This window comes from Meriones unguiculatus, chromosome 19 (assembly GCF_030254825.1).
Source record: "Meriones unguiculatus strain TT.TT164.6M chromosome 19, Bangor_MerUng_6.1, whole genome shotgun sequence".
Taxonomy (NCBI): domain Eukaryota; kingdom Metazoa; phylum Chordata; class Mammalia; order Rodentia; family Muridae; genus Meriones; species Meriones unguiculatus.
Window position 1 is genome coordinate 59,653,754 of NC_083366.1, and position 72,089 is coordinate 59,725,842.

The 72,089-nt window shown below is 45.6% G+C and overlaps 1 long non-coding RNA gene across 2 annotated transcripts; it reads right to left on the reverse strand.

Moving 5' to 3' along the window:
- Nucleotides 1–37,055: 37,055 nt before the first annotated feature.
- LOC132649194 (uncharacterized) lies at nucleotides 37,056–49,755 on the reverse strand. 2 transcript variants are annotated; one of them, XR_009587639.1, is made up of 3 exons: nucleotides 49,639–49,755; nucleotides 43,118–43,230; nucleotides 37,056–37,214 (listed from the first exon to the last, which is right to left on the reverse strand). It is a non-coding gene; the product is annotated as an uncharacterized LOC132649194 (long non-coding RNA). The 2 variants fall into 2 exon arrangements; XR_009587640.1 differs by lacking the exon at nucleotides 37,056–37,214 and adding an exon at nucleotides 43,474–43,583 and having other exon boundaries at nucleotides 43,195–43,230; nucleotides 49,639–49,689.
- Between the last annotated feature and the right edge of the window lie 22,334 nt (nucleotides 49,756–72,089).

Genomic DNA, 72,089 nt, shown 5'->3' on the forward strand with positions numbered 1-72,089 from the left:
TAACCCTTCTGCTTGTAGGTCAAAGGGCCAGGACTCACACCAAAATGCAGGTTTCAAATGCAGCCAACCTTTATCAAGGCAACATTTCATATTCAGAACTCTTAATGGGAAGCCCCTGTTTAGAGACGCTTTTCACTTTTCTGCCTAGGCATCCCTGTAATCTCTATTTTCTCTTTATTTTCTTTATTATTTGTGTGAGAGAGAAAGAGAGAGACACAGAGAAAGACAGACAGACAGACAGAGGGAGCATACTCACAGGTGCAGAGGACAGGTTGTAGGAGTTGGATCTTTCCTTCTATCTTGTGTTCTGGGGATGAACTTGGGTTTCAGGCTTTGTGCAAGTGCCTGTATCTAAAATCTCCCTTTGACAGCCTCTACTCCTCTACAGGTTCTCAAAGAAAATATTAGAACCAAGCTGGGGAGATGGCTTGCTCCCCATGCTTGAGGACCTGAGTGTGTGATCCAGAATTCACATCAAATAACCAAGAATGATGGCAGGCATTCATACTAGGGAGGTAGAGATGATCTGGAGGGCTTCCTGGCTAGCCGATCTAGCTAAGTCAGCAAGTACCAAGCCAGTGAGAGATCCTGTCTCAAGAAACAAGTCCAAAGGCATCCCTGAGGAACAACCACACACAGATACAATGAGCATGGGTGAACACCTGTGACAATGGTGCTCACCTAGAACTGGCAGATGGAAGGGAGGGGCGAAGGAGAATGATGTCATTAGCCTGGGATGATTTCCCGTAACACCTCAATCAGACCAGCACAAGCTTCTTTGTGCCTGACAGCAAGAGAGTCAGACCTGACCAGGTCCCTTCCACAGAGCGCTTCGGGGATCCCCAAGGGAATGCCCACGTGCTGGGCCAATCTGTCCTGCTGATCACTTGCCACCACAACTGCCACCTGGCCCTGCGCCACGGCCCTGCCCTGCTTGCGCTCTGAAACCCGACTCTGCAGGCAGCTGCTGTCCCCTGCCTTTCACCCCACACTGGGCACAGACCGGTCCCTCTGTTGCCCTCAGCGGCGGTTAATAGTAGGGTGTCACATCTGAGATGTCACGAAAAGCCAGGGCATGACTAGAGATCGCTGCAACCCCGAGAACCCGAGCCGGGCATGGGGACGACCGACCTTCAAGGCCGTGGGCCGTGGACTAGAGGTGTTACACAGGAGACGCCAGTTTTTCTGTTGGAAGTCCAAACCCCAAACTCCCCGAGACTAAGGAGAGAAAAGCTTCCCCAACACTGGGGGAGGGCATGGAAATCGTTAGACTTCTAGAGCCCCTGGTCTTAAATTTTCTGTTTCCTTTTTAAAGGATTAAACTTTACCATGGTTTAGCCAAAAGCCTTTAAATTTTTTGTCTAGACTAAATAAACAAGATGAAATATGGCCCCACACCAGAGAAACAGTAAGAAAATAAGATAACATTAAAACACTGTTTAAGCTGTTTTTTTCTTTAACGTTTTGTTGTTGTGGGTTGGGTTGGGTTGGGTTGGTTTGGTTTGGTTTGGTTTGGTTTGGTTTGGTTTGGTTTGGTTTGGTTTGGTTTTGGTGTTTTGAGAGAGGGCTTTTCTGTGTAGCCCTGGCCGCCCTGGACTCACTTTGTACACCAGCTTGGCCTCAAACTCACAGAGATCCGCCTGCCTCCACCTCTCAGAGCGCTGGGCTCACAGGCGTGCGCCACTGGGCCCAGCTATCTTAAACTTTTTACAGGGTGATTTTCTATCCCATGAAAGTCCTCTGGCTAATAACACAGGGAAAAAGACAGTTACCATCACCAACGGTTAATGGAAGACAAACTGATACTACAATGAGATATTTCCTCACACGCATCAGAAAATCTCCTGTGAACACACACACATATGCACACACATAGAAAATAAGTGTTGGTGAGGCTATAAAGAAAACGGAGCCCTTAGGTATTGCTGCTAAGAAATGCTAAAGGTGCAATCGCTATGGAAAGCCATGCCATGGCTGCCTAAACTATCAGACATACACTTAACCATATGCTGTAGCCATGCTGCTACTAGAATCCAGCAGATCTACTCAAAGGAACTGAAAGCAGAGTTGCAAAGAGATACCTGTACACCGACGTCCGTGGCAGGCCTGTGCACAAAGCCTGTGAGGCAGAAACAACATAGCTGTCCACTGACAAATGAGAGGGATCAACAAAATTCAGTAGGCACATAAAGTACAGCTCCTTTTTTTTTTTTTAAGGATGAAGTTGGGGTGCTGGGGATGAAGTTAGCTGGTAAAGTGTTTGTCTAGCATGCATGGCGCCCTGGGTTCAATCCCCAGCACTGCCTAAAATCAGGTGGAGTGGCACATGCTAGGAAGCCCCGTACTTGAAAGGTAGAGGTAACAGGATCAGTGGTTCAAGGTCATTCCTGGCTACACAGCAAGTCTGAGGCCAGCCTGGGCACGTGAGGCTATGTTTCAAAAAGAAACTAAGCTAGGGGTGGTAGTGCACACCTTTAGTTCCAGCAGCTCAGGAGACAGAGGCAGGTGGATCTTCGTGAGTTCAAGGCCAGCCTGGTCTACAAAGAGAGTTCCAGCACAGACAGGGTTGCTACACAGAGAAGCCCCGTCTCCAAAAAGACAACATTAATTAGTGACTATGTGGTGACTGTGACAACATAGCAATGTAAATTTGATTTTAGTCATTTTTGCATGCAAAATGAGTCAGCACAGTAGCGTGGAGCGTGTCACTGGACCACACAGGTCTCAGCAGTCACAGGCCCTGTGTACACCCTACAGAACTGATGGCTCAGGACAATTAAGCTGGCTGCTTCTCTGGGAGCAAGCACTTGCTTACATAAGCCTCCGCTGTCACCAGGCTTATAAACAAAGCACTGTCACCTGCCCTGTCCCTTCTCTCCTACACTCAGGGTCACCCTTGGGGAAGCCCCTTCATTGTATAGATGTCGCATGTCCAGCCTGGGCCCCACCACCCACCCCAGCAACTGTTCGAATATGCCCAAGTACTTAGCATCTAAGGACGAAACTGCAGCCATGTAGTTCAAAGACTTTCATTGGCTTTGTGTGGGTAGGACTCTAAACTCCAGCAGCATCTCATTCCATAAAATAGAATGTGTTCTGACCAATGTGTTTGTCTAGAGGTTTCTAGACAAAGAAAGTCAAAGAAGAAGAGAGAGCAAAACCCAACAAGCAGCAGCCAGGCATGGTGCCTACAAACCAGACAGTGGGAGGTAGAAGCAGGAGGAACAGGAGGTAATGGCTTATATACCAAAGTTGAGGCCTCAAAATTAAAATAAAATAAAAGAGTGCTTTCCAGCCAAGCAATGGAGCCAGGCAGTGGTGGGGCATGCCTTTAATCTCAGCATGAGGGAGGCAGAGGCAGGCAGATCTCTGTGAGTTCAGACTGTGAGATCTCTGTGAGGCCAGCCTGGTCTACAGATGGAGTCCTGGGACAGTGAGGGCTACACAGAGAAACCTTGTCTCAAAAGGCAAACAAAAGAGTACTTTCCTCATTTAGTTTCCTTGGCTGACAGTGTAGCTCAATGGTAGGGCACATGATAAGCTTGCAGGAGGCCCTAGATGCAAGCCCAAACACCCAAAACAAACACACATATACTGACACACACACACAGACACGGACACACAAAACGCATACCACCAAAGAGTAGGGAAAAAAATCTGATTGGCTGTCATCTAGTCTAGTCATTTCCGGTTAGCTATTTGTGCAAAGCTTCTGTGTCAAATGAGCTGAAATTGGTCTGTTCAGAAACTTGGCTGTTATCTAATCTTGATTGTTCAGAGCAGCTTACTTTCAGCTTGATGATTCTTGCTCCTCCTCCAGTGACTGTGTTTTGAGTTTTAGACTGCTCTGTTAGGGTCTAGAACAGTAGCATAGGTAATACAATGAACTTCTACAATTTCCGTTGAACACCAAGCACCCATCATCTCTCAAAACCATCCCGCTTAAGGCTATGGGTTGTTGTGGTAGAAGTGTTTTCCTAGCAAGTGATAATGACAGTCTACCCAGCACCACTCTGAATAAGAACCAGGTGCGGAGACATTGCTTTCCCCTCAACTCCAGGGAGCCAGAGGCAGTCTAGCAGCCTAAGTCAACACCATCACCAAGTTCCAATACCACAGCCTTCCCTGCAGGAGGCTGGGCATTTCCCCAGGGCATAACCACAGCCCACGCAAGGGAAGCCATGAAGGCTGAGTGTGCTATTTTTAAACTTTCAAAGATCACGCTGTACACGGATAATGGGAGCGCCTGAGTGCCCCAGTGTTGTGGCCCCAGTCAGCACGCCGTCTAAGTGCAGAAGATAATCATCTTGCTTCTAATAGTAGCCCCTTGAAAAGGAGTCCTGCTCAATGCACTGTTGCATTGAATGGCTTCGCTTTTGAACAGGCGAGGCACCATCTCTTTATGAAGAAAATCTCTCTGTGAATCACACCTCCCTGCGGTGACACATTCATGTATTCAACTGGATGCTCCACCGGGTTTTTTTGTGTAAGCTGGAGCTGGAAATATTTTACTAAATATAAATATCGCTGCATGGTTATAGGGGGCCCTGGGCCTAGTTCTTCCTCTTTATCTGTTTTTGTTTTGTTTTGTTTTGTTTTCCTTGCAGTGTTCTTGCACTACCATTCAGGCCTCTCTCTTCTCTACTTTGTCTGATCTTCAGTGTTTGTTGGAGATCTAGTCTGAGTCCTGAATCCACAGATTGGGTCCTGGCATAAATTTCAAATAATAGAAACCACCATTGATTAGGTATTTGCTGGATGACGCCAGGTACCAATTGTGAGAAATGTTTCTGTATGCCTGACACTGTTGCACTTTTAAATCCATTGTGTCAAAAGAATGGAAATCGTGGCCAGTTAATCATTTATTGGTCGTATCAGTGGGATAAGCAGGCAAAGCCAGGAGACAAGACAACTTCAGATCCTATCTTAGTTCTCATAAGAGTTGTATGAACCTAAGAGATTAAATTTTTCAAAAATGCATGTTTACCTTCAATTCAAATGTTCTTTGGAATTCGATGAAAAAGACATTTTGATTGTCTTAAGGATGTGGGCTGGGAAGACGGCTCAGTGAATAAACTGCTTCTGAGGGAGCAGAGTTCACATCCCCAAAACCCAGATGAGTGTGGGAGCCAGCTTGTAATTTCTGTGCTCAAAAGACAGAGTCAGGGTTCTGGAACCACAGGATTTAGCCAGAATAGCCCTTACTGGTGAACTCTACGTTCCGTTTAGAGACCCTGCCTCAGCTAATAGGGTAGAGAATGGTTGTGGACGACTCCTAGTGTCACAGGCCTAAACACACACAGGCACACACAGACACACACACACACACACACACACACACACATATAAACGCACACACACACACACACACACACACACACACACACGCACACCCTGATCACCCTGGTGGATGTCAGACTTCTTCAAGCAGATCTTAGATGTCTGCAACAAGGGAGCAAGCACCACCAGGATGCTCCCGAGTTAGGGCCCCTGTCATGGGTTACCCATTGGCTCCCTATGCTCCATCAGCATCAACAGGCAGGCCCTCAGACTAGCTGAGCCAGCCTGTCTTCCGGAATCAAGTGTCAGGAAAGTTGGGTGGCTCGCTGGAGACTGAGGTAGAAGGTTCTCCAGCCCCAGGCACACACATCTCAAAAGAAGCCTAAGAATAGCTCCCCAAACTTGCTTGAAAAGTATAGTTGTTCAGCAGGCTGATCCCCTGCAATCCCGGGAACAGCTAGAATTTTGTTGTTGCTTAGGGTTTTGTTTGGGGAAGAGTTAGAAGGCTACTAAGACTTAGACAGCCTACCCTATATCCCAGGTTGGCCTCACATTTACATCAAACCTCCTGTGTGTTAGGGCTTAAAACTCCTTTGCAAATGCCCAACACACGGCAAAGACAATCCAGAAGGTGAGTCCCACCAAAGCTGTTGAGAAACGGCAAAGACAATCCAGAAGGTGAGTCCCACCAAAGCTGTTGAGAAACAGACCACTGGAAAGCTGAGGGGCCTGGATGTGGGCCTTTGTAAGGGTTAATGGCAACTTTCCTGAAGCTCAGCGTAGCAGCTGCAGGTGACAGACACCACGCTCTCTGTCACATTGCAATGCCTAAGCCAACACGGTGAGTCTGCCCAGGGAAAGGCCAAGTCACCATGTGGCGCTCATGAAGGTCGAGACGGAGGACTCCAGGCAAACCAGACAAGGAGATATGCTCCCTTGCAGCCTGAGGATGTAAGACCATTCCAGACACTTTCATGGGCAATATCTACTTTTCTCACTGAAAAAAAAGACACCAACGATGAGTGTAAGCGGCCAGGGTTGGGGTGAAACAGGCCACAACTTCCCTTGGTTAGGTGACTGATATGATCAACTGATGTGTTGTGTTAGACGAGCCGGCAAACACAAGCCTACTTTTGGATACAACGAACGCAAGCATGCTTTCCAGCAGTCTGTACTCCTGGGTCCCCTTACAAGGTGAAAGACTTGACATGTTACACACAGCCGGGTGCACCACATCTCTCCCAGAACACACACTTTAGAATATTCATCAGTCCCTTTTCCTGAAGAGTAAGAAAGAACTCCAAAGTTCAGAACTGCGGCATGAGTGATCCTCACATGCTGGTTTGTTCCACACACCTGGGAGCAGCCTCGGGGTACGTGTTTATCTATGTAACTTTGGTTAATACCTATGCTAGTGAAGTGTGGCTCTGTTTACAAGTGGTGTCTCAGAAGACCGCCAGCAAAACCCTGCAGAACGAATGGAAACTGGATATGCAACTTACAGCCTTCCTTTCCAGAAAGTCAAAGGATAGGTATTTTCTTAGAATTCTGGGGGTTTTGTTATTCTGTTCATTCCCCACAGACTACGATTTCACTTTGTGTAATAACTCAGAAGAGACCCAGAAAATGATGCAATTCCAACCCCTCCCCTACCGACTACCTGCAAACCTTTCATTTCCTCCCGTCAGCCTCCTTTCCCCAGACTCCAGAAAGTCCCAGCAGCCCAGGGCTGGGTCCCCAGGGCAGGAGGGGAGGAGACGGAGGAAGCAAGCCCAGGCAGTGGAAAAATGAAATCGCATCTCCCTTGCAGGGAGTAAAGCAATACCCAGGTGGTAAACACAACTTCCAATTACTTGCCTTAAACTAACATTAAAAATGTAAAGTTGTGCTTCCTTACTAGACAAAGAATACCCAGTTTCTGCCCTCTTTCTGTGAATACAGTCAGGCACCCAGGCTCAGTGGAACAAGGTCTTTCTCCCTATACACCCCTGCTTAGCATGGTCAGGTGAAAGACACTCAAAATGTGAAGCTAGGGCCATTTTCCTAGGAATCACCTCAGTCACTTACAAATTCTAGGACCTTACTCTGGACCAACAAAAGTATCTGTTTTCAGAGGGATCAGGCAAATCATTCAGCGCCATCAGGTAAGTTTGGTACATGTGGTGGCTTGAAAGAGAACGGCCCCCATACGCTCATATATTTGAGTGCTTCTGCAGTTGGTGGAACTATTTGGGAAGGAGTAGGAGGTGTGGCCTTGTTGGGGGATGCGTGTCACTGGAGATGGGCTTTAAGGTTTCAAAAGTCCACACCATTCCCAATCTCATTCTCTCTCTCTCTCTCTCTGCCTCCTGCCTCTGGGCCAGATGTAAGCTCTCCCCTATTGCTCCAGCATCGTGCCTGCCTGCCTTCCACCATGCTCCCTGCCATGATAGTCACGGACTCAACCCTCTGAAACTGTAAGCAAGCCTCCCAATTAAATGCTTTCTTTTGTAAATTACCTTGGTCGTGGTACAGTAGGAAAGTAACTGAGACAGCACACGATAAAGCTGAGAAAGAAGTCATATAAAAAGTCCCTCTAGAGAAAGACCCTCTCCTAGGTGAGCCAGGACAGCAGTCAAGCTGGGCATGGTGGTGCTGGTGACGTTGAGGCGGGACTATCTGGAGTTCAAGGCTAACATCCACTCCACAGCAGATTCTGCTTCTGTTTGTTAGAAACAAGGTAAGTAAAGGCCGAGGGGAAGCCTAGAATCCCTGCTTCTCTCTTGCAAGTCTCCTTTACTTCAGCTCTCCACGAACATAGACATGTGCTGTTAGCATGTCTCCCTCACCCCCTCTAAGGCTGAAGGAACAAAGAGAAACGAAGGCATCTTACCATGCTGCCAAAGATGCCTGCACATCTCTCCTCACTGTTCTAAACCCTAGATTCCACCTTGGGTTCCAGGAGCAGCAAAGCCTCACAGGGCAGGCCACTGCCAGGTGATGGCTACTATCCATGACAGCAAGGCTGCACCATGGAGCTCAGAGTAACCTCCTTATAGCTCCTCTTCCCAATCCATTCATTAAAAACTCCTTCCTCTGCTTTCCTCAGTACTCATCTCAGGGATGAGTGCCCAAGCTTAGCCTTTTAGGGATGCCTAAAACTCAGGTAACTGGGCTCTGTTGGTGTCACAGCAAGGATGAGGCTCTTTGTGCCAGTCAAACAGCTTTCTGAGTACAAATCGACATCAGAGTGCGAAGGCCCGTTCCCCCAACCTGTACAGGAATAACTGTTTTCTTAGTGAGAAAAAAATGTCTACCCACTGTGGGGTGTTTGTAGTCTTATTATTTTTATTTCACTGTGAGGTGTTTATTAAAGTCAAATAATTAAGTAAGGCAAAGCACTAGTGTGGCTGTTTACAAGATAATAGAGTATTAGTCCCAATATAGGTGAAGCTTTGGGGTATGTCAAAACACTCTGGCAAGTGAAGTATTTAGAAGACTAGACTTGCAATTCCAAACTAACTCGCACAGTTCAGGACACTGTAAGGTGTTTGAAGTCAGCTGCCGCCCTTCTTCAAACATTTGTTCAAATTTTCTCTTCTGATTGAGGTTCAAACACTCAATGACTGTGTAGTTTCCCCGCTCCTCACTCCAGTGCTGAGCCTCCAGAAATGGAAGCCTTCCTTCAACAAACACCTTTCCTTTCTAAAATTTTACTTACTGTTTATTGAATAAAATATTGAAACCTGCTGAGTCTACTTTTGTTGTTTGGGTGCGTATGGTTTTAGGGTTGACCACTTGGTTTTGGATAAGCAATTAAGGGGCTCATCCCTGGGAGAGACTAATTCTCCCTGTCATTAGCTACCTGTGGTTCTTTGCCTAAGGGTGGGACCCTGTGAGATTTTCTCCTTTCCCAGTTAGCATGTCCATTGATTTCCTCGCTGTTTAGGTCTTGTTGATGTAGCCACTTCTAGGGCAGATAAGCTCACGGCATACCACCTGCTAGTCTGGTGCTTACAATATCTCCTCCTCTTCTGTAATCCTCCCTGAATCATAGATGCAGGAGCTGGGTTGCAAATGGATCAGTTGAGGACATTTTCTAACATGTGACAAATACATTTATTATTTAGTGGCTTCATCTATGACAAGCGTATCTCACAGAAGCGGAGATCTCATTTTCTATATAGATGACGCCTGACCACATTGCCCCGAACATCTGTAGACAGTCAACAGCTATTTGTCATAACCCAAGTATGGCGGTATATGCCTAGAATCCCAGCGCTTGGAAAATAAAAAGAGGAGATTCAGGAGTTCAACAGCATCCTTGGCTACATAACAAGGTCAAGGCAACCAGTCATGGAACATTTGAGAAACCTAAGACTCGCTGTACATGCAATTTTAATCTGTTTGAATTATTAAAGCTATTTAAGTATTTGGGGAAACTCTTATTATTATGTGAACAACAGATGTGGCATTAAGGTTCGGATTATACACAGCCTCCAACAGCTCACCTGCTAAAGGCTTGGCCCCTTCCCTGTGGCAGTATTGGAAGATAAATGGTAGAACCTTCAGAATGCTGGGCCTAGTGGAAGGAAGGAAATTCAGACATTGGGGTCTTGCTCTTAAGGAAGATAATAATACCCCGGCAGCTTCTCTCTTTGCTTCTTAGTTACCATGAAGTGAGCAGTGTGCCGATACTCTCCCCCTCCCTTCCTTGCTGCCTTGCCATGAGTCCAAAAGCAGAGGAACCAGGCCACCAGGGCCTGAAATTTCTGAAAGTCAAAACTACTAAAATAATGTATTCTTCTCTTTAAGCTCTTTATCTTGGGTGTGTGTGTCACAGCAAAGGAAAGCCGACTAACGAGAGGTTATTTGCAAATGGATCTCAAACTCAGACATAATTAACTAATGCCAAAATCATCTTACGATTTTATAAATATGCTACCATATATCTTGGGGTATAAGCTGTTTAGAAATTAAGGGCTTTTTTTTTTCTTTTTCAGTTTTCTGACTTTAATAAAGTTTTTGCTCATGAGTGTGTGAGTGTATGGGGGGGGGAGATCACTTTGTAGCCCAGGCTGGACTTAAACTCACAATTCCTCTGCACTCACTTCCATAGTTCAAGGCTTACAGAAAATACGCCATCATTCCTAGCCTCAACTATTATTTTTAAAACCCAAAAGTGGTTTGTGAAAGGTATCCATGGTATATGAAATTCATCATAAGAATATGTAAGCAGACACATTCACCTCACGCTGTCAGATGTAACAATGCCTAACATGAAATGTCCTGGCTGTGGGCAGAATTAACCCAAGCAAATTGGGTAAAGTATAACTCAGATTATTGCTGTCTCTGCACCCTCAATACTAAATTCAGTAATTGGGAAGGAGAAAGGAAACCTTTGGTTCAGTCATCAGAGCCTTTGAGTTAAACTGGCAAAAGGCACACGGAGAAAAAGAAAGACGAGTAATGTTTATGGGTGTTAGTATTTGGGTGGGCGCAGACGCCTCACAGAAAAACTAAGAAATGTTTACAACTTGGCGGCGTGATACATCATTTTAACACAGGATGATAAATTGTGGAGAAGTGACCACACAAAGGAAAGGGCGTGTGGGAGCCTCGGGTTGATAAATTGTGGAAGATGATTAGGAATACACAGGAGGAAATGAACAGACGATAGGGTTATTTCAGTGAGGTCTATTTCTGTACAGCCATTCGTGGGCTCCCTGTCTGCAGTGATAAGAGTCGTTCAAGGAGAGCTCCACTTTCCTGGGAAATATACACCCTGCTTTTAGACAGATGGGGGGTGGCACAGAGCCCTTTCTGAGTCTGCTGTTATTCGGTTGCTCAAAATAATCAGTGTGCCAAAGTGCATATCTTAAGGTGACTTATTTTGGTCCCCTTCAGATTGGATGCCCAAGGACCATTTCCAAGGGCAGAAGGTATCAGTCTCATGATAGTCTTATTTTCTGTTTGAAAAGGTTAAGGAAGCTCTCAGACACTTCAAATAACTCACAAACACCGACAGCCCATTTCTGGAATGTGGACTTAACAAGCCTCTGACTTCAGCAATAGAAGGGCATTATTTCCAACATTTGCTGTGCAGTTTGGCCATAAATTCATCTCAGGGTCTCATGGAAACAGCCTCAAAAGTGTACACTGGGCATTCTAGTTGTGGGGTCTCAGGGCCTCCTCTCGAATCTTGTCTTAACCCCTCAGGCCCTACAGAAATGCATCCTACTGAGCTTTATCCTCACAGTGTCATTACAGTTTGTGGCTATGTCCTTTGGAAGTCAGTGTGAAGGCCCCTCAAAACACTGAAGATTGACCTGCCATGTGATCTAGCTAGACTACTCCTGGGTATACACCTGAAGGACTCTGAGTCACCATACCAGTAAGACTCCTGAACACTCAGGTTTCTTGCTGCATAGTACTTAATAGCTAAGAAATAGAAGCATCATGGCCAAGATATCCCTAAAGGTGCAACAGCGGGCACTCATCTATTGGTGGTAACCAACAGCTAAATGACTTAAGGCCCACTCAACAGGAGGGAAATCATTCCTGGTACTGAAAACCTAGCCAGGGCTAGTGAGGTCATGGATCTTAGAAGGAAACCCACTGTTGTTACTTGGCTAGACAGGCATAAATTCCTAACTGCTTTCTAAATCTTATCCCTTTACCACAGACAAGTAGAGCTACCGCCACTCATCAAAAAAGCTCCTTTTTACAGCAAATGGAGACCATCACAGAGAGCCACCAGTGAACACAGCGCAGAGATCAGTGGATGGTGGGGAGCCCAGCCACAGTGGGTACATCCGCAGCATCTGTGACTCAGGGAAGATCACTTGATTCCGATGATGAAAGAATGTAAGAGCCGGAAGTCTGCTATGAGGCTATCTGCCCTAGCAATGGCTACAAAAACAAGACCTGAGCTATGACAATATCAGTAGACATACTAGCTAGGAAGGAGGGAAAAAGATCATACAAAGTCCCACCCTTAGATGAAGAATTAGAGACAACTATGACTGCCAGGAGACTGAGAATTAGGCTCACCCAAGGATGAGCCCTCTTATTGGTTATATTTACATATGTGTATATGTGTGTGTGTATATATATATATATGTATATATATACACACATATATATACGTATATATGTATATTATATATACACACACATATATATATACGTATATATATATATAATCAAAGATAAAGAGGTTATCAATTTGAGAATCGGGAGACGGGAGGAAAGAGAAGAGGAAAGTGATGTAGGTATATTTTAAGTAAAATTTTACTTTAAAAAAAAAATGAGTGAGCAAATATAATTCATTTCTGAATAACTGTAACTGTTTTTTTTTCCCCTACAGTTTTCTACTTTTGTGCATTTGTGACTTCTGTGGAGCTTTGGGGCCGCTGTGCTTTTGTTTTTCAGGATCCTGTGTGCAGCTCAGGGTAACCCTCTTAGACCGTCCTCCTTCCTCAGCTTCCGGGGTCCCTGAATACGGATGTTCACCACTGGGCACTACTGCACGTGGGAACTCCTTTCTACATACTTTTTTGTCACTGTTTCCTTAATGTTTGTCTTAAGACAAGGTTTGTTTTGAAGTCTAGGATGGCTTGAAACTTACAACCTTTATGCCTCTTCCTCCTGAGTGCTAGGACGATTAGGCGTGAGTTGCCAGTCCTGACTTGCCACTTGAATTTTACCTAAAACTGAGATTCTTCACTGCATTAAAAAAAAAAAAAAAAAAAAAAATCACCAAATAAAAAAGGAGTGGGAAGATATGACAAAGGGGACAATTTACTCAACAAACTAAAACATAGTAATATTTGAAGTGGGTTTGGTGGCTGATGAATGAGACTACATAATACCTTCTGAATGTCCCAGGCAAATTATTTGACTGTGATGTGATTATTATTATTATTATTATTATTATTATTATTATTATTATTAGACAACTTCTTTGTATGTAGCTTTGGCTGTCTGGGAACTTGCCTTGTAGAACAGCTTAGCCTCAAACTCAGAGAGATCTGCCTGCTCTACCTACTGAGTGTAGGAATTAAAGGAGAAATCTTTGGCTAAACAGAAACTTAAGTCCCTGGCACTGGTGAGGGCTGGGGTGTGGAAGGGTCCATATTTGGACTTGCGCAAAGAACAGAGACAAAAGGACCATAGATCTCAGAGAAGGGAATGATGGACAGATTTTGGGGTTCCATCAATGGGTTGTTTCAAGCTGCAGGGTTGATAAAGTTGGATGACCAGACTAGCTAAACTGGTGAGCTTCAGACTCAAGTGAGAGACCCTGACTCAGTTCATTGAAGGGAAGAAAAGACATTCAACATCCACCTTTGGCCTCCACCTGCAAATTCTCCCTCTCACAGGCAACAAGAACACACACAGGCACACCACACACAAATAACAGGGTCAACATTTGGTTGGAGGGATTCACAGTGACCTAAAACAAACTCTCTGTCTTGAGGAAAAAAAAGCCAAGTAAAGTGCACGGACTATAATCCTAACTTTTGGGAAGTAGAGGCAGGAGGGTTGGGAGTTCAAGGTTAGCTCACCCTGCCTCTGAGGAACCAATCAACACTCAAACAGAAAAGGGTGGGACTCAGTAGAAGGAAGGGAAAAAATGAATGGTAGAGATAAGCACCTTGGAAATCCAAGACGCTATTTAAATGCAAAATAAACTGCAGATTAACAAGTTCACTTTGGCTTCGGGGAGAAGGGACTGTCTGCTGCAGGAGTCATTAACAGTCACAAGCTATAAAACAGGCACTAAAGTGGGCTTTGTTCAGCTTTGCCCTGAAGAATCATATAACCTTGCCTGAAATCACCCGTTTACCCCAGCTCAGAACTAATCAGCTGAAACCAGTGCAGCCACAGCCAGAAAGCCCTCCAGGTTCCTCTGAGAGCCTGTCTCTTGCCTTTGCTATTTTTACTATCAAGGCAGTTCTAACCATTTATTTATTCCCCTGGCTCTCCTCGTAGTCCCAAGGCTACAGTAGTCCCAGCTAAACAGTTGACAGAGGTAACATGGCACCCATTGATCCAAAACCTTGTCAGTTCATTTGCCCAAGGTAGGGAAGTTCAAACTTTCTCATTGAAGTTTCCATAACGGGGTGTGCTGAGATTAAGCCGGCAGACAGACAGCAGAGCTGACAGACAGACCGCAGAGCTTCATCCTACACTGTTTTATACATGCAAATTGGGCCACACAAAGGACAAAACTCAGAGAGGAAGCAGGTGGTTGAGGATTAAACACCCTCTTCACAGGAGAGAAGAAATTGGAGTTGTAAGGCAATATTAAAGAATCAGTGTTAGGGGAGAGAAGCCCAGAAAATGGGCCATGACCTGAGACAGGTCCTCCAGGCTCTCCCTGTAGCCTTTGGCTTCCAGCCTCCTCCTCTGTAATGGGTTTAATCTTCTGTGTCAACAGGAATTTGGAAAGCAGAACAAAGGCCACTGTGCTCCATCGTGGCTGATCTGGGTTTTTAAAGGGATGCGGACACTTTCCAGATTCTGTCCTTAGGGGGGAAAGGAACTTCCTGACTCTGCCACTCTCCAGGCTCTCTCAGCTAGAAGCTCAAGGAGGTATATTTGGGGGTCATTTCCTGAGCTTCAACACTAAGAAGTCAAAAGCAGAAGCAAACACTGAAGGAGGTCTGGACCTCAACTGCTTCTCTGTGACAGTGACAATCCCTTCATGTCTTCCCCTCCTCCCTCAATCCACTCTGGTCACCCCAAAACACCAAGGCAGCCTGCATTGGGTTATTAGAGTGCTTGGTGCCAACTGCAGAAAACAAGAAAAGTGTCAACTTCCTTTTCTCCCATAGTTCCTTCTGGGAGTTTTCATTCACTTGAAAGTTTCTTGACTAGACTAGCGAAGAAGTGGAAAATAAAGATGTATCCTGTACTCTAGAATTTCATCCTTAATTTGTAATACCACAAAAAGCGTACCGGAAAGGGAGTGGGAATGAGGAATACTCCCAAAGTCTGTCAGACACATTAGAGGTTATAGATGGGGTCTTCTGGTCAATTAGATAGAGAGAAGGACAACCCCAGTGACTTCGCAAACTAATGACAAACCTCAAAATAGATCCAAAGTGTCCTTCAGGCCATCCTGTAAGAACTTCTGAGGGTTTCTTGTCTCTGTAATCAAAAGCTTGGATAGCACTGAAGTTTGAAGATTACACCTTTGCCTGGGACTGACTGGGTGTGTCTTCAGGAAGGGTCTTCCTCAGCAAGCTGGTGAGAGGCACCTCTTTTCCACCCTGAGCACTCATGGGGTCAGAGATTTGGGAGCAGCCCCTGCAAGAGCCTGAGTTGTATTAAAACAGCAATGTTGGACCCAAAGATGACTCAGCAGGGAAAAGCTCTAAGCCTGATGATGGACTTTCAATGTCCAGAATCCACGGGTGGGAGGAAAGAACCAACTTCTACAAGTTGTCCTCTGACCCCCACACACACAATAAATAAGTAGATGTAAAAAAAGAGAGAGAGAGAAAGAAAGGAAGAAAGGAAGGAAGGAAGGAAGGAAGGAAGGAAGGAAGGAAGAAAGAAAGAAAGAAAGAAAGAAAGAAAGAAAGAAAGAAAGAAAGAAAGAAAGAAAGAAAGAAAGAAAGAAAGAAAATTAACAACAATGTCAGGTTTGGGGGGGTTGTACTCACTTTACAGATCAGGCTAGCCTCGAACTCACAGAGATTCCCCCTTGCCTCTGCCTCCCTGAAGACTAGGATTACAGGCATATGCAACCACACCCAGCTAATGTCAGATATTTTTAAAGAAACAGCAATAAATCCAGCAGTCCAGAGGCAAGAGGCCATCCTCAGCAATGCTGCCCAAGCATGAGGACCAGGGGTTGCATCCCGGACACCCACAGAAGTGTTGGGTGATTGTAACAGACTGTGCATAAGTGCCCAGTGCCCAGAAGACAGAAACTGGGGACTCCAGAGCAAGTTAGCTAACATGACCAGCTGAGTTGGTGAGCTCTGGGATCAGGTGAGAAAGCCTGCCTCCATACGTACATAAGGGGAAAGAAGATGACACACGGCATCAGCCTCTGGCCTCTACACACGAACACACCCACACACAGGCAGATGGAGGAAGCACGCAGGCACACCACACGAACAAAAAAGAGACAAAGCAGAGGCGATTTCCCTGGGAGAACGCAGTCATTTGTTGGCTACCCGGGAAGAGAATAACGAAAAAAGGATTGGGTGACCAGAAAAACAGCTGGGGTGGTGAGGGCAGGTGGCAGCTGGGTTCACGGCCCTGGGGGAGAGCAGTGAAAACCTAGACAGGAGGGCAGACAAAAACCAGGAGTGGGGGTTGGGACAGTAGAGAGGAAGAGTCAGAGGAGTCCCTCGTGGCAGAACTAGAGCGCAGCACCTGTTGATTGATAGTGGCAATGGGAGGAGCGCAGAGGCTGCAGCCCCTTGGACCCCAGGGTAACTGTGGACTGCCCTTCTGTCCTCACGAGCCCAGTCAATCATAGAAGGGGAGGTAGCCATCCATGCTGGGAACCCTCCTCTCTTACCGGGCACAGGGTGATATTCCTCTTCCTGCCCCTGGACCGCAGCCGACCTTGCTGGACATGTGCTCCTGTGTCCCTTCTACAAGCAGGGAAGCTCACGTTTAGCGAGGATCCCAATGTGGAGACAGAGGTCAGTCCAAGAAGCACCTGCACACACCAGGAGGAAACCAACATGAAAAAAGGGTGAGAGGGAGAGGGATGGGATGCCAGGCTCTGGGGAAGGCAGAAGGGGGACAAGGATATCTAGACACCAGGGTACAAAGACAGAGGCTTTGGGGGGACAGTTTGAACACCTCAGATGAGACGGCCCGGGACTCTCATAATCCTCGGTAGATTCCAGTTCTCTGCCACAGGAAACTGGCAGGAAATTAGCTCACCTTGAAATGAACCTTAATTGTTCTGCAGAACCGTTAGCATGCGTCCTCAGCCAAGAAAAAGAAAGGTTTTATGATCAGACAGCAGACAAAGGTAATGGTAACGCTGGGTCAAGCAGAGAGTGAGATGAGGGTTGAGGGGGAACGGGTCAAAAAGGAAAATAAACTGGGATGGGGTTGAAATTGGACCGAAATTTCAGCTGTTCTTTGTTCCAGGTTACTAACAAGGAGACCCAGGACCCAGGCCCCCACGGCACCACGGGGTAGCAATGACATCACACTCATAGAGGAGCTGTCCCAGGAATCGCACCCCAAGAGGCAGGAACATGTTCCTCAAGATAAGCAGAAACTCAGCAAGGGCTACGGAATCCGGAGAGCCATGTCCAAGCTGACTCCACAGGTTGTTGGTAGCCTCCATGTCTCTGTACACGTGTTTGTAAGGCCGCAAAGAAGGAACGCGCCACACTTCTATAACGAGTACACACTAGAGTAAACCTGTGACAGGAGAAAAGAAGAGCGGAGGAGGAGGAGGAGGAGGAAGGAAAGACTGAACAGGAAAAGGAGGAGAAGGAAAGGAAGAGGAGGAGGAAAGAGAGAAGAGAAGGAGAAGAAAATTAGAGGAACCAGAAGACTCCCGACTGCTCTAGCTCAAAGTCCTGATGGGTCATCTGTGGCAAATATGTAAGATGAGAGCCCAGCACCAAACAGTAGAGCACTGGGCCAGCCTGCAGGAACAAGGACAGGTTTCTGAAGTGGGTGCCTTCCTAGCAGCGTCCTGAAGAACTCAGGAGCGTGTGTAAGCTCTTTTTAATAGAGTAGAACAATGTTTTCCAGACAGAGCTGTAGTTCAGTGAGTCATGAAACCAACCAAATGGGTCCTGACCAACATTTGGACTAGCGTGGGAAGTATCAGAACGAGCCATGCAAGCAGTAAGGAGCGTGTTGTGTGATTCCCCTTGGCACCTTGGTACTTCTGCCAGGGGAGCCCCAGGTTAGGATGGAAAGTATATTATATCATAATTTTGCTTACTTATTCCCCGTGCATAGACTGAAAAAAAAGTTTGAGGGGCTGGACAGATGGCTCAGCAATTAAGAGTATGTACTGTTCTTAAAGGACTTAGTTCGGTTCCCAGTGCCCACATCAGGCGATTCACAGCTCCCTGTTACCTCTGCTTCAGAAGATCCAGTACCCTCATCTGGCATCTAGGGGCACACAAACACACAGACACACATACACACACAAATAAAAAATAAACCTTAAAAAAAAACAAGTTTGAAAAAATACTAGAGTATAGTAGAAAATAGAAAGCAATAAAATTGCAAAATGTGTCAGTTAGAACCTTGCTGGGTTATGATACAGTAAACGGCGACCCGCTAACCTGGTTTGTCTACAGCAAGGGTTGACTTCTGCAGAATGTTACATATTAATACGCAGAGCTCCCCTTGTTTTATATATTGCTACTTGTGCACAATAAAAATCATCTCTGTATGGAATGTTAATGGCCACAGAAGAACGAAGGAAAAAGTGAATGATTTATGGCTATTCAACGTCTTCCTGGAAGTCCCGGTTGCTCACAACTCACCTGGTCAAAGCGAACAAAGGGACTACTAGCCTTGGTAGTAGTGAGCCGGAGAAAGTAGGCCCCCCTCCCACCCTCTGGGAAGATCAGCAATTGTTTAGGACAACTATACAGCCTGGCGGGGTGGCACATGCCCAGCATCCCAGCACTCTGGAGGCTGAAACAGAAGCATCAGGAGCTCCAGGCCAGCCTGGACTAACCACTGAAACCCCTTCTCAAAAACTGGAAACAAACCAGGTGTAGTGGAGCACCCCTTCAATCTCAGCACTCGGGAGGCAGAGGCAGGCGAATCTCTGACCTTGAGGCCAGCCTGGTCTACAAAGTGAGTCCAGGACAGCCAGGGCTACACAGAGAAACCCTGTCTAGGGCAGTGAGGAGGAGGACCTGAAAAATAAGCACAAGCGCAATCTTCCCCCAAGAGGTTAGAGGAGGAAGATCCAAGCTGAGCTACATCTTACAAGTTTTAGTACAATGCTTGGAGTGTACCCAGAGCATAATGACGAGCCATTGAAAAGCTGCAAGGAAAGTGACCAAATGTTCTCCTGATTAGGTCCCTCTGCCTACAGTGTGTTCTATGATAGAGAAGGGCCGAGACTGTGGCTAGGGAACCTTTAGTATTAATTAACTCGGCCAGATAAATGTCTTGTTAGAGAAGCAAAGGGCAGGCTGGGGTGAGCTTGGTGGTAGAATGATCTGGGTTTGATTCCCCAGCAATGCTAAACAGACAGGTAGAAGGCCAGCTCTTTTCTCCCTTGCAGGAATAAACCTCAAAGCTACGTGTTACAGTGTAAAGAGCAAGAAACATGACATCAAAAAAAAAAAAAATTATAAGGGGCGTAGTTCAGTGGGAGTAAAATGTTCTCCTAGCATACACAAAGCTCTGGGTCTGTCCCCCAGCACCACGTAAACCCAGGTGGAGTTGCACGCTCCTGTAATGTTGGCACTTGGAAGATGAAGGCACAAAGGTCAGATCAAAGCCACCCTCTGCTACATACAAGGTCCAGGGCCAGCCCTAGCTACATAATACTCTGACTCAAAAAAAAAGGCTTATGTTGATTCATAGTTTAAGAGGTTTCAATCCACCGTCACTACTTGCTCCCTTTACTGTTGTTTCTGGTGCCACCTGTACCTCATGGCAGCCTGGGGTTGAAAGAGCGAGTGTCAGGAAGGGAGTAGGGATCCAACATTGCCTTCAAGAGCATGACCTGGCGACCTAATTTCTTCCACTAGGCCTCAATTCCTAAGGATTCCACCACTTTCCTACAGTTAGCACATGGGCCTTTGTGGGACTTTCAAAATGTAAAACAATGGCAACAGCAGCCTGCCGGCCACCACCACAAAGGGAGCCGTGGAAGGGATGATGGTCAGCTGGCCACACATCAGAGGGGCCCTACTACAAAATATCCTAACACCGCCACTCCTTTCCTCCTGCTCCCTTCGGGCAGCGACGCTGTGGGCCTGCTGTGAGCTGTGCTGGTTTCACTTCAGACCCCAGAGAAGACACATTCACACAAGAGAGGCATCCGACGAAAATATGCCTCTTGCTCCTACAGACAGAACCGGGGGAGAAATGCCTAGCCATGCATAAATGAGCACATTTTCTTATTTGATTTGAACATTCAAATTCATCTGTACGGAGCATGTGTTTCATTATACAGGAGGCTGGTTCTGTTCAAAATGAAGCTCTGGAATGCTCTAAGTAACTCTGAAAGGCGTTCCAGAGCAATGTTCCTGAACACAACCCCCTAAGAGGAGCAATGTATGCGTTAGTACAAGGTGCCATGTCATAAATACAGAAGCAGAGGCATCAACAAACACAGCGCACAGAGCCCAGGTTTCCGAGCCAGAATTCTATTTTGGCTTCATCATTTGCTAGTGAGGAAAATATTTTTTTAAGTAATCACACACGTGTACGTGCGCGCACACACACACACACACACACACACACACACACACACACGCTCATACTTTTACAGAGAGGGAGCCCATGGTGAGGCACAAATCTATGTCCAGGATGGATCCCTCCATCTGTCCTGAACACCTTTCCCTGAGGAAAAGTATCAAGTTTCTCCTCCTTCCCAGATCTTTGCCCTGGAGAACCTGACAGTTTTGCAGACTCTTCTCCCTACACAAAGCAGCTTCCTAGGAGTGTAGGAGTGGGAGCCATATTTTTGTCAGGGCCCCTCTGTGGTGTAGCAGATTTTTTTTTCCATGTTCCCCTCCTCTTTCAGCTGAGGGCTTCAGGCAGACTGATAGGAAGAACCATCCTGGGAAAGTACCTTCCTACCCCGCAACACTGTACAGCCGGGGCAACAGCCCCTCTGTGAAACAGAAAGCTGTCCGAAAAGTAGATGGGATGAACCTGATTGGCCATTATTTCTTAGAATAAATGGGGTCCAGTTTGCCTCTGCTATAATCCAGGCATCACATTTATATGAGAACATAAAACACTGCACAGCTGTACGTAAAACAATATGTATGTTCCCAAATAATAGTGATACCACTTGGCAGTAAGGACTATATTTGGACCAAATAAAAGGTGACCTAAATTTGACTCAGTGGGGTGGGATTTATGGTGTGATTGCTTCTTGAAAATAATGGGATAGAGATAGGGCGATTTCGTGAGGGCGGAAGGAAATGGATGAGAACAAGACGGCACGGTCAAGTTACGTGCCACTCACTGCATCTGGAAGCTTAGTTTGTACAAAGGGGAAAGAAAAAAGGAGGGGCATTTAATTTTAAACGTCTAGTGCGTGCTTCCCAAATAAAAGCCTTTTTTTTTTTATAGCAGGCATCCATATTGAAAAGTCTCACTTGTGTCAGCATCAAACACACAGAGAAGCGGCTTCTCAAATATAATGAGGAATGCATAAAAACCATGGTAGATGTCCCAGTCTCCAGTGATTTTTATGCATTCCTCCAGTCCCTCTTTCATTCATATGTATGATCATTTGACAAGGACGTATTGTGGGTTTAATGTGTAACAGGCTTTCGGCTAGGATGGGAGACAGCGCCTGCCCGAAGTCAGCCCGCAGCCCAGGAAGCAGGCTGCCTCCATCCAGTGAGAGAAAGGTCAGAACAGGAAAAATTTCAAAACGAGGCACAGTACCACTACGGAAACGATACAGGGTCCGCAAGATCACTCAGGACAGGATGCTATAGGAAGCAGAGAGAGCAAAGTTTTTAGAGTTGGGTTCTAAGAGAGGACGCATAAACTCCAGGGGCCAAGAAAGATCAAAGCAGTGAGCGCTCAGCGTGAGCAATAGTGGGTGTTACGCCTGTGTGCGTGGCTCCTACACTTATTGCAACATTTGAATGACACACGTGCTGTTCCCAGATGCTTTGTTCAGCACAGGCGTTCGTTAGGATGTGGGTATTGCTGATGTAACAAAAACCTGAACCAGCAGCGTTAGGAGCAGTGTTGTAAGCGGGGAGTTAACTCTGTCTTCCCTAACAGCCCAGGCTTGAGCAATCCAAAGCTGCACGGGGGGCCACAGCTCCAGGCTGCACACTTCTGTTGTTCTGTGTCTCTAGGACATTACACTCAGCCACTCGGTTGGAAGGGAAGCCGCTCTGCATGTGAGCCCCGGCCAGAGGGACAGAGGAACAGGGGAACCCAAAGGGGAAGACACGTTCTTTTACCATGGGGCGAGGGTTCAAGACAGGATTTCTCTGTGTAGCCTTGGCTGTTCTGGACTCTGCTTTGCAGACCGGGTTGGCCTCAAACTCACAGCAATCCTCCTGCCACTGCCTCCCTGACTGCTGGGATTAAAGGCGTTCACACCTTGTCTAGTTTCACCAGGTCTTATATGCCTCACTCCTCCACATAGATTCCTGGCCACAACTTCACCTGACCACACCCGTCTACCCAAGAAAACATCCTTCATCAGGACAATCTTGGGCACAGCTAAAGACCTGTATGACACAGAAAGGTAACCGGCACTCACTGCGATGGTCCTGATCTTTATCGTCCACTTGACTCCATTTGGAATCATCTGGGAAGCATACCTCTGGCCACTTCCTCTGGGTATTTCAGTGAGGGTGCTCCCAGAGCATTTCAGCTTCCAGAGAGGACCCACCCCGAATGGCGTGGAGACTCACACTGAATGCAAGAGAGGAAAGGATTAGGCCTCCTGGGCTCCAGCAGTCACCTCTCTCTGTTCTACCAAGATCTGACCGTCCGTCACCCTCTGCTGCCATGCCATGCCCACCGTGCTGAGCTGTGCCCCTTCAAGACAGGCGCACAGAGTAAACCCTTCCCCTAAAGCTGCTTCTTGTCAGCTTCCAGCAACATGAAAAGGAACTAACCCACTCTCTTTCTTCATGGCCTTGTGGAACGAACCGAAAGGGAAGGCTGTCTGGATGCTTATTTTCCAGCGCTTCGTAACAGAGGTCCCAAAAACATCTGGCTTAAAACAACACTAGCGTGTAGTCTCACCATTTCCGTGGGCTGGAAAACTAGGCACAGCAGGATCCGACTCTCTGCAAGGATCTCAAAAGAACGATGGCATCTGGGGCCGGAACACAATTCAGCAGCGGTTCTCAACCTGTGGGTCGCAACCCCCACAGAGGTCACATAGCAAATATCCTGCACATCAGAAATTTACATTGCAATTCGTAACAGTAGCAAAATTATAGTCATGAAGTGGCAACGAAGTGATCCCGTGGTTGGGGATCACCACAATATGAGAAACTGTATTAAAGTGTTTCATCATTAGAAAGGCTCAGAACCACTGCGCTAGAGGATCAGGTCTTCTTCTGGGTTGAAAGTTGCTGGCAGACCTCATTGCTTTGGGGCCACAGGGTTTGGATCCCAAAGTTCCTTCTAGCTGTCATCCAGGAACCACTGTCCCCAGCTAGATGAGCTGGACTGGGCGTGGTATATCATACCTGCAAAGCCAGGACTGGGGAGGTGGAGACAGGCGCTACGTAGAGAGAATGAAGTCAGCCTAAGCTACAGAAGATACTGTCCCAAAATGAACCAATAACAATAAACTAGAGGTGGCAGCTGGGCATAGTTGTGCACACGGAATCTCAGCACTTGGGAGGCAGAAGCAGGTAGATCTCTTGCGATGAGGCAGTCTGCATAGTGAGTTTTAGGACAGCTAGGGCTACGTAGTGAAACCCTGTGTTGGGGCTGGGGAAAATGAACAAATGGACCTAGAGGTTGTGTGAGTTCCTAGTTATTAAACCCCTACGCATGGTTCCTAACGGGACCATCTCTCTGTGTCTTCCTCTCCCACAATCAGCAAGACAAAACACCGCTTGTGAAGAGCTTGTGCAATCAGTTCATTCCATCACTATCCTATTCTGGCAGCCATACCCTGAGGATAGCTGACCTGAGGGAAGGGGTCCCTTCACAGGAGTGCCTAGATTCCTGCCGTAGTGCATACCCGAATGACCAGAATGGCGGAGAGCACCTATGAATCCCGTCCCTGACCCAGCAAGATCCACATTCCACAGGCAAAATCCACTCGCCACCTCCTGGGGTACCCCAAAGGTTTCCTCCTGTTAAAGCTTGGTGGAGTTTTCCGAAGCAGAACTAGGGATCTCAGTGTCCAGCGAAGACCCTCGTAGGTAGCTGACATCTCACACTTTGTATGCCTGGGCTCCTTTCTCTAGTGCAGGTATCATTGCTATAATCCTTTATTCTTACATCTGGTTATCTCCAGGAATGTTAGAAGATGCTCTCTCTCTCTCTCCCTCTCTGTCTCTCTCTCTCTCTCCCCCCCCCCTTCTGTTTATGTTGATCATGTTCCAAGCACTAGCCCTCCATCCTCATCTGTTCAAACTGGCCGGGATAACTGGCTTTGCTACCTGGATTCTTTCTCTGGCACAGTCCTCATATGCCAGAAAGACAATATGGTCTCATGGCAAGAGTTAGGACCTTGGCACTGAGTAAATGCAGATCCAGATTTTCTCTCCAACAACTTCTAGCTGAATACACTTAGTCTCCTAGGCTCCCGATTTTCTCCTCTCTTTATGCAGGAGAGCCCTGCCATGCTCGGCTGTTAAAGGATATAATATACATGAGCACTGAATAACATAAGATCCATATCATATAGTGGTTTGATATAGCGACCCCTGCCTATGACCCTAGTACTTGGAATGTCAAGGCAAGAAGAACAGAAGTTCAAGGTCAGCCTCAGCTACATAGCAAGTTCAAGACCTGCCCGAGCTACATGAGACCAACCACAAGATAGACTGACCTCTACAAGTGTAAGACGTGGCTATTACAAGTCCCTTCTCTCCCCACCTCCTGGCCCACACCATTACATTTTCCTGTCTCCCTGTTGAGGGCTACCAGTGGCTGGTGACGCTCTGTGAATGTCAAGCATCTGCTCACTAGAAGTTACTAGCCTTGTCTTTCCATCCAGCCTTATTCAGTGACAATGGCAACCAGACATGGGTTCTGAGAAGTGGACTTTTATATTAATCAATCATTTCTAGGTGGAGCTATTCGCTCCATAATCCTGTTCTCCCGGCATCCTGACTCCATCTGTCATATCTTTTCTCTGAAATTGCACTTGGACTGTGTTCAAGGATTTGAACTTGAAAGTATTTCAAATACACCCCTTCTAGAGATGCTTAGGCTTAACAAAGGATTAATGGTAAAAAGTAACTTAGCTGAAGAAGAGCGGCTGCCCAGAAGGACCTGGTACGGACTGCCTGGCGCAAAGCGGCCCTTTCTGGCAAACGTCTCAAAGCGCTGAAATGAAAGGGTCAAGAGTCACCTACTTAAGCAATGCTCTCCTCCGCAAAACACTGCAGTACAGTTCCACTGTCACAATGAGCTATTGTGTGTGTGTGACACTGACTTAACAGAAGGATTAACCAGTCATAAGACATTCTTGTTTAATACCTAAAGCATGATTCTGACTTGGCGGTGTTTTTACAGACCGAATGTCCATCACGTGAGAATGATTTGAAAAGCCTGTCTCCCTCATTTAACACTTTTCAATTCAAGCAATCATCAGCACACCAATACAGACACCACCTCTGGAGAAAGAGCAGTATGTAAACCAGAAACCGCCAACTCTCCCCACCCCTTGTAGCTCAAATGCCTTCTTCATCTTTGTGTTGCTAAGACTCCCAGGGCAAGAATGAGACAGTTCTAACGATCCAGACGTGGAGAACTCCCCTTCCCTGAGTGGATCACACTGAAGCCAAGGCTCTTTAAGTAAAAAGGCCCATCTATGACTCATTAGAGACAGGGGTGCCAAGAAAGCTACTGGATTAATTCAGCATTATAGGCAGGAGGCTTGTAGTTGCCAACTGCTTTATAACCATTTTTATGAAGTATTACTCACCGTCCTCCAAGGAGCTAAATGAGCAAAATAAGTCTTTTACTTAAAGAGGCATTTGGCCACAGTTATCCTGGAAGCAGCAAGTTCATGTTCGGACCTTCAGGTCAACACTCCATCGCATGGAACGCTTTGCCTTCCTGCAAAAATATCTTCGTGTTGATGGAAACAAGGTGTGAGGTTGTATTAAGAGCCCAAGTAAAGCAGATCAGTAAGATTCAGCTGAGCCCAGAAGACGGAAAACCTGCTTCCAGCTTTGGTCAGCTCTTTGATTAATACCATTGGTAAAGTTAGGGTATGGTACAGTGGCCCTAACAGGGACTGCTATGGTTTGGATTATAAATGCTCCTGCCCCATGTTCTGAAGGCTTGATTCCCCCAGAGTGTTGATAATGAAAAGTGGTGGAATCTTCCAAAAGAGGGTCTAGTAGGAGGGTGTGGTGGTTTGAATGAGAATGGCCCTCCTAGGATCATATATTTGAATGTTTGGTTTCCAGATGGTGGAAAGGCTTAGGAGGTATGGCTTTGTTGGAGGAGGTGTGTCCCTAGGGATGGGATCTGAAGTTTTTAAAACCTACCCCACTCCTGGTTAGCTTAGCTTTCTCTCTGTCTCTCTCTGTCTCTGTCTCTCTCTGTCTGTCTCTCTCCCTCCCTCCTGCTTGCAGATTAGATGTAAACTCTAAACTACTGCCTCAGCACCATGCCTGGCATGATGGTCATGGACTCACCCTTAGAAACTGTAAACAAGTCCCTGTAACTGTAAACACTCTCTTCTGCAAGTTGCCTTTGTCGTGGTGTCTCTTTGGTGTCTCTTGGTGTCCTCTTTAAACAGGACAGTAACTATGGCACAGGTCCTTAGGATGGGCAGCACAACCCCTTAAGGGTTGTGAGACTGTGGCCTCTTGTTCTTGGTCTTCTATTCATGACAATGAGTTGACTTTTGCTCCTTCCTGTGCTCCTGTCATACTGTACTGCTCCACCACAGGCCTAAAGAAACTGCCCAACCCATCATGGACTATGAGACCAAATAAACCTTTCTATTTTATAAGCTGATTGTCTCAGGCATCTGTTCCAGTGATGAAAAGTTGTGCTCTATGCATCTAATACTTTCCCATTATTTCTCATATAAGGGTCTCCTTAGCACAAAGACCCTTGTATTTAAACACAATGGCTTATATACATGTAACGGCCCAGAGGTAGGCACTCCTAAGCTGGTACGATGCCTCTGTCATCCTCAGTATCTGGCTTCTTTGGAGTTCAAGCTGCTTCAACTTCAGTCTCTCCATTCCTCACATCCATGAAGGAGCTAGAACAGGGCCGGCAGCACACACCTGTAATCCTAGCACTTGGGAGACAGGAGTTCAAGATCATGCTTAGCTACATAGCAAATCTGACTATTGGAGATTCTGTGCCTTTAAGCCACAAGATGCAAAGAAAGCTAGGGAATATGATCTGGTTGTATTTCAAATGCCTCACAGGAACTTGGAACTTAAATAGAGAAGGAAGGCTCTTGACGGACAAAAAGTAGGTATTACCTCATGACACTTAATAAGCAAGTATGTAGAGTCCTCAGACCTTGCCCCTTCCATGTCACAGTAAGAGAAGACTCGGCAGAGCAATGTCCACACGAATGTGACCGCGGACAGACCTGAACGAGTGAGACAAGGATAGTGCAGGACTCTGATACCTGTTCTATCCCATGTAAGCTGTGAGGCCTTAAAGCTGTCAGTCAAGGTCTACATCTTAGTTTTTTCATGCACAAAAAAAATAAAAAATAAAAAAAATAAAAAAAAATAAAAAAAACAACTCCGGTGGCACTCAGTTTCAATCCTGGCACTTGGGAAATGGAGGCAGGAGAATAGGGATCAAGGTCTCACTCAACTACGTAGTAATTTTTAGAACCAGATGGGACTACATAAGACCTTCTCTCAAAAGATATAAATAAGCAGAAAAACACACACAAAAATACGCTGGATGACGGATAAAATCATCTCTAGATCTTTTACTTGATGTCAAGGTAAACAAAATAATATGATAAACTTTAGAACAGACAATCGCCCCTCAGGCTGGCAGAGAGGTGACCAGAATTGACACCTTGGCAGGTTAACTTAGTTTTAGGTTAGATGTATATCACAAGCTCTCTCTGTAAAAACCATTGCTTGGCTTAGCATAGAAATGAGTCTTCTAGTCTGTTTTACCCATATATATCTAGTTGCTAATGATGCCCCTTTGCTCATCTGTTTGTTTGCTGGTTGGCTCTGGTTCATGTGAAGAACAGTGTTTATTTGAGACAAGGAGCCACCCTTTTACCCAGGCTGGTTGGAAACTCACTATGTAGTTCAGGCTGACCTCAAACTCATAGCAATCCTGCTGCCTTGCCTCCTAACTATAGGCATGCGCCACCTTGTCCAGCCAGATACATTTTTTTATTACATTTAATTATTCACACAGGAGCGGGGCCTGTATGTGGAGGCAGAGGACAGCTTGCATAGGCTGTTTCTCCCCGTCTATGGTGTAGGCTCTACCTGTCAGATTTACAGGCGAGCGTCTTTATCCGCCACGCCGTATTGCTGCGCTGCACCCTTCCTCATGTATATTTCCTTTAAAACTCAATTTCTCTTATACAAATACTCAATCACTTTCAATAAAGAAATGGGAACGTGTGTAAAATTTCAGTGGATCATGATCTAATTTCATCTATAAGCCTAAGTTATCACGAACAACTTACCAAAGGTTAATACAAAAAAACACCAAGTAATTCAGATTCTATTCATTTCTCGGTAAAGGCAAACACGGTTTTACATAGAATTTCCTCTGCTCTGTCCATTTAAATGTCTCCCATTAGTGAGAAGGATGTGGAAATCTGGTTTCTTCAAACAGGAGATACCTGGATCAGAAGGCCTACAGAGCTTGCTGAAGGCTGTAAGACATATTTAAACGTGCCAGAAATCTTTATCTGTTGACTGACAATCAATGGCTCTCTCTCTCTCTCTTTTTTTTTTTCCTTTGAGACAGGATTTTTTTTTTTTGTGCAGCCTTGGCTGTCCTGGACTCACTTAGTAGACCAGGCTGGACTGGAACATACAGATCCCTCTGCCTCTGCCTCCCTGAGTGCTGGGATTACAGGCGTGCACCACCCCACCTGGCTGATGTGAATTTTAATGGCTACGATAGGTGATGAAGCTGATGAGAAAACTTGGGACCAACAAAGCCATTGCTCTTGTACAAGCAGGAAACTGAGTGATGCTAATAGCACATTCCTGTACTCCAGGGACAAAGGAAGGGAAATGCCCAAGTCCAGGGCAGCCTGGGCTAGATAATGAACTTAAAGCCAGCCTGAGCTCCTTAAGGAGACCCTGTCTAGAAATCGAAGGTCTGGGGATGTAGCTCAATGGTAGCATGTACAATGCCAGAACAGGGGCAGGGGAAAAGCTGGCTGTTGCTGTTTGATTTATTTCATTAGTCTCTGTTGGTTGTACATATTAATAATGTTCTGTGAGGTATTTCAACACATGAATACAACATGCAATCTGGCTGTTTACCGAACATAGTAACATATAATTAATGAAAATGATATATTGCCTTCCAAGCTGATTACCTTTGAAGACGAAACTATATAAATGTTCTTCTGTTTAATTTGGCTACTTTTTAAAAGGCTCATTGCTTTATAATTAGATAATAATTCCATTCTGTGAAATGAGTACTTGCAAGTGCCAACTATTTTGCTAACCACTTTAAGATGGATTTATTATCTCAAATTCACGAAAGGGTGTCCCAGTCCCTCATGAGTTCCAGAGCTGCCCTCCCCCACCTTCTTTGAAAGAAGAGTCGCATTCTCTGGGAAACTTCAGTATGCCCAGTGGAGGCACTAACTGGCCGGTTTACCTTGCTTGCAATTACCAGTGGCTAATGAGATAGAAGCAGAAGCTGTTGACGAAAGCTTCCAGGAAAAAAAAAAAAAAAAGAGGAAGACAGATTGATAACAATTGTACTGTTAGTTGTTTCCTGGCCCTCCAACTGTGCAGCCCGTGGTGAAAATAGCTGGGAGTCCAACTGCGTGCGATCGTGCAATTTTTGGATGGAAACCACAAACTAAAAATGGTCAGACCCGGTGGTGCAGACCTGTAATCTCAGCTAATTGAAAGGCCAAGGCAGGAGGATTGAAAGTTCAAAACCAGCCTGGACTACACCATGAATTGAAAGACAGCTTGTAAAATTTAGCTAGGCCCTGTCTCAAAATAAGAGTAAAAAAAAAAAAGGCAAGTGTGTGGCTCAGCAGTAGAGTGTCTGCCTCACAGACACGAGGGTATGGTTCAAGCCTCAGTACAGAAGGAAGGAAGGAAGAAAAGGAAGGAGGGAGGGAGGGAAAGAGTAGTTGGGGGAGAAGACAGGAGGAAAGGGGAAAGAGTAGCAGAGCATTAAAATAAAAGAATTTTTGTTCTAGCAGTATCATTGAGCTTCAAAGCTATCCATGGATGTCTATTCTCAGAATTGTTTTATTTTATTTTACTTTTAATTACATTTTACTGTGTGTGTATGTATTTGTACATGCACACGTGCACACACACACACACAAGTGCGTGTGTGTGTGCATGCATACACAACTTTCAGGACTCAGGTCTCCCTCTCTCACATAGCTGAGGCTATCGAGTTTGGGGGCAAGCACTTTTACCCCCTGAGCCATCTCAAAGGACCCAGAATTAATTTACACAGAGAAAAAGAAATTCTTAAGCAACTAAGCCACACTACATGGGATATTTTATTCTATGCTCTTAATCTTTTCTCATGTACTTTCCACTGTCTCACACATAAGCAGGCTGAGATTTAGTCATGAACGACTGCAGGAATTTGCCATCTAACACCCAGCATTAGGCACGTAGAGATGCATGCTTCAATCCAGACAATCTGACTGCAGAAATTCCTACCTCTGGGATCCTCTGCTCACATAAGTTTACTGACTAAGGATTAGAGGCATCTAGGGCCTGGTGATACCTGCCTGTGATCTCAGCAAGAGGAGAGCAGGACCAGAGAATGGAGAGTGAGGCCACCCTAGGCTACCTGCAGCGACCGTGTCTCAGAATAGCAACAAACAAAGGAAACAACCAAACCAGGGGCCAGTGAGATGGTTGATTGGGTAAAGGCACCTGCCGCCAACTTGGACAGACTTAATGCGATCTCCAGTATCCACATGATAGAAGAAAATAAACTTCTAGATGTTGTCCTTGGATCTCTACACACGCACACACACACACACACACACCATGGCACACATGTAATGGCTACTGTTGGTTGTCAACTTGACTACATCTGAAATCAACTAAAACCAAGCAGCTACACTCAGAGAGGCAGAGGCTGGCAGATTGCTGCGAGTTCGAGGCCAGCCCAGTCTACAAAGCAAGTCCAGGACAGCCAAGGCTACACAGAGAAACCCTGTAAAAGGAAGAAAGAAAGAAAGAAAGAAAGAAAGAAAGAAAGAAAGAAAGAAAGAAAGAAAGAAAGAAAGAAAGAAAGAAAGAAAGAAAGAGAAAAGCAAAAGAAAAGTAAAGAAAAGGACAAGAAAGGAAAGAAAAGCAGCTAGACATACCTGTGATTTGTAGACCAGGCTGGCCTCGAACTCACAGAGATCCACCTGCCTCTGCCTCCCTGATGGCTGGGATCACAGGTGTGTGCCACCAAGCCCACCTGTGGGGGATTTCCTTAACCGAATCCTCTGAGGTGGAAAGATCCATCCTAAATCTGGATCCTTTATGCTGGAAAGACTCACTCCAACGCTGGCCCATACTTTCTGGTGGCAGCACACTTACAAGGACATAGAAGAAGGAAGCTTTTGCTTTTTTTCTGCTCGTCCTTACTGGCAGGGGCAAATGTATCTATGCTGTTGCTGCAGCATTCCTTCGCTGGTGTTTGAACCCACTTCTTCAAGATTAAAACGTACACTGAAATGGCCACTCTCTGGGACTTCCCCAAGACTCTAGCCCCAGAGTGGGGCTGCTGGGATTTCCAATATGGTAGACTGAACAACCAGGTCCTTGGCCTTTCTGTCAGGAGACAACATTTGTTGGACTGTTCAGACAAGCCACTCTAATAAATCCTGTGTGTGTGTGTGTGTGTGTGTGTGTGTGTGTTTGATTCTGTCAATTCTGCTTTTTTAGAAAATGCTGACTTGCATGGCAGTGGTGGCACACACCTTTAATCCCAGTACTCAGGAGGCAGGGGCAGGTGAGTTCAGAGCCGGCCAAATTTCTTCTTAGCCAGTGATCTTATCGGTCCCCCAGACAAGTTCCTGTATCACCCTACAAAGACATACATGTCCACTGGCATGAAACCATGTGGCCAAACTGGGCCTCTGCACAGCTGGTTCACCCTCACTCTCCTGAGCTGTGACTAGCAGAGACAGGAAGCCTTCAGTCAATCATGACGCTCTCCAAATGTCCACACATGGTGGCCATGCACGGAGTGTTACTTCACTGGAGACATTTTTCCACGGCTTCCCAAGCAAACCATCAACAAACCGAAAGCTTCGGGGACGGTTTCAGAGCCAGGCCAGAAGCAAATTCTACCGCACCACCCCGAATTTCATTTTGTTGATTAGCATGAACCCCGGACAGATTCACTAAAATTAAGGCCTGTAATTTCACAGGAGCATTGCCCAGATGGCAAGGTGGGTCTTCCTATCTTCCTAGAAAAGCAGGCCCCACTGTGTCGTTCTGATCACCAGTCTGCTGGCTGTGAAACTGCTGAAAGACCATGGCCCAGTCCAGAGCTGGGTGCAGAAGGCTTTTCATATGAAAACTAGGCACCAGCTAAATACTTCAGAAACTCAGTGGAAGTTGGGGAATTACAGAGCACGGGAGAGACAGAGACTCTCCTTGGGATGTCTGAATCCTGTTCCTAAGCCTTTGTGCTGGTTGCACATGCCCTTCTGTTTCTCTAGATGAAAAGTTCTCAATCTGTGGGCGGGTGGCTATCCCATTGGGGGTTGCAAGACCCTTTGACAGGTGTGGCATATCAGATTTTCTACGTATCAGATATGAACACTGTGATTCAGAACAGTAAGAACTTACAATTATGAAGTAGCAATGAGATAACTTTCTGGTTGGGGGTCACCACGACATGAGGCACTGCATTAAAAGGTCCCAGCATTAGGAGGGTTGAGGCCCACGCTCCAGACAGCCTCCCCACCCAAAAGGCTGCCCTGTAAGGTCATCCTGGTTTCAGAATGAGTTTACCAAATGGTGAGCCCCAGCTTGTGCTAGAGGCATGGTCTACGAAGGTGCTGAGTTCTCCAATCAGGCATCCCTCCCATCAAAAAAAAAAAAGCTTTCTTGAGGTTCCAGGAACCACTCTATTACCCAACTCCGATTCCTTCCACTTCAGACATAGTTATAGCTTCCCACAATATCACCCTAATGAACCACAGCCTCTTCAGGGTTTCCCTACCATTCCTGGTCTTGACAAACTCTCCTCTAAGGCCAGGCCTTTCTTTTCCCGCCAGGATCTGCAAAGACTTGGAGCTTAAGGTAAGGGCGTCAGTGCGTGTTCGGGTGAGTTCTTCCACCAACCAACATGTGACCAACTACTTCGTATCTTGACCTTCCAGATGAAACACAGGATTCAGATGATGACCCCTAGGACCTACCTGAACTTAGGATCATTCTAACACTCGCCTTTCCCTTCCCTGCTTTTCTTCCCAACTGTGAAGTATCTCCTGCAGGCCTCTGTGTTGGAGCACTGGATTCCTGACCAGTAACAATGCCTTAGGCAGGAAGAGCCTGCCTAAGGACAGGAGACAGTTGGGGTCCAGGGAGAGGGCCTTGAGGTTTTTAGCATTGCCCCACTTCCTGTGCCTTCTCTGCTTCCTTCCTGACTGTAGCAGTGGTAACCACCCTCACCAAGTTCTTGCTGCCCTACCCTCTCAACCATGATGGTCTGTCTGTACCTTCACAGTGCAACCCAAAACAAACATTTCCTCCCTCCCTTTAACTGCTTTCTGTCAGGTGTTTGGTAAGAGCAACCAACAAGGTAAACAATTTGTCTCCCTTCCTCCTTGACACACACATAGTTCCCTCTCTGGTCACCACACACACCTCAGCTCCTCTTTAGTGTCAACTAAAGAGCAGGACAGGACAACCAGAGTTAGAAAGAAAACAAAGACACCATTGTCTGCCCCTCCCATACCTTAATCCTGAAACCACTACAAAATCCTTTCTTACATTTTCATATGGGTTTAAAGCGATTTTTGCCATGTGCTCACTGACATAAATTACAACTTCATGTTGTAATAGCTCGGGTTAAAATGAACTATACATGGGTCCATGGTCAGCTAATTCCAAAACAATCTGCCCCTGACTTCTGTTAACGTCTAATTAAGGCAAAACTGCAACAACAGGCAGAACAATGTTGGAATCTGGTGTCCAGAAGAGAACCCAGCCAATTTACGGTTGTCAAGCATTTGTGCAGCTTGAGCCCTGGACAAAGCTGGAGTTGTGACCCTTCTCTCATTTCCAATTATGTAAGCCACAAAATCAGCTGTTGCCAAAAGCACGCATAGATGTAATCCCCAATTTTCCAATTCAAACCTGGATGTAGATTTAAATTGCACGGATAAAGCCGTGAGTAATCGCAGAGGGGTGGAAAAGGACACAGACTAGACACAGAGCCTTCTCTGCAGCCCTCCGAGGTCACTGCTGAGCTGGTTTCTGCTCTCATTGCTGAAACAAAAGCAACTCAAGGAAGGGTTCATTTTGGCTCATGGTTTGAAAGCGTGCCATCTATTTTAGCAGGGAAGGCCTGGCAGTAAAGACACCATAACCATAACGGCGAGAGTGTGAGGTGCCCCGGTCACGCTCATCTGCGGTCAGAAGGCTCCTTCATTTAATCTTTGTGAGAATCGTGACGTGCAAATGCCAGGCACACACTGGGTGTCCTATCAATGCTGTGCTTTTTCCCTTCTCTTTGAATGGTTTCTGAATTATTTCAGTCATTAAGAGACATGTAAGGCTGAAGATGCAGCGAAAGCAGTAGAGTTCTTGCCTAGCACCCACCAGAGCCTGAATTCAGTCCCGCACAGCACAAGCAGGGTGTGGTGGTGGAAGGCGACATTCACAAGTTCAAAGTCATCCTTGGCTGCATAGCCACTTTTAGGCCATCCTAGAATATAAAAGACATTGTTAAAAGAAGAAGAGGAGGGAGGGAGCGAGAGAGGGAGGGAGGGAAAAGAAGAGGAGGAGGGAGGGAGAGAGGGAGGGAAGGAGAGGGGAAGAAAATAAAATTATGAAGTAAACTGAATTAAATAAACACATAGCAGCCAAAACATATTGAGTTGAATGGGAAAGGGATATTACTCTTCCACTTATATTTTTTGCTGCTTTCTTCCTGTTTTGGACCAGGGCCAGGTCACCACTTTCTATGTCTTATATGTCTGTGTCTCTTTCAATGCCCAGTGCACAACCTAAGAAATGAATGAGATCAGCCTTAAGAAAGAGCTGAAGATGAGGGTTATTCACACAGACCCTGCCAAGAAGAAAAAGGGGATCAGAAGGCAGAAGGGGGCCAGTCTCTGAGGGTTCAAAGTCAGCTGTGTCTATACAGTGAGTTCCAGGACAGTGAGGACTACATAGAGAGACCCCTTCTCAAAAAGCATAGCAAGAGGAGGAGGGACATGGGCAGGAGGGAGTCAGCTCTTTTCCTCTCTGTGTGCACCATCACTCATGTGCACAGACCGCCCCCCCACAAACACATGCCCATACACATAATAAAAAAAACAAACAAAATAAATCTTTATTTTTAAAAACTGCACAAAAAATTATCAATTACCTAATCCAATTTTTCTACTATCACCGTTTTGATCAATTTTAAACCCTTGACACTTTGGAGAAGTTAGGGTATTACTATCTCCCTTCCGTACTTTAGAGATTTGTCTCAGATACAAAATCAGGTGATTTTGTTCCTAGACAGATAAGCTGACCTTGTGTATGCTTTCAGCATGAAAAGAATCCAAATGGTTTTTCCTTCAAAATCACTTCATTAGAGACACCCTTCTATCATCTCTCCATTGTTTCATTTCTGCAAGCTTGTTTATTTCCACGACAAGTTACCTTGGGAGTCTTTGGTTTCTGTCAATTTTCTCATCCTTTCTCCTCATCTGCATTCAAGGTCGCCCATTCTTATACACCTGTTTAGGAGCCCCAGAAACTTATTACTGCTGTGGTCAAGTCAGGCAAGCAATCCTCTCCCAAAGAGACAATTTCCTCCACATCACCAGCGCCTCTTGTTAGGATAAAAATAACCCTGCCCTCCACAGCTCAGCCTGGCTATTAAGGGTTGCCATTATTTTGGCTCAGCACCCCAGAGCAATGACAGAATTTATTCTCCATTGTTTCCGCCAACCTTTCTGGGGGTTCTTTTTAACCTAGCAATTAAGTCCAGCGAAGGTTCTAAAGCAGTGGCTAGAAACTTATTGTATTGATGCGCCTTATTTGGGTTCTAGAGAAAGATGAAAGAGGAAAGTGAACTTCTGTTTTCTTTCTTTTTGCTCATTTCTAATTCCTCCTTTACATTCACAAAGCAGGGTGTTGTGTGTGTTTTCACTCTGTGGCTTTCACGGTCACAAATGCGCAGCTGGAAGATCTGAGGAACTGGAATGTAAGACCACAGGGATCCTCTCTCCATCTTCTTCCATCCTAGCCTGGGTCCCAGACCCCTAGATCCCCACCCCACATTTCCCAGCCCATCAGGACCAACTCTGGCCTTTGATGTGATAAGCATTGGTTGAAGATGGCCCAAAAGCCACTGGAGAGACGGTTACAACCTTCAAAGCCCAGTGTAAATGGTTCTAGCCTCCCACAGCACAATAAGTTTACTTTTTACACCACCGAAGAAAAAAGTTGGAACATACTGTAGCAGGATCTTAAGCAATGAAGGGAGATTCTCCCTACTCAGAAATAAGAAACTAATCAATGCTATCAACATGGATTCTTTTTGTCTTTAGGGCTGTAATCATTTCCAGATGACAGCACGCATGTGATTAGGGTCTTCTGGCAGCTCATTGCTCTCGAAGGGCCCTGGAAGGGAGAGCAGGATGCTCCGTGGCTGGAGTCCAAGATGTGAACTTGCTAGCAGGTAACGCTCTACCCTGAACTGTGTTGAGGGAGGTTCTGGCAAGAGAAAAAAAAAAAAAAAAAACGAACACTCATAGGCTAAGACTGCAAATGATGCAACATTAATCCGTTAGCAACATATGTGACTTGCAGGGTTTTTCTGGCTTCCTGGGATAAGAGCTGTGGTAGCTCTCACGACGTCGACCTTTAAAGTTTGTAAGGTTGGAAGCCTCATAATAACAAGCCTGTAGTTATGATGAGGACAGGAGACAGAGATGGACCGGGAATTTAGGGACAAAAGCCTCCATTCAAGTCCTTGGGGAGTAGCTGAAAATGTCCTTGGATCTGTCCTGGCCATAGAACAGAGAAGCAGGGGCCTGAAATAGGAGAGGGGCGGGGAAGGGAAGTTGGGGGAGGAGAATCTGGTTTTCTGCTATCTCTCTTCCCCTAAATAAGCACCTTGCCTGAAGGATGTATGTGAAAGTATGACCAAAACTCCAGTCAGGATACTTGTCCCTGCTGGTGAAGAATTTGGGATTGGATCTCTAGATTTTCATGGTAAAAACAGCCCCTGCCTACTCCCCAGTTTCAGCTCAACTCCTAAATCACTTTAAAGACTCAACTCCTGAGGGAAGAGGAATGTTACTAAATAGCCTTTACATGCTGCTAAGGATGGACCCACGACCTCATGATCAGCCTTGAGCACCCTTTCCCACTCCTGTGACACTGAAGAAGCAAACACTGACTTCGCCATTCCCCAGGGCCTTCTGGTCCGAAGGATGGAATGCCTCTGGCCATGTGTGTAGACATGACACTCTGCTGTGTCCCCAACATTACGACATCTCGTACTATCGTCTCCTCCCTCGCGCTTTAATCCAGGGCACCGGAGAGGTGGCCCAGCAGTGAGAAGTGCTTGCTGCTCTTCCAGAGGATCCTAGTTTGGTTCCCAACACCGGAATCGGAAGGCTCACAACCTCCAGTAACACCACTACCAAAGGATCCAATGCCTTCTTCCGGTCTCCATAGGTACCCACACAGACACCATACACATAAATGAAAAAATAAAATAAAAATATATCCAGCTTGGCCTGTCCATCACTGGGACAAGAGACCACCCTCATGAAGGCTGATTCAACTAAACGAATGTTAAAAAAATGGGAGGGGAATAATTTTCCCCTAAATGAGATTTAACCGCTCCTGAGCCCTGGCTGAATATTGCCACCCCTGCCATATGGCCCAGGCAACTTTCTCTTTTTTTCTTCTTTCTTTTTTTTTTTTTTTTTTTTTGAGACAGGGTTTCTCTGTGTAGCCTTGGCTGTCTTGGGCTTGCTTTGTAGACCAGGTTGGCCTCGAACTCACAAAGATCCTCCTGCCTCTGCCTCCCAAGTGCTAGGATTACAGGTGTGTGCCACCTTGCCCGATACCTCTTTCTATCTCTCTTCTTTTTCAGATACTGGCTAAAACCTAGGCATGCTTTCCTCGACATTAGGGGCTTTCTCATTTTATCAGTGAAGCTACCCACACCCCATTCTACCGTGCAGCTATCTGCTGGCCTCTGTCACTGAGCCCGCCTGCTTTCATAAACTCCACTGCAAAATCCATGGCTTCCCCCTATCTCCATTCTCTCTCTCTTTCAGCTGTGAGTTCCATCGATCCGATTCGCCTGCCTCTGCCTCCCTGAGGGCTTGGATTGAAGGCCTGCACCACCAAGCCTGGCTTTTCTCCATTCTCCTGGCAGCTGCCAAAATCACAATTTAGAGTTTCCCTGCCCTGTTGTATTTCTCACATGTGTGTGGAGCTGGATGTGGAACCCTGGAACCCACAGCTTCCTGTTTATTCTGCCAGTGTTACATCATCATTCTCTCCCCCCCTCCCCCATTTCTTCCTCTCTCTGTCCCTCTGTCCTTCTCTGGAATCCATACCCAAGTGTGGTATTGTCTCCTGAGGTCAGATGGAGGCTCTCACTTCCTGCTCCTCCCAGTGCTCAGTATCACAGATCCCTCACCTCCATCCCTTTATCTTTTTTCCTTAATCTTTTCCATTCCCAGAGACACCATCAGCACACACCTCCTGTCTCGCACCTCCCGTCTCTCAACCAGGCTCCCCAAAGGTCTGGAACCTGTGGGTGTGAGATTCCCGGAGCCAACACTGACCCGCCAACCTGGAGTATTTCTCTTCTACCCTAATCTGCCCTGCCCTGGGCTACCACCTTTCACCTAAGGCTTGGCTCAGGCCCTCCCTCCCATCTCTTGACACCCCTCCCCCTCCTCTCCTTACCTCTCCCCTCCATCACTGCTCACACTTCCTCTACAGTTCTCAAGCAGAGCCTCGTAAGAATCTCACTTTGGGTGAGTCCTCTCTGCTAGATCCAAATGAAGAGGCACCCTATCACATTTCTCCCACAAAGCGGCCTCTCAGTGTCTACCTAACTTCACAGAGGAATTCTGGCATGGTCCAGGGTATAGTCTCTGTGGTTCAGAATAGTTTTTATTTTCTGAACTTTTACCTCTACTGTAAAGCTTTCTCCCATCGAGCTTGTATTAGCTTTAAAAAAAAAAGGGGGGGGGTACTCACACAACTGTAGGGAAATGGTGTGATTTTCACTTCAGGGAACATTTGGCAATGTCTAGAGATACCTCATATTGCCACAACTGGATGGGGAAAGAGGTTGTCGCCTAAAGTGGGTAGAGGCCAGGTAGGTCACTATACACCCTACAGGGTTCAGAGAATGATCAGATGTAAGTCTTAATAGGACTAAGGGTTAGACTCTGCTAAACTGGCAAATTGGTATCAGGGGCAGTAACTTTAAGCTAAGCGCTGGGTCACGTGCCTGTAATCCTAGCCCTCGGGAGAGCTAGGTCAGAGGATCTCAAGTTTGAAAGCACCCCTTACGAGCAAACATGAAGGTGACGAGCAGACAAGCCCGTCTCTTGCCCCTGCTTTAAAGTGGGACCCGTTCTGAGTTCAGCCTACGTGGTGAAAAGAGAGAACTGACTCCTTCAAGCTATGCTCTGGCCTCCACACGCATGTACCATGACACTCGGGAGTCCAACTAAAAGTAGAACCAACTAAGAGAATCTATAACAACAGCCCCAACTAGAAAATATCAAGCATTATGCTAATATTCCTTTTTTTTTCAATTTTTATTTTTACTGCATTCACTATTGTTATTATGATGGTGTGGTGTGGTGTGGTGTGGTGTGGTGTGGTGTGGTGTGGTGTGGTGTGTGTATTTGTGAGAGAGAGGGGACAAGGAGGGGTGCATGTGGAAAGCAGAGGATAATTTTGTGGAGCTTCCACCTTACATGGCTTCCAGGCTCTAACTCAGGTTGCCAGTCTTGTATCCGTGCTAAGGCAGCTCGCTGGTCCCATCACGCCCCTTGCAGGGATGTGGTCTGGTGGGGTAGCCAATGTGCCTTAGGAGAGGAGCTGACAGACCCGCTGGACCTTGAGGTAAAGCTGAGGGTGTCCGGCAGGGAAGGCAGCGTCACTAGCGTTCACACATTGGACACCAGGCATCCTCCTCTCGCTGAGCAGAAGGGCTAACAAAAGCACGAAGCTTAAGGAAGCATCTCGTCCTAACCGGTGAAGCCCTGTCCCGTGTTTTCTTTGGGGATTCTTTTTTTTCCCTCCGTTGGTTGTGATGCTAGTTGGTTAGGATTTGTTTTTGTTTGTTTCATTGGTGGGTTGGTAGTTTTAAAACTCAATTTCACTCTGTAACCCAGGCTGCCCCAAAATTCATGATCTTGCTACCTTGCCCCTAGATCCTGGAGTGACAGGCGTGTGTCAACATACCCACAGCAATTAAAATGTTCTGTAGACAGAACTTCAAAGCAAGTCTTATTCAGGAGACTCGGGGATGGTTTCTCTTGTCTTTCTTTCCGGTTTCCTCTGTGTGGCCTAGGCAGGCCTGGAATTTGCTAGACAGCCTCCGGTGATCTAGAACTCCTGATCCTCCTGCCTCTGCCTGCTGGAATTACAACTCCTGCAACTAATTACAGGGATGGGCTACTAGACCTGGCTGATGACATGCTACAGATCGAACTCTGGACCTGGCGCATGCTGGGAAGCACTCTACCAACTGAGCTCAGTCCCTGGGATTTGATCTTTCAAATTAACAAATCGAATTCCAGCCTAGGATCTTAGTACTACAGAACATGACTGTCTCAAAAAAGAAGGAAGGGAAGGAGGGAAGGTGGGAGGGAAAGAGGGAAGACGGGAGGGAGGAAAATTAATCATGTTGTTGATGCACCAAGTATATTTTAAGTACTTTTTGAGTGTGGGATGGGAGATGAGACAAGGACTTGCTGTATATCTAAAACTTATCTTGAATTCCCGAATAGTTCTGGACTACCTCTGCCTCTACCTCCCAAGTAGAAGAATCGCCAACGTGTGTGTTCAAGCCCAGTAAAAGGCAACAACAAAAATAACAGTAATCGCACATTTAAACATGTATTTTTCTTTGTTGCTTTGTTTCTTTTGTCGTGCTTTTGTTGTTACGTGTATTTACTTAGGGGGGAGGGCACTCTTCTAGGGCTGCTTGTGGAAGTCAGAGGACAGCTTGTGACACCCAGGTCCTCCTTCACCACGTGGGGTCCAGGGAGCCAGCTCAAGTCATCAAGTTTGGGTGCTAACACCTGTACCTACTGAATCACCGTGTCCGCCCTTGTTTCTTGTTGTTTGTTTTACTAAAGCTGCATCTTTAAATATCAGAGAAACGGAGTCTGCCCCAGATGATTTCACGGTGAGCCTTACTAAGTGTTTAAAGAAAAAAGCCACACTGATTTCCTATCATCTCTGGGGTGGGGGAGGGGGAGACAAGATTACTTCTTAATTCACTTTATGATCCCAGCATGGCCCTTTCCAGACAAAGACCACATAATAAAAAGGATTCACTGCAGCCAGCAATGAGGAGCCACAGCCCAGCCCCGCCCACACCAGCTGCCAGGGGACTCAGTTCCCTTCCCCTTCAGCGACCCCCACTCAGGTAAAGCCACATCCTTGACTCCACCACAGAAACTTAGAGATGAATCAGCCTGAAGCAAACGAGTGAGTTTCTCAAGTGTTTACACAGAGGGTAGTATGGGAAATAACAGTGCACACCAAAGAAAAGGTGAGGGTTTCTGGAAAGGCACTGTCTCAGTAAGTTGTCACGTTTAGATGGCTGCATGGTGCCATGGCTTTATAAATTATATTGCTCTCTGGTGTGGTGGCGCATACCTTTAATCCCAGCTCTCGGGAGGCAGAGGCAAGTGGATCTCTGTTAGCTTAAGGTCAGCCTGGTCTACAAAGCAAGTCCAGGACAGCCAGGACTCTGTTACACAGAAACCCTGTCTTGAAAAACCAAAGTAAAATAAAATCAATTACGTTGCTTAAAGGATGTAATTCATAGCAATCTTTAAGGATTAAGCAAAGTTTAAAAGTTGAGTAAAGATTAAGTTGAAAAGATAAGCTGGTTTACTTATTCCTCTCAAAAATTTCCCTTTTGGCCAGGCGCTGTGGCACACACCTGTATTCCCAGCACTCAGGGAGGCTGGGGCATGAGGATCTCTGTGAGTTCAAGACCAGCCTGGTCTACAAAGTGAGTACAGGACAGCAAAGGCTACACAGAGAAATCCTGTCTGGAAAAACCAAAATATCTAGATATATACCTTTTGTAAATGAAGTTATGGGTTGGTTTTACAAGTGTCAGCACAGCTGAAACTAGAGGCCACAATCACGCTGGCCGTGAGCAAGCGCCACTCATTCTTTACAATCCTGGTCTGCATGTCTTGGGAGAGAACAGCGCATGGGCAGTCTTGGTTTTATCAGCTGCACTGAGGTTCCCAGGAAACAAACTAGATCCCAGGGCAAGGGGCTGCCCCTCCTCTCTATGTCTCCTTGATTTCTTCTCTGTCTTTCAACTCTGCCTGTGCCAACTGGCTGTGTTCCTCAGTAATCTAGATGCAAAAGGTTCTTACCAATGTATTAGCAAATAGCCAGGCAAGAGTACCGTGCAGCTGTAATTCTGTCATTTGGAAGCCAAGACAGGAGGAGGGTTGTGTCAGAGCAACTTGAGCAGTTCCATGAGACCCTGTTCCAAAACAGAAAAAGAGAATAAGGAGACTAAAATCATTCAACATAAAGTAATCTTTGATAGAATTCAACATCTATTTATCATAATTTAAAAAAAAAAACTCAGAAAAACAGCAATAGAGGAGGAACAAATCTCCAACTTGATAAAAAGCACCCACAGAGACATGTATAGCGAACTCTATAGCAAATGTGACAGTTAATGGTGACACACTCCTGCTCCCTCCCCCCTTTTCAGACCTACCTCAGGGCCTTGAGAGAGAGGCTGCTCACTGCGCTCAGTATAGCTTTTTCTTCATGCTTAACACTGAACCCAGGACCTTGTGAATGCTAGGCAGGAGCTCTCCTTCAGAGCTATTCTACAACACAACCCAAAAGAACAAGAGGTTGAGCTTGGTGTGTGTATGTCTGTCTGTCTGTCTGTCTGTCTGAGTGTGCGTATGTGAGTGTGAGTGTACGTGTATGTATGCATGTCTGTGCATGTGAGTGTATCTGTGTATGTGTGTCTGTGTGTGTGTACATGTGTGTCTGTGTATGTATGTGTATGAATGTGTCTTGCATGGGTGTATCTATGTATGTCTATGTGTGTGAGTATGTATGTCTGTGTGTATATTATGTAATTGTATGTGTGTGCAAATGCGTTTGTGTGGGTGTGCCCATATGTATGAGTGTGTGTTGTGTGAATGTGTCTGTGTGTGTGCATGTGCCTTGCGTGTGTTTCTCGGGCTAGCCTGGAGTTCATGATCATGCTTCCTCAGCCCCCTGAATAGCTTGCTTACAAGCATACACTACCTTCAGGCTTCAAAACTCATTCCCTCACTGGTAGAACATTAGTCCTAAAAAATGGTGCTGAAGGAGCTGGATGCCCACAGGCAAGCAGAATGACACACAGCCCATTCAGATCTTACGCAAAAATTTGCTTGAAATGGACTATGAGTTTAAACAGAATATGAAACATAGGAAATAACATGGAGAGTTTTTTCAGGATCTAAGACCACTAAAGATTTCTTAGACTCAGCAACAAAGACCTGATCCATAGGAGAAAAAATTTACACTAAATGTAAATGTTTGCCCTGGGAAAGATGATGTTAAAATGAGGACAAGTAGAAAGAAATGTTTAAAAACACACATTTGACAAAGGACTAGTCATGGATTAGAGAGAGAGAAAGAGAGATGATAAATGTTAAAAGCACCATTCTCTGAAGACTATATCTATAAAATAAAATTGGGTTTCTGGGCATGGTCATTCATGCCTTTAATGCCAGTATTCGGGAGGCAGTTTGAGGACAGCAAGGTCTACACAGTGAGTTCCACATCACCAAGGGTTACACAGTGAGATCCTACCTCCAAAACCAAATTTCGATCAGGTAGTTCAGGCACCGTAGCAAGCACACAGACAAACACACAAACACACACACACACACACACACACACACACACACACACACACACACACGTCTTCTCCACACTTGGAAGGCTGGGGAATTTCAGACAAGCTTGAGTTATATAAAAAGACTTGACTTTAAAAACACCTGCACAAAAAAAAAATAAATAAATAAATAAATAAAGTGAATACATTGTGATAAATAAATAAATAAATAAAAACACCTGCACATTTTTAACTTTTTAACATGTGATTTGATAACAAGGTGCCGACTGTCTCAAAGTCGGAACACTACTCCGTGTGAAATAAACTGCACACACAGAAAGTGGAATGGGAGAGAGGTGTGGGCAGGGACCGAGGTAGTGAATGCTACGTGCAAACAGAAAGCCCAGAGTTGCTGTGGGCTCTGGAAGGAGCTGGAGACAGGAGGAGTTTCCCGGCGCTGACCAGGGCAGAATATGCCAGCATCCGGTTGACTGGGCAAACATTTTCCTTGCTGATGGAGGGTGTTTCGAGGGGCAGTAACCGTGCTACAGAAATAAGCCCGCCAGGAGATCCAATTTCCTCTGCTCTGCTCCATATTCATCAAGCCGTTTCTGATCTTAATTCGATTTCTGATGACTTCCTCGCTGGAAAAGGAACTGGGGTGACCAGTCCACTAAATGATTGTGTGTTTTCTTCGCTTACAACCCTCCCATGGCTTTGTGGAATTGGGTACTTTATTCTAAATTATGTTCTCTCACAGCCATAATAGTATTTTCTCTCCCACAAGAATATAGTCCTGCTGGGCATGGTGGTACACACCTGTAATTCCACCTCCTCTGGCGGCTCAAGCAGGAAGAATGAGGGTTCAAGGCTAGCATGGACTACGTAATAAGACCCCGTTTCAAAACAAAGAAAAAATAGACTATAATCCTTCCCTGCAAACAAAGGGATTAAATCAATAACTTTTTTTTTTAAACAAGATCTTAGGTATCTTAGTATTCCAGACTGGCTTTTAATTTGTTATATGTAATATTTTACATAGCTGAAGATGAGCTTGAAATTCTGATTGTCCTGCCAGTCAAGAGGCAGGAAGACCACTGTAAGTTCAGGCCTAGATCTACCTATATAACAAGTTTAGGTCAGCCAGAGTTTCATCATTATCATCATCATCATCATCATCATCATCACATCAACAACAAAAGACTGGACCCACAAGGACCTTCTAGCCCCCTTCCCCCTGCCCTGCCCCACGAAATTGTATTACCTTCCTCAGATCAAAAGATACAAGAGCATAATGTGCAGTGATGATTCATCACCAGTGCCTGCCTCTCAAATGGATTCAATTCCAAAGAGGATGCTTACAAGTTCACTTCTGTCCCAGATCTATTCATTTGCTCTAACAACCTCACAGTCTACCCCTACCCTCTCGCCTTGTCCTCTGTGTAAAGGGTGAGTGTGTGCCTCCTCCATCTCCGTAGTGAGCTAAGTTGCTTGGGTACTAACCCTGCTCAGTCCACACTGATGAAAGTGAGGTCTTTCCTCGTTAACCTGTCTGTTGCCAGTTTATCCCTGAACCTCCAGAAGGGGCATGCTCCAGCCATGCTGTTCTTCCTCCACCACCATCCTCCCTTGAGCAGTAAAGGTCAGTCTACCCTTAGCATTATCCCCAGAGAGCGATCTCTCTAACGTGACTGTGTAGTGACCCTTGTAGCTCACCAGAACTCAGCTATTTCAGTTTTATAAAAGGCATACAAGGAGCCGGGCAGGGTGGCGCATGCCATTAGTCCTCTGGGGGGCAGGTGGATCTCTGTGAGTTCAAGGCCAGTCTAGTCTATACAGTGAGTCCCAGGACAGCCAGGGCTGTGGTATAGAGACCCGATGAGAGAGAATGGGGGTTGAGGCAAACAAAAATGATACTGAAAAGAGAAGAGGAAAGGTGCAGAGGAAGGACAATGAGTGAAAAGAAAGAAGGGGGCTAGAGAAGGAGCTCAGTTGATAGACTGCTTGCCTTACCTACACAAGGCCCCAAGTTCAGTCCTCACCAACACACAGAGCAGTTGTGGTAGCTCGTGGCTATACTCTGAGCCCTGATATCAGAAGTACTAGGAGGTGGAAGCAGGAGGATCAAAGTTCAAAAACACCCTCTACTACTGAGTGAAGTTGAAGCCAGCATAGCATACATGAGACCCTGGAGGCTTGTGGGAGCTGAAAAAGGAAGACAGAGGGTAAAGGAATGGGGAATGAGAGGTAGCCTTTTCTAGGTGTGGAGGAAGAGTCATTTGCACTAGGCAGGGGGCATTTAGAGTATTTGATTTCCCATCACAATCTGGGAATCCCGTCATAAGCTGGATGGTGTCCTTGAACATACGTCCCAAAATATGTCAAAGCAAATGGCATTCTACATCCCTGCATGTAAATGTTTTTTCCCCAAAGTTAAATAAAAGTTTATAGATTCTATAGCTACCTCGGTTTGTCATAGTCTTCAGGAGGGTGCACTAAGTTTTCTCGTGTGATTAGTAGCTGTGATCTTTTTCATTTTCATACTATGGGTAAACACACACTTACACAATTCATTTCAACAAATGCTGACTGAAAACACCTAAACTTACGTAAGTGTGTATCAGTTCATACACAGGCCAACTGAAGAGCTGGTCAGACCTGGGCAGGGTGGAGAAGCCTCCTCAGCCCTTACAACAGGATTAGGCATCCTCACTTTGGAGAACAGATACCATGTAAGGGTCATTAGTTTTTTGGTTTTTTGGTTTTTAACCTGGCTTTCCCCGAACACCTCCTTGATCCCCCAGCACAGCAGATGAATAAAATCCATGCTCAGGTATTAAATCATCACAAATTATACAGCATTGAAAAAAAAGGGAAGCAAAAGAACTACATCTGTATCTCTAAACATGTGTGCCATGAAAGACCCTTAAAGAGATTGTGGAAACCAAGAGAAAATGTTAGCTTTTGAAATGGGGTCTCACTCTGAAGTCCAGGCTGGCCTCAGACTCACTAGATAACTCATCACAAAACGCCATGACTCAACATGGCTCTGAACCTGAGACAACCTTTCTGCCTCTGTGGACTGGAATTACAGGCCGGAGCCATCCTGCCTGGTTTTAACTGTTAGCACGTTACATTTTATTATCACGTTTAATGTGTGCCCCCAGTGATCGGAAGAAGGCACTGGATCCCCTGAAACTGGAGTAAGAGGGGGTTGTGAGCTGTCATGTGGGTGCTGGGAATCAAAACCAGGTCCTCTGGAAGAGCAGCCAGTGCTCTTAACCACAGAAGCATGAAGGGGAGGAAAGGGGAGGGAACGAAAAGGGGAAGAGAGGGAAGAAGAGGAGAGGGGAAGAAAGGGGAAAAGGGGGGAGGGAAGGGGAGGGGAGGAATGCTCCACTAACAGTTCCCATCTGATAACTGGGAAGAAGATCCATGAAGGTGCTAGGTGACCTCAGAAGAAATGCTATGACACCCCAAGTCAATCCTCTAAGCGTCACATGCTCAGCTAAGAAGCAAAGGTAGTTACACCAGCAGTCACAAACATTGGGAGTAGCTTCCCTCAGGTCATTCAATAAATATTCACAAGTCACATATTTTGTGTCAAATTCAGCCTTTGGCACCTCAGTCATAAGAGCAGGTTAGGCAGTGTTGCCCTTCAGCATAAATACGGGGCTTGGGGGTTTCTTTTAATGTGTATGTTTGTTTGTTTGTTTTATAATTGTTGTTGCATACATTTTATAACTGTGTTTGACCATTTTACATCATTTTTATCCAATAGTTTTGACTTTTGTAACATTTATTTTTGCAAAAATAAAATCATGACTTACTAGCCAAGTTGGTCATAGATTTGGGATTCTTTTGTAAGGTAAAGGCTTGGTTTTTGAGATTAATTTGCAATATTAAAATGTTGTATAGAATAAAGTCCAGATTCTTGGGATAATATGATGAGATTATTGCTAAACATTACATTTTTAAAAAAGTGCAAGCTAATGACAGGAATGAGTAAAATGAATGAGATAGCAAAATCTCTCAAGTGAGGGTAGAACAATACAGTGTTTTAAATAGAGAAGAGCTTTCCTACATTTCTTAAAAATACTTTTGTTGAGTCTTTAAAAATTGTATATAATGTATTTTGAGCATATCCCCATTATCTGCCAACTCCTACCCTTAATTCCCCCCTGATCCATCCCTAACTCTGTACCCTTCAACTTCATGTTCGGTTTTTTTGTTTGTTTGTTTGTTTGAAAAAACCTTGACCTTGAATGTATGGAGAATCACTTGGTCTATGATTAATGCTATCCACTTTGCCTGGCTTGACCCCCACAGGCCCAGAGCATGACATGGTAGTCTAGAAAAGGACTGGGTTGGAAACCCAACTCAGTGTGGTAAATTTAGCAATCCTAGTCATGAGGCTTGTGGTGACAAACAACAAGGTCAGGACAACTGCCCTGGGAATAAGAGTATGCTTCTGGTGAGTGGCTACCAGGCAGCCGAGAGCCAGCACTGAGAGATTAGGTGCTCAAGTGACAACCCCATGTAGTGTCCAGGCCTCCTGCCAGGGTCATCCTCTCTGCTAACTAAATCACGTAAGGCATGCCTGTGCCCATGGCGGTAAGATCTGTCTAAACCCCGGAAGCAAGTAGTAGTGGCACACCGCTGGAAGCCTAGCACTTGGGAGAATGAGGAAGGAGAATGCTGGTTTTTAGGCCATGCTGAAAGCTATAATAGTAAGCTCCAGACAGCCTGGAGTGAGATCCTGTCTTTTTTTTTTTTTTTTTTTAATTGACCTGTTTATACCAATCTGCCCTTTACATGAGACTTCACTGGCTGTGGCAGGGATATTATTGCTTTGGTTGTTCTACTGAAGAAAAAATTTCCTCCTGGGTAGTAGGAAAGGAACCCAAGGACCTCACACATGCTAAACTAAACATACATGATGCAGACACAACTAGCATCCTCTGAGTTAGGGATTCTATTACTGTGATGAAGCACCATGACCAAAAGCAAGTTGGGAAGGAAAGAGTATATTTGGCTTACCTGTCTATCACTAAAGGAATTAAGGACAGGAAATCAAACAGGGCAGGAACCTGGGCAGGAGCTGATGCAGAGGCCATGGAGGGGTGCTGCTTACTGGCTTGCTCCTCATGACTTGCTTGACCTGCTTTCTTATAGAACAAAGGACTATCAGCCCAAAGATGGCACCACCCTCAATGGGCTGGGTCATCCATCTCCCATCAATCACTAAATAAGGAAATGCCCTACAGGCTTGCCTACAGCCCAGTCTTATGGAAACATTTTCTCAATTGAGGTTTCCTCCTCTCTGATGGCTCTAGCTTGTGTCAAGCTGACATAAAACTATCCAGTCCACCACCTCAGTACAGAATGAGAAGTCTTCAGTAAAGAGACACAGCAAAGAGTGGCAGATAGTGTGTGAAACTAAATGAAGTTGATAGCATGAGATGATTCTTTTCCTTAGAAATGCAGAAACGGGGGCCTGAGAGATCTTCCGGTGGGCCAAGGCAGCTGATGTCATGATTGACAACCTGAGTTGTCCCACATGGTAAAGGGATAACTTACTCCCACAAGTTCTGACCTGAACATGCATGCTGTGGCCTCTCTCTCTCTGTCTCTGTCTCTCTGTCTCTGTCTCTCTCTGGCATGCACACACACACACACACACACACAAATAGAAATAAACAAACAAATGTAACAAAAAATAAAAGCACACACACACACACACATATACAGTAAGAGGTAAATAAATGCTCCTGCAATCTCGGCCAGGGGCAGGAGGAACTCTGGGGCTTGCTGCCCAGCTCCAGGAATGCTGGGACCAGCCTAGCTCAGGTTCAGTGAAAACTCAAAGGAATAAAGAGTGGACAGCAAAGTTCTCCTCAGGTCTCTGCACATGCATGCCCAAGGGCGCATGTGTATACCACACTCACACACATACATGTTCATGCACACAGACATTTACACATTCACACCAAACATGCACACACTCACACAAAGACACAGCCCCACATACAGACAAATACATATACACCACCCTCACATAAATGCATGCACACACTCAAATACACAAATACATACACATACACACATGCGCACACAGAATGAAAAGTGCCCTATAGTTGGAGGTCAGGACATATGCACCCTAGGTTACTGGCGAGTGTGGAATTTGGAGATTGTCATTCTTTCCCTCTGGCACATTTTTCAATACTGCTTATCAGCCCCGAAAGCCACAGCCATTACGACATTACATCATGATGGGCATATTACAATTTCCTAGATTACATCTTATCTGACATTAGTTACATTTTAGGGTGCTTGCTTCCTGGCACTTTAATTTCATAAGCAGGCTATCTCCGGATCACAGAAGAGGATGATCCAGCAACCTCCACTCACCCCACCTAGCATCATTTCCAGAAGCTAACATTTCCTTCACGGGCCTAGATTTCAGGGCATATTATCTGCTGGCTCTGTGGCTTTCCATCCATTAGCTGTAATAAGCAATGATAGCGTTCTTTTCCTCAGGTATTTTTTTCTACTTTGGGTGTTTGGCGTGAGGGGAGCTACAAGCAGAGTCTATGTCCAATTGTCATCTTGATGGCACAGTGATCTTTGCAAGAGATGGGTCATCAAATCCTGATGAGTTCTTCTTGTTATGATTATTAGTCTTAAGAAAAGGAATTACATGTCTCAGAGATACAACAGTGTAAAAGTACCAAAAAACAGTTAATGTTAAGGAGTATAAAGAGGAAAGATTATGTTTTTACAAAATGTAACTGCCTCCTATCATATTCCCTGTTACTAATAATTAAAAAAAAAAGAAAAGAGAGAAAGAAGAAAAAGAAAGGCCTAAATCAGGTCTATGGAGGACAGATAGGCACTTAAATTGATGTCTAATGAACTTTCTAGCATCATGTGTGAGAAGAAGAAAAGGATTTCATCTCAGTTCCACGGAGAACCTACCTGTATCAGCCAGCTGTCTGTTACTATAACAACTATTCAAGATGAATCAACTTAAAAAGAGGAAAGGTTTAATTGGGTTCACAGCTTTGAAACTTTGGTGTAGGACGGGCTCTGCTACTTTGGACCTATGGTGAGATGGTACATATAGAGGACAATTTATGGCAGAACAGACTGTACATCGTGGCAGGTCTAAAAGAGAAGGAGAAAAGGAAATAAAAGGGGTGCTTTTGAATACGTGTGCAGGGACTGGCAGGCCAGCTACTAGGCTCCCCTTTTAAAACCTCCATTGTAAACCCAGCACTGACGAGGTGGAGATGGGGGGGTCCAGAGTTAGTCAATCTCAGTTAGGTGGTGAGCTCGAGACCAGCTAAAGCTACATGAGACTCTACCTCAAAAAGAATGAAAAAGGTTCTCCCTTCCAGAGTACCACCCCATGGGCAAGGGAGCAAGACTGTAACACACGAGCTTTGAGGATATCTAAACCACAGCAATTCCATTACAGTACTTGACAACCCCAAAAGAAATAGTAAGGCCAGACCTGGTGGCACACATCTTTAAACCCAGCACTGAGGAGGCAGACACAGGTGGATCTGTGTGAGTTGGAGACCAGCCTGATCTTCACGGCAAGTTTCAGGCCATCTGGGCTACATCGGGAGAGCTGTCTAAGAATGTAAAAAGAAGAAGAGAACAGGAACAGAGAGAGGAACAGAAGCTGGAGATAGAGCTCAGCTGGTAGAGTGATTTCCTAGTGTTTGGAAAGCCCTGGTTCCATTCCTGGCATCCAAGGGGAGGGGTGTGCCTGTAACCCCAGCACTCAGAAGTCAGAGGCACATACATTCACACACACACACACACACACAAACGGGGAATAGGAAGATTAGGGGAAAAAAAGGAATAAATGGGGAACTTTTCTCTTTTTCTTTCTTTCTTTTTTTTTTTCTCAAGACAGGGTTCCTCCGTCTAGCATTGGCTGTTCTTGACTCACTTTGTTGACCAGGCTGGCCTCGAACTCACAGAGACCCACCTACCTCTGCCTCCCTGAGTGCTGGGATTACAGACCTAGAGGGGGACTTAAGGTTGTTTTAAAAGATTAGTTTAAGGCATAATTGAATCAAACCTCTTCACTGAGCAAACGCTGGGTGCATGCTTTCTGGAATCATCTTCCAAGTTCTCTATCCCTCCTGCATTTCTCTTGACCCCAAATATCAGTCACTGTTTGCAGAGGGCTTCACTGGACTTACCTTCTGGATATTTTCATGCCTCTGAATTTTGGTGGCTGAATTCGGGTAAGTGGACTGAATGCTAAAAATTACAAAGCCTGCCAAGATAAATAAAAGTAGTAATAACAAGAGCTGACTGTTTTAAATCAGTCACTCCTTCGTGTTGTGCAGGGCTCCCTAGGAGGAAAAGAGTATAGAGTGTGAACATGACAACGGATGACCTCTGGCACTAAAGGCCCAGCTGGATGGAGGAGAGACTCAACCTGTCAATTATGGTATGGCCTCGACACCCACCGCCAGGGCCTATGCCCTTCATCCATAGCACAGGGACTAGAAGTCACGCTTCTCAGACCTGCAGGAGGATTCTGGGTGTGTCGAGGCTCTGCCACAGGGTGGCCCAAGAGTGATAGTGCAAAGGGAGAGAGAAGTCAAGGGTGTCTTCCCTGAAAGCGACAGTGGGCAATCCAGCCTACACTATGTATGGGGGAGGGACGTAATGCCTACCACCTCTGAGCCCCACTTCACTGAGTGTGAGGCCGGGACGGAAACAGCAACAGAGGGAGACATTCTTCCAGTTCAATTCCCTGACTAATTTGAAATCAGAAGTCAAGGCTAAGAGTACAGCTCACAGATAGAGCATGCGTTTGTTGTGCTCAAAGCCCTAGGCCCAGTGGCAAAGGTGGGAGGGAAGCTTGCTAGAAATCTAATGCATCAGCTGTGGTGGTGTTCACCTATAATCCTATCACTCAGGAGAGAGAGACATGAAAGTCATTCGTGAGTTCAAGGCTAGCCTGGTCTACCTAACAAGTTCCAGGACAGTCAAGGCTACACGGCCTTTAAAAAAATAAATAAATAAAAATAAAATAACAAAAATAAAAGCCCAGTTGAGCCAGGTATGGTGTATACCTAGAATGCAAGAGGCAGATTTATGAGGGCCCTATATGAGTTCAAGGCCAGCCTGGACTTCTTAGCAAGACCTTGTCTCAAAAACAAGAAAAAGAGAAGAAAGAGGAGAGGAAATCTCAAGGAGCTAGGTGTGTAATTGTGAGTCTAATGACTCACACCTATAGTCTGAAGCAGAAAAATCACACAGATTCCAGGACAGCCTTCAGTGCAAAGTGAAACCCAATATTGATTTAAAAAAAAAAAAAGTAAAAATAAAACACAGAACAAAAGGTCAGTGGGAATCCAACTTCCATTTCTTTGTGTCTTCACAATCATGTAAGCATCTAAACCCCTGCGTTAAAGAAAGCTCTTGCTCCTGGAAGCCTCTAGGATGGCTTCTATTCCTTACATGAATGCTCATGCTCAAACATTTTAAGATTATGAGGATGAATAAGAGACTTGACTTCAGATGAATCCTTTGAAGAGCAAGTTGAATGGAAGAGAAAGAGAAAAGGGAGCTTGGACATCACATCACAAACTATAGCATCAGAGCTTGTGATGATTGAAGAGGAACAAAAACGCTGCATAAAGTTCCTTTGAAACATGTCATGCAAGACTTATTCCCCTCGAAATTCTCTCATTTAGGCTGGGATTTGATTTCCTTAACATCCCTCTAATGCATACTAATCCCCTTTATTTGCTGAAAGAACAGGTGCAGAGCCTTTGATTCGACAATGATACTTAGCTACATGGAAACACCTATTTCCTTCTCAGGATACTTGTTCTTAAAATTTGCATGGCAACTGATAGAAAAACATCCATTTGTCAGCAAGAGGGGGAGGCCCTTTCCTTCCTACTTTTTATTTTGAAATCTTTTTAGATAGATATGTATAGATATCAATAACCATCCATTCTCTCCCAGAAAGAAAGTCAGGCATTGTCCAAACTCTCTATCCCGGTAATTTCCTTCTTGTTCAACAACTTTAAAGTAAATCACAGACATGGTAGAGACATTGCCCCTGAACGTACTCCACCGTGTAATTTCAGAGAGCAAGAATGATCTTCTATGCAACCCATGAGCACACATAAAATAATTAACAGTTCTCACGGTTCCTAGGTCAAGTTCTATCAGGGGAGTATTCCTTTCTGGTAAATTCTCTTTTAAAATGCAAGGCGATTGAAAGAGCAGAGCTGACAGATAACAGTAAGCAGTTATACCTGTGAGATAAAGACACCAAAAGGCTAGGGCTATATGCAACTGGAGCTTAAAAACCACTACCTGGAAAATGCTAGAAATAATTGAATGTGCTGCGTAAGACTGTGTAGGAAAAGAAAATAGAGCAAGACAGATGTTAGTACGTTGGAAGAAAATTAAGTAGACCAAAAACTAAAAGTCGTTCCTTTCTCAAAAAACTAAGTTTGGCTGCCTGGGAGTATAGCTCAGTTGGTAAGGTGATCGCTTAGCAGACACAAGCCTGGGTGTCCTCACAAGTAACCACATGAGCCAGGTAACCCAGCACTTGAGAAGCTAAGGGCAGGAAGATTAAAAGGTTGAAGCCAGTTGGGCCTGTAGTTATCCTTAGCGAGATCCTGTCTCAAAGAAAAACTAAGTATGATGAGAGGAGACGGCCTGGGAAAGAGTAAATGCACACTGTGTAATTAGAGGCTGTCCCCAAAAGCCACAAAACAGGCAGCCTTCATTCTCTCTGCTAGAGCAGCTAGTGTCGTACTCTCTGACCTGGACTCAGGCCACTCAGGTTTAAATCCTGTTTGTGCCACTGTTAGTGGCAGGAACTCATCTGCCTAAGGTCTCTCTGCCACCCTTAAGTCATCTGTCAGATGTAGAGAAACAGTAGGTCAAGTCATACATATGAGATCTTGCAAACTGTGGTTAATCTCCCCAAACTCAAGGAAAGGTGGAAGGAAAGAACCAGCTCCACAGAGTTGCCTTCTGACCTCACACACCCACCACCACACAACCCCATACACATTTATCAATTCATTTATCAATTGAAAACGTTCTAGCCCCTTCATAACACAGAAGCAAGAAACTTTTTTTTTTTTTTCAGTGAAGCTGAACTCAGTGCTGCAATCCCAGCGGTTTAGAGGTGGAGGCAGGAGTTCAAGGTCAGACAGAATACTGTCAGATGTGAGTTTGTGCCAGGCACTTTCTTACAGTCAACGCACTTGGGACACTGAGACAGGAGGATTACTTGAGCCCAGGTGTTCAGAGTCAGCCTGGGCCATATACTGAGCGGGGAATACAGTCTTACTGTCACCACAACTGGCTAGAAAGGGCCCAAACACACACACACACACACACACACACACACACACAACTTCTGCCCCACCCCTGTAGCCTCAGGTGAGAAGAAGGGGCCAGAGTGGCAGGAAAGCAGAGATGGTAAACCTAGCCCGTACATTACAAAGGGTCTTCTTCTCTAGAATATCGGACCAGCTCCCACACGGACGTGGAAGCAGGCAGAAAGACCAGAGATAATTGCCTTATAACCAATTGTATTTTATGGGGTATTGATTTATCACTTGATTTCACAATAGATGTCAAGTGCTAAGAACAAGCCCCAGCCTGTCAAAAGCACTCCATAAATGTCTGCTGTCATTTTTATTGTCACCTCCTCCTTTTCCATTCCCACTAGCAACCTCACCTACTTGAGATCTGTGGTACCACTTGACTTGCTAACCTCAGGGAACCCGGAAAGCCCACCAGAAAGCCCAGGCACACGCTTTGCTAAGCTCCTGAGTGACTGCTGCAAACACCTCAGCCACTTTCGAGAGGGTCCTCACGTGAAAACTGATCTGCTTGGCTCCACGGGTCCCTGCCCTGCTAACCAAAGCTTGACTAGACTGCTGTGAGCATCTGATATAAAGACAACGCCCCTAGGCTGCTCGGTGGAATTATCTGGGCAGCATGGGGGCTCTGTGCCAGTCTGTGATTGGCTAGCCGCTCACACCCTGCAAATTAGAGAAAAGACCAGCTGGCACAGGGGAAACGGGAAAAACAAGAGAAAAGGCAACAAACAGAACTCTTGGGTGGAGGAAGTTGTGAGTAAACAGACAGTCCGCTTGTGCTCATCCCCAGTCCCTAGTGAACCCCAGGGCTCCAGTGACCACTAAGGAACTTAACGCTCTGGCTATGTACTTATCTCTGCTCCATCTAACATAACCCTGGGCACTGCCTAAAGACCCTGTGGCCCTCTAGGCCCTACGTCTTCCCCTTGAGTTTCTTTCTCCCTCCGGTAGAGTCTAGATACTTCCTACAGCTGGCAATCCCAGGGTCACTGAGTTTTAAAGCCAGGAGAAAACTGATGAGCTTGCAACATGCCCTTTGAAAATAACTGTCAAGACTAGAAGTGCGTGGTTGGGACTGAAATGAGAATACACCCCACCAGCCCATGTATTTGCACACTTGGTCCCCAGTTGGTGGAACTGTTTGAGGAGGGCATGAAATGTTAGGGGATGGAGTCATGCTGGACAAAGACGTCACCAGGGGCTTTAATGTCTTATAGGCCCTCACTCAACTTTCTGTTTTCACTCTCTGCCTTCTGTGTTTGGATGAAAGCTGATCAGCTGCCAGGCATGGTGACTTGCTGATATCAGCACTCAGGAGGCAGAGCTCAGCTGATCTCTGTGAATTCGAGGCAAGCCTTGTTTACAAAGTGAGTCCAGGGTAGCCAGGGCTCTATTACACAGAGAAACCCTGTCTCAAAAGAGCAAGACAAGAAAAAAGGAAAGGAAGGAAAAAAGGAAGGAAGGAAGGAAGGAAGGAAGGAAGGAAGGAAGGAAGGAAGAAAGAAAGAAAGAAAGAAAGAAAGAGTGAATAGCCAGCTTTCTGCTCCTTCGACCATGCTTTCCCTCACAGCTGTTCCCCACTGTGGTGGTTTGAATAGCATGGCCCCATAGACTTATGTGTTTGAATGCTTGGGCCATACAGAATCACAATATTAGGAGGTGTGGCCTTGTTAGAGTAGGTGTGGTCTTGTTGGAGGAAGTGTGTCACTATGGGGGCGGGCTTTGGCAGCTTTTTATGCTCAAGCTACGTTTGGTGTGGCACACAGTCTCTCCTTGCATCCTGCTGATCAAGACGAAGAACTCTCAGCTCCTCCAGCGCCATGTCTGCCTCTGTGCCACCATGACGACAATGGACTATAAACCTCTGAACTGTAAGCCAACCCCAAATTAAATATTTTCCTTAACAAGAGTGGTTGTTGTCATGGTATCTCTTCACAGCAATAATGACACCCACCATGAAGGGCTCTGTCCCTTTGGAACTATATACCAAAATAAACCCTTTTCTCCTCTAAGTTGCTTCTTGTCAAGGAATTTTTATCACAGTGACAGAAAATCAACCAATGCAAGCATAGACCTTTGTCCCCCAGAAATCCCTCTTCCAGTAACATGTATTGTAAAAAACAAAGAAGCTTATAAAACCGGAAGAAGAGAATATTCATTGTGCCATGCTTCCAATAGCGAAAGTCAGAAAGCTGATTCCATGTATCGTCTGAGAGACTGGTGAAATAATTATTGGCAAAGCACGGCTATCAGGTGAGAAACTACTGATCATTATCTGAAAAGGGCTCTAAGGTTAGTACAGAAATAGATTCGTGTCATGATAAGAAGCAAAAATATCATGTCATGAAATGAAATGTTATATTCTGATCTCATTTACTGAAACAACATATATTTAATTTAAAATATAATTTTTTAACCATGCTTTCATAAACCAGAAAAAAAAAATCTGGGGCAGGGGAGATAGTTCAGTTACTTAAGTCCTGCTGCAAAAGCATGAGGGCCTGGTCCATATCCCAGCACACACATAAAGAACCAGAGGTGGCCAGGCACACTCAGGGAGGCAGGCAGATCTCTGAGAGTTTGAGGCCAGCCTGGTCTACAAAGGGAGTCCAGGACAGCCAAGGCTACACAGACAAACCCTGTCTCAAAAAAAAAAAAAAAAAAAAAAAAAAAAACCAGAGGTAGCTATAACTCCAGGGCTGGGGGCTGGCGAAGGGGCAGACCCTTGGTTCTCGCTGGCCATCCAGTCTAGCTAATTAGTGAGCCCCAGGTCAGGTGAGAGGCCCTGTCCCAGAAAGCCAGGAGGCTGACCCTGACCCTGACCTTGCCGTGACAGGCCTGGAGACCTGTGTCCAATCCCTGACACCCATATAAAGGCAGAAGGAGAGTAAGCACTAGTTTCCTCCATTCGCATACCGCAGCACGCATGTTCTCACATAAAAATTCGTACACACAAACAGTACTGACAAATAAAATAAAAATATTTTAATGGAATGGAAAGTGACCGAGAAAGATACTTCGTGACCCTCGATACCCATACCTGTGCACACACCAAGCACAAATGTGTGCATACTAACACATACACACAAGCCTACGAGGATTTAGAAATCTTATCTCAAAATAGTAGGAATATTAGTGGCTTAAGTTTGCTTCTTTTTTATCTGTAACTTCTATAATTCTTCACTGAGGGGAGAAGGCAGAAACATTTTTTATATCGACTGCACGTTTATTATGAAATGAAAATCCAACAAAATTCCTCTCTCCAGCCCATGACAGGCCTGTGATAGCCAGTTTTCTGTTGCTATAACAAACACTTGAGATTGTCAGCTCATAAAGTGAAAAGGTTTATGTTGGCTCACAGTTTCACGTGGCCCTGCTGCACGTAGGCTTACGGTGAGGCAGCGATTCATAACAGGCAGGAAGCACAACCAAGAACAAAAAGATAACAGCCACAGACAGGATCCAAAGAGGAGTCAGGATTCACTGACTTCAGTACCCAAACCTCCTCCAGCTAGACGGACCCTGTCACCACACAACAGGATCACTCTGGGGCTGAGACTTTACCACATGGACCCTCCCGAGATCTGTAAGATCAAATGGTAAAGACTCCTCCAAAGGCCCATCCAGAAAACCTGCTTTGCTTCGGAATGCAGCTCTGCATACAGCCGCAGCAGGGGCCGGACGGTGTTTGTGAACAACCCAAACCGGAATCAGTGACCAGTTTAATTAAAAAAAAAAATAAAAATAAGTTATAAAGTTGGGAGGGGTGAAGAGAGGATCTGGGAGGAACTAAGGGAGAAAGTGGGCATAGATAAAATCGCAATACTCTGTGCATGTATGAAAATCTCAAGAAAATGTAAGATTGTATTTAGGCAAGCCTAAAAGGTCTTTGCATACGTGACCAGCATGAAGGCTGGGGGTGCATCTCTGAGGCAGAGCACTTATCTACCCTGTTCAAGGCCCTGTGTTCAGGCTCCAGAGACAGACAGACAGAGAGAATACTTAACTGCCTCAGAATCTCCCGATACGGAAAACAAGAAGCATGTTAGAAACACGTGCTGGAGTGGAAGTCAAAATCCTGTGTAATAATTTTGGCCCTGCCACTAAGCAACTGTGACCATAAATAATTTACTGGACTTTTGCAGCCTCCGTTTGTCCTGGAGAGAACATAGCATTACACTGTAACATGGCACAGTCAGGATGCATTGGAAAGACACTTAGACTTCACTCGCGCTCTCTGTGTCTTGTGAATAGTTTTCTGAGTCTTAGTTCATTTTTCTGTGAGTTGGCCAAATGCTTCTGCCTCCCCCATCTGGCAAATACCATCCGCTGAAAGCAAAACAGAGTACCACCCGGCCATCACTCAACCTCTCCACAGAGACAACATAAAGAATGAACAGAGCTTGAGGATTCCCATGATGAGCTGGGGGAGCCAGGGCCCTCTGGGTACCCTGGGGTTGAAAACACTGAACTTGATGACTGATAAGCTCAAAGATTCAGTTATTCTGATAACAAATGTCTGCAAGGCCATACAGAGAGATGACCTAAAGGGAGGGGGCTGTGAGCACAGAAAAGAGTTTAAAAGGAAGGCAGGCTGCTCTGTGTCCTGAGCAGCTTGAAGATTAAATCATGTTTTTAAATGCATTGCCTTAGCCTGGTCATGTCTGTGGCTCGGTAAGCTCTTCTCTTGGTTCCATCCCATAATCAACTGGTAACACTTCTGGTATATATCCCCAGTTCCCAGCACTTGGGTGGTTGAGCAGGAGGAACATGAATTCCAGGCCAGCCTGGATGACGAAATGAGAGCCTGTCTCAAAAAAGTCAATACGCAGAGAGAGGAGAGAGAGAGAGGGAGGGAGAGAGTACTATGGTCCACTAAGAGAGTGTCACCTCTTGTGTCTCCATCAATACTCACCCCTACACCACACCCAGCAGATTCAGTGTCTGACAAGCACTTGCTTCCGAGGCCATAGCTGTCCATCTTCACGCTGTGACTTCACAGGGTAGAAGGGCCAGGGAAGCCTCCAGAGTCTCCTTTATAAGGTCACTATCTTAACTATGTGCTAGTGTAACAGATTACGTTGACGGAGTACTTTATCAAGAACAGAAATGTGTTACTCAGGACTCTAGAGACCAGGAAGGCCAAGATAGACACACCAACAGATCTGGTGTCTAGTGAAGGCTCAATGATGGCAACTTTTTGCTGTCTTCTCATATGGTAGAAGGAACAAACAAGTTCCCTTGGGTCACTTTTCTAAGACTGTCAGTCACAGGCAGGTGTCTGCACTGCCAGCAGGAAGGAGGTTGAGGCAGGAGGATCACCACAAGTTCAAGACCAACCTAGACTACGTAATTAGTTCAAGGTCAACCTGGACTACTAGTGTGTTCAAGGGCAGCCTAACTACAGAAGGAAGCTTAGCGCAAGAACAAAGCATTAATTTCATTCGAGGACTCTGCACCGATGTCCTGAAGCCCCCACTAGCTCCTACTGCTGTAGCATCGGGCAATACCATCCAACATATGAAGGTGAGGGATTACAAACATTCAGACCAGAAAAGTACTATCTCATCCACATCCCTTGTCCCATCACGTTCAGAGTGAGGATCTGAACACACAGATTTGAAGGAAGTACATTCAGTCCATGGCAGACCAGCCCTGCTATTGCAGCCTCATCGTAGGCTCCGTGGGTAAAGCTGGGAACCCAGACCACTCAACTGCGATCCTGAGCTCCTAATCTTCTTGCTCTGGTGCTTCCTAAGATGCCCATTGGCTATTAAATGACACGATCTAAAACAAATGGGTGGTCTCAATGTCCCGGGGCTCTCACACAGAGAACCACAAACTTGGAATCCACTCACAGGGTTTCAGGGGCTGGTAAATTAAAAAACAAGATGACAGCTGGGTTGCCTTCTCCATTCCATGCCTCTCTCCTGGCTTCTGCTGGCCACCAACAACCGTCAATGTCTCTCAACTTGTACCTGTAGCTCTCCAATCCCAGCCTGCTTCCTTATGGCTTTCTCCCTGTTCCATTTCTGTCTCTTTTTTTCTAAGGAACCTCTTGGATTTGGGACCCACCCATTTGAAGGTGATCTCATGTTGGGATCCTTACCCCAATTACATATTCAAAGACCCTTTTTCCAAGTAAAACACGTTCATAGTCACCAGAGATTAAGACACTGATGTATCTTTTGAAGAGACATCATTCCCTTATTATGTAACCAACAACTTCTACCTCAACATTCTCACAAGTCGTAATGTCGTGTAATCCCACAGTTCTCTACTGGAAGATGGTGATAACTCTTACATCCCACAATTTTGTCCATATAATATCTGTATTTATAATGTTTATTATATTTAGATTTATAATACAAATATAATATGTTTATGATATTTATCATTTGAATTACATAAGTATGACTATTTTTTTTAAGCTAGAAGAGGCAGAGGATATACCTCAGTGATGGAGTATGTGACTATTTAGCACATGTAAGGTCACAAGTTCAATTCCCAGCACCACAGAAAATAAGAGTTAAAATAAAGCAGTGGCTGAGGATGGGACTCGGCTGGTAGAACCCTTGAGTAGCATAAAGCCACAGCTGTTCGGACCCCAGCGCCGTGTTAAAAAGCAGGTATGATGTATGCACCTATTATGTCAACGCTTGAAAGGTTGAAGCGGGAGCATCAGAAAATCAAGGTCAGCATTGGAGGCTAGCCTGGGCTATCGAAGACGACCTAAAACATAATCGTAATAATAACACCTAAGAAAACATAAAGACAGATAACTAAATATTATTTATATTTAAACATATTTAACTAAGAGGTGAACAAGTGTGTATGTGTGTGTGTGTGTATGTGTGTATGTGTGTGTGTGTGTTTTACTGGTAGCGCTAAGAATTGAACCCAAGGCCTTGCCCATGCTAGGCAAGGGGCTCTGACATTAAGCTAAGCCAGCAGCCCTATAATCTTGTAATTTGTCAAGTTTTTTGTGATCTAAGCACCGTTCTAGTGAAAACAAGAGACTGGTACAATGGCGGGGTGTGTGTCCTTGAATTAAAGGCCTTGGATTAAAGCCCTAACACTGAAACAGATGGGGGGAAAAAAACTCAGTGCCTGCCCTGGTCAAGTTTGCCTTGCAGTGAAGGAAGAGCTGTTGAGTGCCTACAAAGGTTAATGGGGAGGGGGAAGGGTCACAGTTAACGGGCTCTAGGGAGGGCAGGCTGAGGCTTCCAGATGATATCTTCAGAGGGTCCTGAAAGAGGAATAGGATATAGCTAAGAGGAGCCTGGGTGGCACAATTCAGGTGAAGAACAAACAGAAAAGAGCCACAGTTTACAGCTCAGCATGGACCCACAGCCGTCCTGATGCTGGCTTGTACCAGGCTGACGCTGACCCTGACACTGACCCTGATGGTAAGACTTCCACCATTGAGCCTCATCTCCAGCCTGGGGCAGAGCTCAGCCTTGGAAGAGATTGGTAAACTCAGATCAGTAAGCAAGTCGTTTTCCTAGGCCCCCCTCAGTCTCTGCTCAACTTTTTTTAATGACTTTTCATCACCTGCGACTAGAACCCTGACTTTTTATAATCCCAGTCCTCTACCACCCAGGTAAAAACACTTCCTCCATACACAAAGCTCCTGTTAGCAGCTGTCCTGTCCCCTGTGGAAGTTCACACTGGATGAATTTTCTCCAATCCCCTTGGTCTCCAAAACACAAAAAAAGAAATCTCGGAATTTGCAAAATTCTATACACCATCTGCCAAACTTCGGTAAGTTCATTTTCATTATTAACATGTGGAGGCAAATTTTTCAGACTGAAAGCTCTCTCATCCTGAGAGGTATCCAAAGGGATGGTGACATAACATGTCTAAAAATCCTAATGATGCAATTGTCGACTCCAGTTGAATAATGGGGCGAAAAGGAGACAGCAAGGAAATGAAGAGTGTAAAGATCTAATATTCCTCATCCACCGCTCTGAAATTCAAGAAGCTTCCAAAACTACAAGGTGTTGCATAACTCTTTGGGTGTCAAAGCCTGGTGTGACCTGAACTGAAGAACCCTATTAATAGACTTTATCTCATTCTCTGGCCCTGGCTAGCCTTTGACTGAAGAAATAGTAAGACACTTGCACAATACTGCAAGAAACCCCTATAGGGATGGTAAGTCACATTCTGAAGCCCGTATAGCCCCAAGGATTTTAGATAAGAGATCACCATGGCAGGTGTTTGGGATTTTTTGTGGTGGTGGTTGTTGTTGTTTGGGTTGGTTGGCTGGTTTTGTTTTTTGTTGGGTTTTTGTTGCTTTTAGCTCAGTTTAATTTAATTCTTAGCTTTTTGACTGGCCGACTGGTTGGTTGTTTGGGTCTGTCTGTATAGCTCAGGCTGACCTTGAACTTACTGTGTAGCCCAAGCTGACCTCAAAGTTTCAATTCACTGGCCTCAGCATCATGCATCGCCTAGTTCAACTCTGCAGGTGTTTTTAATGAGCGTGTTCCCTGGGGCTGTATTTATTCTTAGCGTGTGCTCATTTAAGAGCTTAACCTGGTTATAATCACCGAAAACTGTTTGTCAGAAGCAGATAAAATAACCAGCCATGGGCAGCTGGAACAAGAAAAGTCAACCAGAGACAAGAGGTTGGATCTTGACCTAATTCGTCTCTTTCCTGGTTATCTTACCTCCTTGACCCATCAGAGGCCAGTCATTTATCAGCAAAGACACGGGCAAGTCAAGTACAAATGGAATTACACTGAAGTGAAGAGAATTTAAATCTCCACCCACTGGGCTGACCGTGCATGCTCCTCCTACATCTTGAGCCTAGAGACACTCCATAGCTTCATCAGAACTGGTTGAGTATAGTGATGGCTGCTTATAAGCCAGGACACAGGAGGGTGAGGTTATAAATTCTACCTTAGTTTATTAAAGCAATAATTGAATTCTTTAAGTCAGGACACACTAATATTCCAGATGATATTCTGCTATTAAAATGATCTACGGCTATAAAGTACTTGCCTGGCATGCACAAGGCTCAATCTTCATGCTGGAAAAGAAACCGAAACATAAAAGCAAACTGTGATCATCTTTTCTTGCTCTTCAGGGAAAAGCAAAATCAGCAATAGCATCTTACCCAGGCTAAGTTTACCATAAATCAGGCTTTTCTTTCTCTTTTCCTTTCTTTTATTTATTTATTTATTCATTACAATTTATTCACTTTGTGTCCTGGCTGTTGCCTCCTCCCTTCCCAAAATCATGCTTTTCTTAGAACACTGAGATCCAACGGGATCTGACTAAAAATCAGTAAGTAGTTCATTTTGTGTTTAAGAATTAGTCCTCGGACTATGCATGGAGATAACCAAGACCCCTGCACAGATGTAGCCCATAGAAGTTCAGTATCCAAGTGGGTTCCTTTGTAATAGGAATAGGGACTATCTCTGACATGAACTGATTGGCCTGCTCTTTAATTATCTCCCCCTGAGGGGGAAGCAGCATTACCAGGCCACAGAAGAAGACACTGCAGCCACTCCTGATGAGACCTAATTGACTAGGATCAGAAGGAAGGAAAAGAAGACCTCCCCTATCAGTGGACTTGGGGAGGGGCATGCATGCAGAGGGTGGAGGAAGGGAGGGATTAAAACCGGAGGAGGGAGGGAACCACACAGGGGATACAAAGTAAATAAAGTGTAATTAATAAGGAAGAAAAAAAAAGAATTAGTCCTTTCTCTGCGAGTTCAAGGCCATCCTGATCTACAGAGTGAGGTTCAGGACAGCCAGGGCTACACAGAAATATGCTGCTCGAAACCGAAAAAGAAAAAAAAAAAAAAGTCCTTTAAGCTATTGCACAAGAAGTACCGAGTGTGTGCCAGGCCAAATGATCAGGGCTGAGAGCACATGGGTGAGTCAGGTACAGTGCCTAAATCCTAAGGTAAATACATGAAGATAATAGAGTTAGCAAGAGTTGCAGGACAATAAAAATAAAATTACTGATACCAAGATGAAAGGTCTTGGGTAGGTATCAGAGACAGAGAGTTGTTTTGTCTTTTTGTGAAGACAGGATAGATTCAGAAACACTATGTAGAGAAAATGACATCGAAACCAAATCTTAAAAATCTTGGCTAGGTGGCTGAACAGGTTTGCCACTTAGCCTGGTAATCTTAGATCAAGAACCTACTCCCACAAGTTGTCCTCTGACCTCATGTACACCTTGGCATCAACATGCGTACATACACACACACACACACACACACACACACATACACATACACACACACACACACTGTTAGATAGATAGACAGACAGACAGACAGACAGACAGACAGACAGATAGATAGAGCAAAAAGTCAAAGTGACCTGGTGTCTCATAATCCCAGCACTTGGGAGGCTGAGGCAGGAGGATCACCAAGGGTCTGAGGAGGCCAGCCTGGGCTATAGAGTGAGTTCTAGGACAGCTTGAACTACATAGCAAAGTACTATATCAAAGAAAAGAAAAGAGAAAAAGGAAGAGTGAACGGAACAATCTCTCCTTGTTTCTAAAGTTCACTGTGAGCCAGGTGTCATGGAGCACATCTAAAACCCCAGAAATTTAGGAGGCCAGAAGGACCAGGTATTCAAGGACACACTGGACTGTATAGCGAATTTGAAGTCAGCTTGGGCTACTTTGTTTTTTGAAGCAGGGTCTCCCTGTGTAGCTTTGGCTGTCCTGGGACTTCCTATGTAAACCAGGCTGACCTTGAACTCACAGAGATCTGTCTGCCATTACCTCCCAATGCTGGGCTTAAAGGCATATAGCACCATACCCAGCAAGACTGGTTTTGTTGGTTGGTTGGTTGGTTGGTTGGTTGGTTGGTTGGTTGGTTGGTTGGTTAGTTTTTTGAAACAAGGTTCCTCTGTATAACTGAGCCCTCTCTGTCCTAGACTTGCTTTATAGAACAGGCTGGCCTCAAACTCACAGTGATCCACCTGCCTCTGCCTCCTGAGTACTGGGATTACAGGTGTGCACCACCATACCTGGCTAAGACCCTTGTTAAAAGGATCCAAATAATAATAATAGCAAATAAACATAATGCTCACTATGGAGAGAGTAGTTCCCGGATTTCCCCCCATTTAGCACTCCTGAACAAAACTCACTCTGGCTTTAGCTTTCAAATTTAAGGTTTCATAAGGAAAGATTCCATTACCTCAGCAGCCTGAGTTATAGCCAGACTGTAACACAGAGTGGACAGAAGAAGATTAATGAAGGCCATTGGGTTGAAAAGGACAAATAAATATGACATGGCAACATGACAAATGTGTGTGAGCCCAACCCTAATTAGCAATAAAATAATAATACTTATCTTTTGAATGCACAAAGCACGTATTTCCCGAGACAACTCATTCAGGTTCATCGCCACCTAAACCACCAGGCTAAAGAATTCATGGGCCGAACTGATGCTTTCGTCCCCAGCCTTGAAGGAGTCTTCCCCAGCCCTCATGTGGGGAAAAAACAAGTTGGCCTAGGCCTGTGTGAGGGAAAATGGTTTTGTGCCAACACGGATACCAATGTCACCCCAGGGACACCTCTCCATTATAAAACTACAAATGTGCCAAGAAGTCGCAAACAAACTACTCTTATAGCCTGAACTGCCTGGAATGGCGTGGAGTTCCTGGCCCTCCTGCCCCAGCCTCCGAAGTGCTGGTTTTCCAGGCGTGAAAGAGCACACACTGCCTGGAATGGCTTCCCTGCCCCATCCAGGCCTCAGAACTGAGGGCAGAACCCAGGGCCCCAGCTCCTGGAATAACTTACGCTAGTGAGGGTCCTTCCTCCTTCTGGAGACCAGAGCTCATGCTCAGACAGGACTGAACTGTACAGGCCTGTCACTCTGAAAACAGGTGACAGCCCCGGCCCTCAGTCTGTCCATTCACTTAGCCACTAAAGAACTCATGGAGGGATTCTTCTAGCACGGTATCAGCCAGTGGCACTCTCACCTCAGGAAGCGCTCACTCCCCTCATGGCCCCATGGAGAGTGACAGCTAGCTCCCCAATTTGATTCTGATTTCTTTTTCATTTTCTTTTCCTGGCTGGTTGGTTGGTTGGTTGGTTGGTTGATTGATTTTTTTTTTTTTTTCAGATGAGGGGAGGGGTATTACTTTTTGTTTTGTTTTGTTTTGTTTTTAAAGACAAGTTCTCGTGTTTCCAGGCTGGTCTTGAACTCGCTATGGAGCTGAGAATGGCACTGAACTCCTGACGCTCTTCCTATTCTCACTTCCTCCATGCTGGGGTTATGGAAGTGCACTGCAAGAAAAATGAATGTTTTCTGCTTACTTTTTCTTCACAGCCCTGCCGTTTCTTAACCAATTAGATAAATATATTTCCGACTTCATTCCCTATTATCATGAGAATTCCCAGTGATATTGACTGAGGTTTAATCTTTTTAGTTTCACATTTTTTGAGACGGGAGTGAGGGGGTGGGTATCTCACTGTGTAGCCCAGGCTAGCCTCCAGCAACCCATCCCTCACAGGGTACAGGCAGGAGCAGCTACCAGTCAGCAAGACTTCTGTTTCCTTCATTCAACCCATTGTGCAGAATAATGTCTGTATGTGTTGTAAGAACTGGGTAAATACTTGAAATTTAAGTGGGTGACGTTGACTGAGTGATGCAAGAACAAAGCACTGTGGGTTCCCTGGGATCTGTGTGCAGGGTGCTGTGGAGCTGGGTAAAGGGGGTTCGAGGCCAGCTCACACACTCAAGACTAAACACACAGTCTTTCTCAGGGAGGTGTCCGGGAAGTTCCATTTCTCATTGTGGAGAGAGGAACTGCTTAGGTAAGGTTTCTTTGCTGTGAGGAGACAGCCTGACCTCAGCAACTCTTCGGAGGGAAAACATTGAGTTGGGGCTGGCCCACAGTCCATTACCATCACGGTGGGAAGCATGGCAGCAGGCAGGCAGACACGGTGCTGGAGACGGAGCAGGGAGTTCTACATCTGGATCTACAGCAGAAGGGAACTGTGTCCACACTGGGCATAGTTTAAACATAGGGGACCTCAAAGCCCACCCCCACGGTGACACACTTTCTCCAACAAGGCATATCTACTCCAACAAGGGCACACCTCCTGGTAGTGCCACTCCCTACGGCCAAGCACGCACACCCATGAGTGTATGGGGGCCATACCTATCCTAACCACCACAGGGAGCAACCCAAGGCTCTTACATTCAGATAAATACATAGACCAAGCTGGGTGTCCATAATCCCGGCACTAAGGCAGAGGATTGCCGTGAGTTCCAGGCCTGTGTGGACTAAGCTTATACTCTCGGGAGAAAGAGAATGAGAGAGAGGCTCTTGAAGAGGCTTGAAGGAATGTTCTGGAGCTCTGGAGCTCTGGAGGAGAGCATGGCTGGGGAGGGTGGGGTGGCTCAACCAGCCTTGTGAGAATGTCGTTCCGAATCTGCCCACAGTCGCTTCAGGGTGTTGGAGAGCCAGTTGTGGCTCAGTCCTGGCCCCACCTGTGTCTGTGCCTGACTATTATTCTCTCTCTCTCTCTCTCTCTCTCTCTCTCTCCTCTTATTCCCTCTTCTGTTGTCATCTCTAGATCACCAGGTAGTATCTCTAGAAAGACTGATAGTAATCACTGCCAATTAGGGGCTGGTCAAACTTTGTGGATCCCGCAGCCAGTGACAGCTCCCCACCCCTGTTCTATGGGTCCCATATCAGAGCCGTCGGGTACTGACCCCAGGACTAAAGTACATGCAGTGGAGCAAGCTAGCCCGCCTATCTCTTCCTCAGACAGGTGACTAAGGGTGAAGGTGGAGACAAATGTGTTCATGTGTGAGGGTGCATGTGCTTGTGTGTGTGTGTGTGTGTGTACATATGTGTAAGTCCATGTGGCATTCAAAGAACAATTACAGGGGTCTGCTCTCTCCTTCCACCATGCAGGTTCTGGGGACAGAACTGGGGCTTGGTGGCTAGCACCTTTGCCTGAGCCATCTTACTGGTCACTTAAACAGTTTTATAATCACTGTTTTTTTGTTTGGTTGGTTTGGTTTGGTTTGAGTTGGGTTTTTTGTTTGTTTGTTTTGTTTTTCTTCCATTTTTTTTTCGGGGATGAAACCCAGACCTCCAAGCTTCTGTGAGGCCAGTCCCTGTGTCAATTTTTTCAGTCTTCCGGGTTATTCAGTCCCTTTATTGCACTGCCACTGCTCTGGTTGTACTCCCAGCAATCACGTTTTTACTGCATAAAGCTCCTTAACTTTCATTCCCAGGTCCAAGTCTCACCGACTCTGTACCCTTCCTCTCAATACGTCCTCTGCCCTGCTTATCAGAGCCATCCTCCCAAAGAGGTCTAATTACACCCTTCCCCAAGGCAGCGCCTCTCTAATCACTGCTCCTCGCTTAACAGAATAGACCCAGGTCCCTGTGGGCGGCATCCGAGGCCCTTGACAATATAACCTTTGCAAGGCTTGTCTCCACCACATGTTCCTCAGTGGTATCAGGCCGCTACTGTCCTGCTGGATGCTGCCCCACATTAGAACACTATGGCACACTGCTGGTCTGTGTCTTCTTGGTTTGGAATCCTTCCCTTGTCTCATACCTCTGAGAGAACCACTCACTCACTGTCTCTGCCACCAAATCTTAACCCGTCTTCCCCATTGGGATCAAGGTCTCCCTCCTCTGAGCTTTCTTTAGATAGCTTTCTACCAGTTACCACAGACTAATTTGGATTGGGGTTAGCATGAGCTCAGACCTTCCAGGTGAAGCTGGCTATGAATCTCAGCTGAGGTTGCCAGCTGGGTGAATTCAACAAGTTATCTCATGGCCCTGAAAGTGATGGCACAAGGACCAATAAGCAAATGCAAGCAGAGTCTCTCTATGCTAGTGGGAGCAGCCCTTACACCTGTTAAGATGCAGACAGAAGGCTGTCATCAGGTTTTGGCCATGCTCCAAGGCATCCTTGCCTACAGAACCATAAGCCAGGCTAGAACCCAGGGCCTGGCATATGCATCTATTAGCATACATTTACATTATTATTATTTTATTGATGGGTTTTTGTTGTTGTTGTCATCCTTTTGGTTTGATTTGGTTTGAGACAGGGTTTCTTGTGTAGCCCTGCCTGTCCTGGAGCTTGCTATGTAGACCCCTGCCTCTTGAGTGCTAGGATTAAAAATGTGTGTCACCACACCCAGCAAGTTTCTATTTTTTGCAAACTAACCTGTCTTTTAGCAATTTTTGTAGCAACAGAAATGGGACCAAGGCAATTGAAAGTCTATTTTTGGCCTTTTTCCCTAGAAAGAACTGTTTGCTTGTCTGTTTTAAGACTTGTGTATTTTATTTGATGCTTAGGTATGAGGACTTGAAAGTGTGTATGTGTGGTGTGTGTGTGCCAAGTGTGTGTCTTGTACCTTCAGAGGCCAAAAGAGCCTGTTGGAATCCTTAGAACTGGACTTACAGACAGTTCTGAGCTGCCGTGTGGGTATAGGGAATTGACCGTGGGTTCCCCTAAAAGATTAGCAAGTGTTCTTAATTGCTCCACCATTTCTCCAGCCCTGAAAGAATGCTTCATTCACACCCACCCCTCAGCACCTGCCACAGGCCTGCCTCCCACAGCTGGCACCTACCACTATTTTGCCATGATCATTGTCGTACCTTTGAGTTTTCCAGTGGCTCACCCAATTTTTGCATCCCCATAACACCTTAATGTCCACGTTAGCAAAATCCCAACAGGCTCCCCGTTCAGCTAAAATCACTATTGGCCCACACTCAGAGTTGAGTTTGAACTTGGGAGCCGCCTGGATAGGGTGAATACAAACAGTCCCTGATAACCTTGAGGAGGGAGCTGGAGGCGCCCAGGAATCAAAACACCCAGGAAGCCCTCGACTACTGAGCTGTCTTCTTGCCCTTGCCCCGAAAAAATACATCTGCTTATCCATTTGTTTGTTTGTTTGTGACAGGTCTTGCTCTCTATGCAGGCTGCCCTAAAATTCAGTATGTAGCACACACTGGCTTCTTAACCTTGGTGCTCCTCCTGCCTCAGCCTTCTGAGTGCCAGGGTTAGAGTCGCGTACCACCGTGCGTGACTCTGAAAACCTTTTTAGGTAAGCTGAAGCCGTGCCTTTGGGATCGCGGAGTCTGGCATGA